Source organism: Podarcis bocagei (genome assembly GCF_964188305.1).
Source record: "Podarcis bocagei genome assembly, chromosome: 5".
NCBI classification, from domain to species: Eukaryota; Metazoa; Chordata; class Lepidosauria; order Squamata; family Lacertidae; genus Podarcis; species Podarcis bocagei.
The window spans coordinates 48,671,916-48,742,253 of NC_138129.1; the positions used below are offsets into that span (position 1 = coordinate 48,671,916).

General features: G+C 45.3%; 2 protein-coding genes and 1 long non-coding RNA gene across 7 annotated transcripts; 2 read left to right on the forward strand and 1 right to left on the reverse strand.

The window, feature by feature from the left end:
* Window positions 1–290: 290 nt before the first annotated feature.
* On the forward strand, window positions 291–9,630 carry LOC308587893. Of its 2 annotated transcripts, XR_014008562.1 has the most exons (3): window positions 312–1,138; window positions 2,558–8,901; window positions 8,950–9,630. It is a non-coding gene; the product is annotated as an uncharacterized lncRNA (long non-coding RNA). The 2 variants fall into 2 exon arrangements; XR_014008561.1 differs by lacking the exon at window positions 8,950–9,630 and having other exon boundaries at window positions 291–1,138; window positions 2,558–4,189.
* A 154-nt stretch (window positions 9,631–9,784) lies between these two features.
* MTCH1 (mitochondrial carrier 1) lies at window positions 9,785–26,847 on the reverse strand. Of its 3 annotated transcripts, XR_014008560.1 has the most exons (13): window positions 26,621–26,846; window positions 25,878–25,962; window positions 23,462–23,568; window positions 21,448–21,525; window positions 19,934–19,991; window positions 19,038–19,089; window positions 17,499–17,558; window positions 16,633–16,726; window positions 15,266–15,313; window positions 13,983–14,050; window positions 13,273–13,348; window positions 11,737–12,511; window positions 11,618–11,662 (listed from the first exon to the last, which is right to left on the reverse strand). XR_014008560.1 is itself a non-coding variant. In XM_081195789.1 (12 exons), exons 1-12 carry the CDS (start codon window positions 26,792–26,794, stop codon window positions 12,443–12,445), a joined length of 969 nt encoding a protein of 322 aa, XP_081051915.1. In that variant the 5' UTR covers window positions 26,795–26,846; the 3' UTR covers window positions 9,785–12,442. The 3 variants fall into 3 exon arrangements, 2 of the variants coding, with proteins under 2 accessions (XP_081051915.1, XP_081051916.1); XM_081195789.1 differs by having other exon boundaries at window positions 9,785–12,511; XM_081195790.1 differs by lacking the exons at window positions 11,618–11,662; window positions 11,737–12,511; window positions 13,273–13,348 and adding an exon at window positions 13,642–13,874 and having other exon boundaries at window positions 26,621–26,847.
* Window positions 26,848–27,169: 322 nt separating this feature from the next.
* Window positions 27,170–52,581, forward strand: FGD2 (FYVE, RhoGEF and PH domain containing 2). Of its 2 annotated transcripts, XM_081195220.1 has the most exons (17): window positions 27,170–28,047; window positions 29,955–30,494; window positions 36,990–37,311; window positions 39,317–39,397; window positions 39,962–40,110; window positions 40,827–40,983; window positions 42,262–42,400; window positions 43,201–43,259; window positions 43,364–43,510; window positions 44,899–44,991; window positions 46,162–46,241; window positions 46,333–46,363; window positions 46,670–46,762; window positions 47,911–48,045; window positions 48,317–48,463; window positions 50,075–50,218; window positions 51,477–52,581. In XM_081195220.1, the coding sequence occupies exons 2-17, from the start codon at window positions 30,430–30,432 to the stop codon at window positions 51,687–51,689; spliced, it is 2,055 nt and encodes a 684-aa protein (XP_081051346.1). In that variant the 5' UTR covers window positions 27,170–28,047; window positions 29,955–30,429; the 3' UTR covers window positions 51,690–52,581. The 2 variants fall into 2 exon arrangements, with proteins under 2 accessions (XP_081051346.1, XP_081051347.1); XM_081195221.1 differs by lacking the exons at window positions 27,170–28,047; window positions 29,955–30,494 and adding an exon at window positions 35,925–36,092.
* The last annotated feature ends 17,757 nt before the right edge of the window (window positions 52,582–70,338 follow it).

The following is a 70,338-nucleotide window of genomic DNA, read 5'->3' on the forward strand; positions in this document are numbered from 1 at the left end:
GTTTTGCAGCTTTTTACGGGAACACCCTCCAAAGGGCCAAAACGAAGAACAAAAAAACACCCCCCAACCTCAGCACACCAACACCCTAAACCACCCTCTTGCTTCCCCAACAAGCATCCCCCGGTCTCCCCAATGTACGCACGTAAAATAAATCTTGGCTCCTACTGTCCTGAACCCGGGATGCTGGTGGCGGCACAGTTCTTTAACCCAGCCAAGAGAGATACGAGGGCGGGAAAACAAAAACAAAAACACAAGACCCACCCACCCCCCACATCATCTTAGTTATGCAAGAAGCATTTTCGCTTTTGTGAAATGCCTCATTTGCCGATTGAAAAATGGAGCTAAGAGACAACAAAAACAAAACAAAAACGGAGGCAGGTGAGGATGATTTTTTTAAAAAAGAGAGAAGAGAAAGAAAAGACAGAAAGAAAACCAACCCACCGGGACATGCCAGAGGAGAGCAGACAGGCCCCCACATTTTCCATTTTGTCCGTGCCAGTCTTAGAAAGAGACAGAGAAAGAAAGAAGAAGAAGAAGGGGGCAGAGTGAATAGCTGCCTCGTTCGGAAATGGGCCTACAGCCACTTCCCACTTTGGAAGCCTCAGCAGTCATTCTCTCGCTCGCTCTCTTTGCGTTCTCCCTGCCCACTCTGGCTTGGCTGCCAAGTCAGAGTTGGCACAGCTTCCCAGGCAGCGCGGAACAAAGCCCTCTCCCATCCCTGAACAGGCACTGACAGTAAGCAAAGTGACAGGCACATCTTCTGCATGTTAATCCAAACGGAGAGGAGAAACTGGCGTGAGAATTCAATCCCTCAATATCTCTCTCTATAGAGATATATAGTCATGAAAAACAAAAAAAAGCCTCTATCCAGCCTGCTTGAAAGGATCCTTAAAAGAGAAAAAATACAGCTAGCTGCAATAAGGATTGGAGAAGGGATTGGAGAAGGGAGGGAGGGAGGGGGGAGAGAAGGATTTACCCACCAGCACCTTGGCAAAGAAGGCTGCTTTGCATCTGTTGTACCTGTTCCTGTTGCCTTCCTTGCCTTTTGGATTTGTGACAAGAGAGAAAAGTCGCCTCTGGTGGGTTGCTCAAAGCTGCGGGTCTGCAGCCCTGTGCAGGAAGTTGGCACCGATCCCAGGTAGGACTTTACTCCCACATTTCTACCCTCCACCTCCTTCCTCTCCTTCCCCTCCCCTTCTCCTTCTTTCTCTCCACCCACCCACCATCTCCCTTGGTAAATCCCCCCCTGCTCTCCCTCAAAGCCTGTTCTTAACTTACCTCTTTTTCCACTGCACCACTCTGTGCGTGTCTGTGTGTGTGTGTGCGTGCGTGCGTGGGTACATTATGGATCGATCAGATGCACTCAGCACCCTCCAGCATCCAAGCTAAGAAACACAAACACCCTTTAAGGGTGACCTGGGCAGCAAAGACGGCAACAGCTTCCTGCCTGCACTGGCTCCCCTAAATGCCTGTTTCAACACATGGAGTTGGGCAGTGGTTGGGTTAATTCTCCCCCCCCCCCCGTGCTGCCAAGGAGACTGGACAGAACGCAAGGGAGGGAGAAAAAAAATACTCCGAACTCTGTACAGGGCAATGAAAGGAAAATGTTGAGCTTCGTGAAACTCCTAAATCCAATCCCCCCCTTCCCCCCCTCTTTTAATACTGCCTGGGCTTCTGAATTGTTTGAGCCCACAATTGAGAGGGAATGTACAGTATAGACTCCCTGCGACTGGCAAGAGTCTTGCAAGGGGGGGGGGAGAGAGAAAGAGGAGGAGAGTTCTTACAATCAAACAGCGAGAAGAGCAAAGAGAAATTAACATCCAATTAGTGCCGTGTTTAACGAAGGAGACAGAGGCAGCCGTTGTTTTATTGCCCTGTTCTTTTCTTTCGGCTCTGACAGGCAGCGCGAAAGGCACCCCCAGATCGTGGTGACGTCATTTCCCACCCCCCCTTTTCTCCTCGTCCAAGTTTCTCAGAGGTTGGCCATCACGTTTGCTGGAAAAGTTAATTATATTTATGGCTGAGCTTCAAACAAAACGAAAAAAAGCACGCTCTTCTTTCTCTTCGGCAAGGAACCCAAAAAATGTAAAATAAAATGGAAGATATCAGCCCTCTTTCTCTCTTTCTGTATCTCTCTTTCTCTCTGCTTGCCTGTGTGCCTTTGCTTGTTTTCCTGCTCACTCAGCTTGTAAAAGTTTGAGCTGTGTGACACTCTACTCGGCCTCCTTTGGCAGCGTGACAAGAACTGCTTTGGTGTATCAAAGAGAACAGGCAGCTTTTAAGGAAGAAACTCAATTCAGAGAGATTAAAGAATTATAATGTTTTAATCAAGGGAGAGCAAGAGGATGAGTGGGAGGCTTTTCCTTACATCTGGATCAACATAAGTGGCCCTCTAAAGGCTTGCAGCAGCAATTTGGAATTGGGGAGGGCGGTGGGGGGGGAGAGGGAAAGAGATGAACTTAGAAGCAGGAATCCAGCATTTATAGTCTCCCTCTTTTCCTCCCCCCTTTTCTTTCTCCCCACACACCACATGAACTCTGTGGGCCGCTGCCTGAAGGAGACGAAGAGACGCCATGATGGCAAGGCCTTTGTATACTGCCGCGGGATCCTACAGCACGCTCAGAAAAGACTCTTGTGCTTTTGTAGTTGTGGAGAAAGATTATTTCCTACCACACAGAAGACCCCTTGCCCAACATGGCCACCTTTCCACAGCACCCAACTGGGAGGAATCCAGCTGCTTCCTTTTTACCTCAGTATTATAGCAACGTATTCCCTCCTACCAGGAAGGACTCTCCGATCAATAATGGGAGATGGCATTCTCAAGCAAGGTGCTTTTAACCTCACAACAACGCCACGAGCTTTCCTTCCTCTCTCTTCCCCCTCCGCCCCCTTAGTTTTCGCCTCTTGAATCCTATCCAAACTGTTTGGAACTGGATTTTTCCAGCTGCTGGAAGGAAAGCAGCTGAGCTTAAGAGCAACCTCCTTGGGTTCCGACTGAAGTCATTTTATTCCAGTGATGTGCCTTCTTGTTCTCAAGTAACGGCTGCCATTTCAGGCTGCAAGTCTAGGCTCAAGTGGAGGCCTCCGAAGGTAGGAGGATATATCCGGGGCTAAAAAGAATCTAGTTGAAACATACATTGAAAATGAGATTTATTCTAAACCGTAAAGCCAACTTGAGTATGTTGGCAGGAATGCAGTATATAAATAAACAGGCTGGTCTTTATTAACAAAGGAAATAGTACGCTTTTAGAACACAAGAGTAGCCCTGCTGGATCAAACCAAAGGCTTCTCTAGCCCAGTATTCTGTTTCCACAGAGGCCAGTCAGATGCCTACTGATGGGACACAAGCACAGTAGCATTTCTCATGTTCTTTTATAAGATTTGCCCCATCTATTTCACTAGGTCAATGAATGGATGGATCAGCCTGTTTCTGGCCCATGCCTCTTTCTGATGTGTTTATTCAGAAGACTGTCCTGTCCCGTTTCGACACCAGTCTATTATATTTCTACCTAGCTATCTATTTATAGTTTTCTATTTAATTTTCTCAAAAAATGCATTTAAGTAGGTATCTAAAAGAATATGCATTTTGAACATATTGTCTCACGAAACGCACCTTTCGGAATACATTTCCTCTCAAACCACACACTTCAAAACATATTTCACTGAATATGCAGTTTGAAAATGCATCTTGAACCTAGGAATCGCATCAGAAATTTTGGAAAAGTGCAAAATCCAAAGACATATGGGTTCCAGTTCTCACATTAGTGTGGGAGGTACAGATTGGGACTGTTCATCATCTGAATTCGCAGAGAATGAATTTTCCAAGCATTCAAACTACCAGTGCAAAAGTGAGCCCTGCAAGTGCTACCCGAACACTGTTTCAATTCCTTACTGCAGATTTCATTATGCTGAAATTCCAACAACCCTCAGTCTTGCAAGGCACCATATGATATTGGAACTGAACAGTGGGGGAACCAAGGTGGTCATTAATGTTTTGCCTGAAGATTCATTCATTTACGTAACTTGAGTCTTGGCTTGCAGCAAGTTCATGAGGTATACAGAGATGGAGCATCCATTTAAATGTATCTGTTTAATAAATTTGTATATAGCTTTTCAAGAAAGAAAACATGCCCCTAGAGGCATTGACAAGCCAAACAACAGATGTACAATAAAATACAATTTAAGAGCATGAGTTAGGAACATCTCCTGACAGACAGTATGGCTACTGTTCTCAAAGAGAAGGGGTACTGGGAGAATGAGGTGCTAATGACTGCAAATTAGCACTTCAAACCTTCCACATCAATCTTGGGCAGGAAAGAAAAAGAAGCAGCCAGCAGAGCTGAATGCAGATAATATAGATTCAAAGCTCTTATTGCCCCATGGTACGCACATTCATTTTCTGTGGGCCACCATGATCTCTGATCAAATATTGTCTTAGGGTTTCTTGGCACTTCACACAGTACCTAGGAAAAGCTTCAAATATCCCCAGCAGTATGGCTCATATTATGGCAATATATTCAAGACAAATATCACACTAATCTAGCAATGCCTGGATAAATTTTGGAAGCATTTTAAAGTATACTGATAGATAGATAGATAGATAGATAGATAGATAGATAGTTATTATTTGTGTCAACATGTTAAAGGATGGATACATATTTTTACAGAAAGAAAAATGTGAATTTTCCTTTGGGAGAAAAATCAACAGCAGCACAAGTCTGCCTTTGGCCCAGACTTCCATTTACTGATAATATCACATTAGGGATGGGGAGAATTTTGATTCAATTCACATGTAATGACAAGCCTACCTAATCTACACTTCCTGAAGCAATACGCAAACCAAAACACAGCCATCTTTCGAAATTTGCATTTCTCTGAATTTTGCAATGCAGTTCTCCATCCAAGCAATGTGCACAAAAATGCATATACTGAGGCAAAGTGTGCATTTAAGTCTGCATGTTAGTGAAAGTGACATTCAGAAATGCATTTTTAAAGGCAAAACTGCTTTGCAAAAAATGTGTACATTCAGTAAAACTGAATAAGAAACTAGGAGAAATTTGCAGTAAAATCTATTACGATGTTGTTGAATTTCATAACTTGTTTTTAATTTTTTTTTTAAACTGAAGCAGGAACATAGACATCTGAATTTAAGGCTGGAAAAAGAAGAAATGGAGAGAAACAAAAAATAGGCAGATTAACTGATCCCTACTTGACATTCACATTGACCTGGAATACGAATTCCTTGCCCTCCAATTCCCTGCTCCAAGGAAAGGAGACCCTCTAGGACTGTAGCTTAGCTATCTATCTGCCCTGCACACTCTCTTCCCTTCCAAAGCCAGCCATGCCCTTCAAGCTGCTCAGTGGGAATGCGAGGCCTGACCCCACCCCCTCTAGCTGGGCTCTGCTGTCTTCTTGTCTACGTGCTGCCTGCTCTGGCACAGTACAACAGGAGCAGAGAAAAGCAAACATTCCTATCGCTCTGGGCCAAGGGCGTGCTCCACAGCCTCAAGAATGGCTCCTCTGTTTAGCATGGGGCAGTGCGTCATCTCCACACACTAGTTCTGCGTGTAGAGCAGCCTCCATAATCTTGGAGCACAGGTAGGAGGCGGCAGCTGAAGCACACCTTGCCGAAGCCTGAGGCCCTGAAAAGGCCTCGCTTTCCCCTCTGTTTGCTTAGAGCAGCTTTCCTCAACTTGGTGCCCTCCACACGGTTTGGGCTATGGCTCTCCTCAGTCCCAGTCAGCTAGCTGGGCTGGCTGGAGCAGGTGAGAGTAACAGTTCCAGCACCCTCTGGAGGGCAGCAGGTTGGCAGTCCCAGCCTACAGGATGGCTTCAGAGCAAAAAACCCCCCAAACTTCAGCTGAAAGCTGTTTGCTTCCAAAAAAGATTCCCATCGAATGCTGGCTTTCAGTAACACGCCAGAAATTCTCTGCATATTCAAATGTTCATTGAAACATTTGAAAGTGTGGCTTGATCTCTAATGACATTTGATTTCAGTCGCTTGACAGTGTCAAACAGTAATTAGCAACTGGGACCTGCAACAAAAGGTTGCAGCATGGATGTCTTCCCAGCCAATCAGCCACGTCTTCCAGGCTAGTCCGTAATAGTTTCCCTCCTCCATGGTTCCCCCCCCCCAATATTTCTCCAGTAGTGTTCTGTGGTCATTCAGCTTTGGGCCCCCCGTTACATTTTATTCCTAAAAGTTTTGTAGGATTCCCTTGGCTCCCCAAGTCTACTACTTCTTTCCTCTTTTGCACATTGACCACATAAAGGCTGGCATTCAAATGAGTTTCCCAGTAGGTATGAAGGTATTTGATAACTACTACAGTGATTTCAAGCAGATGAGGGAGTTTAGACATGGGTGGTGCTGTGGGTTAAACCACAGAGCCTAGGGCTCGCCGATCAGAAGGTCGGTGGTTTGAATACCCGCGATGGGGTGAGCTCCCGTTGTTCGGTTCCAGCTCCTGCCCACCTAGCAGTTTGAAAGCACGTCAAAGTGCAAGTAGATAAATAGGTACCGCTCTGGCGGGAAGGTAAACAGCATTTCTGTGCGCTGCTCTGGTTTGCCAAAAGCGGCTTAGTCATGCTGGCCACAAGACCCGGAAGCTGTCTGCGGACAAACACCTCGGCCTATAGAGTGAGATGAGCACCGCAACCCCAGGGTCGTCCGCGACTGGATCTAATGGTCAGGGGTACCTTTACCTTTACAGTGATTTTCAAGTAGATGATAGAGTTTAAGGAAAGATGATCTAGAATATCTTCACAACAGGAGCTACACAACATAAGCTCTTTTAGCGTCACAAAAACCCATAGCTGTGATAGCAATAATCTGAAAGTAAAGGTATCAGCCTGATCCTACAGATTGCACATGTAGTTACTTGCACCCAACGCCTGTGAAGCAAGGCAAGTCCAACTGGTTCTAATTGTGAGCCTGTGACCAGAGGCTATCTTCCATTTTACTCCCTGCATTGCATTTAGAACAGCCTTACCATGGTATCTGGTAACTGACAATATTTGGCAATAGCTGGCAATGGAGACAGCTGGAGAGCTGTTTTGTGGTTCATACCTGCCAAAAAACAAAACAAACCGCAGCATATATACTGCCACCTTCTCATTGTAAAGTACTTGATTTTTAGGATAAGCATTTCAGATCCAAATTAAAGAGCACCAACATTTGAAATTTGGGCAAACTTCAGACGTTTCAGCTTTTATCTGAGAACTAAGGTTTCACGACAAATCCACCCAGATCTGTCTTTTTGCATGGTTCTCAGAATTAAGAAAGCTGCTCACTTGAAATAGACGTCTCAGTGGCTCTGATCTTCAGCAGTCTTTCCACCATGTGGCAACAGAAACTCATTGGGAGAAAAATTCATTGCTGATAAGCTTATCAACGCGAATGCTCCACTAATGGGTCATCTAAAGAGGGGGCTCTGAGGATATGGATGCCCATGCGACTTGGGATATCTAAGCGAGTCAATCTGCTTTACTTTTTAAAAGCAACTAACATTCCCCTGTAGACTGGTCCTCCCCCCCCCCGACTATATGGTCAGCGTATGGGCTGGAGATGACCCAGGAATCTCCTCTCCTTGGACCCTGATTGTTGTAAACAAAAGAGCTGCAAGCCACCCACACGTGCCACAAATGTTCTTAGCTGCAGCTTCCTGCAAAACAGCAGCTCTGCATCATGCTTGGGGGTGAAAGAGACACACACACAGAGAGAAAGCCATTGGCTGTTCAGGACAATATGCCATGCACTCAGAGGCACCAGACGGAAGTAGCTGCCAGAACCAGATATAAAAGGGGAAGGAAGCAGATGCAAAAGGGGAGGAGAGGAGGGGGCTGTCCCTGGGGGTAGACTGTGGAAGGATGTGAAAATGGATGGGAACAGAGAAAAGGGAAGACGAGAAATTTGTATAACAGGAACATTCGCCTACACAAGCCCCTGCAAGGCAGACTTTTTAACTGGGAAGGGCTGATCCACACTCCCCTTCCTCTCCAGTGAATGAATTTTAAAAAGGGAACGTACTGAGCAGTTTCATAAGAAGAAATCCCTTTGAACTCTCAGAACTGAACCACTTCAAGTTAAAAATAGGAGATGGTTGGCACTCTACGTACTGGCCAGAGGTACCAAATTTTTACAGCCGACTCTGTGTGCTCTCTTTCAGCGGAGCCAATGTATTGTTTTAGTACTTCCAACCCCCTCAAACCAGAAAAGCTTGTGCTTGTCTGCCCACCGATGCATGGCTGGATTTCTACTGTGAAGTGATGTAGTGCTGACCCAGAGAGAAAAGGGTTTTTCCCAGGCTATTTCCCCAAATTCTTGATGGTGCACTGCAGTGTGACAAGAGGAGCATAGAAGCTTATTATGCCTCAGAAGATATGATCCTCAAACAAAGTACCCTAAGCACGATCACCACAGTGCTATTGGAAAGCTCATAAACAAAATCTGCATGTAACTGGGGAAAGCAAAGTTTGCTTCATATACAACTACGTATATAAATTAGCACCTTTACTAAAGGTTGAAAAGTGACCCTGACCCTGTCACTGTTGTTGAGATCTTACTTTTTATTAATAATAATTTAGTAGTCAGTTGTACAGTAAAACCACTGCCAGAAGCCAAATGTCTACCTAATCTAATATACATTCTTTACCAGATCTCTAAACAAACTGAACTATGTTTATGAGTTGCCAAAGCCTAGGATCTAGTGAAAAGAGGATGTTTCGGCAAGGAAGACAGCCTGGAGTCCGAGACAGTCTATTGAGGCTATTGTCTAGGATAGGGGATGGCAAACTGTGGTCTGTGGACTTCATTCAGGTGACCTGTGGTGCATCTGAGGATTTGTAGCTGAAGATGAGAGTTGGCACATCCATCATGCTGAATATTAATTGTATTTTTATTGAGTCTTTTATTTTGTATACTGTATATTACAATTCAAATTCCTACAACAGGCAAAAAAGTAATTAAGTGGTTGACCAAGACCCTAAGCAATTCTGAAGTGGTTGATGGAGAACCACTGATGTGTAAAAATCTTTAGGCCAGGTGATATGAAGGTGACTTATACCAAGTCAGACCATGGAAAATATAGTCCCATATTGTCTACTCTGGCTGGCAGCGACTCTTTTAAGGTCTCTGAAAGGAGTCCTTCCCAACCCTGATACCCATGTTCCTACAAATCAGAGGTGATCTCCAGAGGTTGCTGGACTATTATTCCCATCAAGTCCAGCCAACATGGCCAATAGTCTTAGTAGGGCATAAACAAGGAAGGTGGGTATGCGAAAACTGACTTACTGAAAAACATACCAGTACAAGTGGTACCTTGGTTCTTGAACGTAATCCATTCTGGAAGACCATTCGAATTCCGAAACGTTCAAAAACCAAGGTGCAAAGGACTGTCTGCAAATTCAATTGAGAAAATTGAAAAACAAGCAGCGGAAGCCGTTCAACTTCCGAGGTGTCTTCGAAAACAGAAGCATTTACTTCCGGGTTTTCGGCATTTAAGTTCTGAAGCATTCATCAATGGAGATGTTCGAGAACTGAGGTACAACTGTATTTTGTAGCCTTTGCACAGCAACACTGTGGTGCAGTGTGAACATTTCATTCTAGTTTCATTGTTCTGATTGGGTCTGACCTTTACAGTCTCATTTGAGCAGGATGGACATAGCACATAACCTCAATGGGTGTTTTTGTGTGTGTGAAGATTTTAGATTTAAAAACAAGCAGACTAGACGGCTGAGATTTACAGTCCTTGGGTTCATGCATAACATTAAAGAAGCTCAAGGGATGTCATTTTCCACAGTTTTATTTCAAAGTGAATTCAATTAACAGTTATAAAAACAATATCATGCAGTTTTATGGTAAAGGTAAAAGCATTAAAGTGATGGGTTGTGTCAAAGGGATAAGGTAGCAGATATTTTAGATACCACAAGAGCCTCCCACATGTACTAATAATACATGTACAAATATGCTATACAGGACAAGATCTCCAAAGCATCAAGACAAGTATCTGTTCAAATGACAATGTTTGGAAAGTAAAAGATTTGGGACACCTATCTGGAAAACAAATGACCCTATTCCTCCTCTGAGGAATTGTTGTGGTTCCTTGGATGCAAAAAGCAAGAAGCAAGACCAGGCTCTTCCTGGGCTCCCCAAGGATTTAGAGGGGGGAAATCACAAGACATCCATATCATTTTTCACTGTATGACATTACAAAATTAATGCCCTTCCTTCTGACCCAGAAAGAATCCCCAGGCACTGCAGAAGCCAGCACAGATGCATTTGGAATTACTTAGTAACACATACACCACTCATGCACATACAACAAAGAACTAACAACACAGCAAATGGAACGGGGAAAGCCTATGTACAGCAGCACTGGACGGGAATAAAGCCATTTTTTGTGTGTATAAATAAGCTCTGATCACAAACAAAGGAATGCCTCTAACACTTTTACTGGACAAGGAGTTAGTTGCCTTTAGAATCCCAATGCTGGATTTTCACTCCCTCATCACCTAGTTTCCTGAAGACAAACACTAATAGTTGAACTTAAGTTGAGCCAGCGTGCTACAACCACATCCTTGCTGAAATGAAACACTAATTTAGTGCAACTCACAAATAAACTGACCTTTCTTATATACTGTTGTGGCATACAAGTTCAAGTAGTTTAACAGTTGCGGAACCAAAGCAACCACAAAGCAACCAATGTGGACAACCACATTAATTGACAAGAGTTGGCTTGGCCTTTGTCTCAAGCTCAGCACCAATTCACAGAACTAAAGTGTGGTGAGAATCTGTGTTTAGCAGAGAAGTCTCAAAATTGTTGGTAAAGTAGATGCTTTGCCAGGAAGATAATTTCCCAACATTTGCCATGCTACTGCAAAGATGCGAAAGTGGGGGAAGCAGTCAACTGTGGACTGAACTGTCAGCCATGCTTGTGGCGAAGTAGCCACACGACTCCCCCTTGACTGTGGAATTGATCTAATAATGAAAGTCTTCATGTCAACCAGAGCCAACTCACATGAACTTCTAAAGCAGAAATTAGAAAAACTAATCATGGCCCAAATTCACATGATCAGAAGGCAGCCTCAGCTATGACAACCAATGTGCAAAAACCTTTCCGTTCTACACAAAAAAGCTACAAGTCCTTAACACGGCAGACTTTCTTGCCCAGCATCATCTCACAGTGGGGAGCACTGCTGAGCTGGGGAAATAGGTCTAGACCAGGAAGTCTGACAAGCTTATTCACATACAGGTCAGCACAACATGTGTTTTTTGTCCCAGAGAAAACATTCCCTTTCTTTGCTTACATGCTATTTCAGTTTGGCCATGATTCACCCCCCCCAGCTGCATCCCCTTGTGTGCTACTGAATCCCACCCCAGAAGATCCCCTGGCTTCATGAGTGGCAGAAGAGCCCTAGTGTTCACATGTGGCCCTGTGGACACTATTAGTGCTACCTGTGCTAGGGCTTTTTTCAGCCGTAACTTGCAGGAACTCAGTTCCAGCACCAATCAGGTGGGTGCTGCTGCCATTCTGAGAGAACAAGGCAGGCATTCATGGTGAGTTCCAACACCTCTTTTTCTAGAAAAATAGCACTAGCTATACCAATTCTGGCTTAAACATCTTAAGGTGCTTGTAGTTATGTCCCCTTAGGAAATGTATCTTCCCTCTTAGTGTTCAAAACCCCCTTCCTGTGCTCAGGTTGTTCAAAACCCAGATAAAACTGATTACTCTTATGTGCCAACTTAAGAGAAGAACCCCATGAAAAATCTGGGTGGTGGAAGACCTGAGAGATGCTATGTTAAACCAAGATTCAGCTCTCTGCATGTCAGTTAGGAAATGAATAATACTGCCACTTACGGTACGTTTTCTGTGGCTCTCCTGAATCCTAAGTATGAAAAATATTCTAAAACCAATTGGGATTTTAACATGTAGGCTAGCCAATGAGGCAGAGGCCAAAGCTGACAGAGCTAAGTTTAGCTTCTCCAATTTGTCTAATGTTTTGCTGGTCCACAGACTAATGCAAGAATGGCTATTCTATTTTACTTTTCTAACGATGGCACCGAGGAGAGACTGCAACCACCTGAAGTCTCGGCTGGTTTAGGCAGTGCAAAGAATGATGTAAACAAACTTCTCATTGTGTCCCTGACTCCAGAGAGCCATGTGCATGCCAAGCCTTCAGAAGCTATAACCGTTCTCCAGTAAGGCTGTCCCTTTGGACTTTAGGCTTGGCTGGCGCTGAAAAGTGCTCCTGCCCCACCTTGACTGGCAAGATCAGCTGGCAACTTAAGTCAACATGGTGCAGTTAGGAAGCCAGTCCAATTTGCTGGGGAGAAGATGCTCTTGCTCTTTCACCTTTGACTTCAAAATTAAAAAGGAAATGTCAAAGCAAGCATTGAAGGTTTCTTCTACAAGAGTCTAGGTTGACCTCTTTCTCCCAGATGAGATTAATCAATAACATATGCTGGTGCAGATGCTCTACGAAAAAGTAGGCTGGAGCCTCTGAAGAGCTGCCCCTAGGGAGAAGAAAACAGGAGAAGTGTTGGAAACCAACATTTAAAAGAACTGCCATTTTTAAAAAAATGTATAGTAAATAAGGGTGCTGGATGCAGCAACAGTAAACCAGGAGCAAAATACAAATAGTAATCCCCCATATGCATTCCTTTTTCCCTCTTCCTCTTACAGTGGTACCTTGGTTCCTGAACGGCTTAGTCGTCAAACAAATCGGCTCCCGAACACCACAAAGTGTTCCAGTTTGTGAATGTTTTCCAGAAGCTGAATGTCTGACGCAGTTTCCGACTGAGTGCAGGAAGCTCCTGCAGCCAATCGGAAGCCACGCCTTGGTTTTTGAACGGTTCCGGGGGTCGAACGGACTCCTGGGACAGATTAAGTTTGAGAACCAAGGTACCACTGTATTTTATACACGTCTAGGGAAACCCTGCATAATATTACGGTGGTGTAAAAAGACAAACACCAAATCTCACAGGAATAGACTTTACTGGGAAGATTATCCTTACTGATGTTAGTCTGAACAAGATTTTAAAGATTATGAAAACACTAAAGAGTAAAAACGGCAGGGGAGTTGGGGGTGACATTTTGCTTCTTCTGTGGCTAAATTTGCAAAGGCAGATTTGCAAAAAGTTAAGAATCATCCACTTCTGTTCAGGACAAGGAAGGATGCATGCTTCTGCCATCCATCTGTACTAAGGAACTGCTCAGGAACCAAAGCTTTACTTTCTCTGGCTAAACTCATCTCAGAGTAAACACGGCTGCTCACCTGAGCACTGAGGTGTCTCCAGCACTGAATCCAAGAGGAAAACACAGGGGTGCGTGGAGGGAGGCCAGCAAGTAACCTATACAGCAAAGAGAGCAGTCAAGGAAGAGAACAAACTGAAGGCGAGAGAAGCAAGTAATCAAGGTGTAAACAGGAACCAACATCACTACTGCCTCCAGATGCTCTCATTTATTCAGTTATGACAGACACAAATATATACAGTCCCTGCTCTAAAAAGGGGGCAATACACAACAGAAAACCAAACCCTCTCATTGTTCTACAAGCTGCAGAAACTTTACAAAAAGCCACCGACTTAACTCCATCTCCTTCAATGACCATGAACATTCACAAACCTGAGAGAGACACAGAGGCTGTTCACTTCATGTTTATTGACCTAAAAATGCTGGCTGGCTAGCAAAAATAACTGTGGGCTATTTCCACATATACACACAGCCGAGGTCTTCTCTTCCTCCTGGTTCCTTCAGTGCGCATCATCTCCAAACACATCAGCCTGAAGTCTGTCTGTCCCAAATCATTTTTTTAGGTGCGTGCAGGGATGCGAGGGCGTGATTTTTCATGCTGTGTGTGCATATGTCCAGGCTAAGCTGTTCAGTATAGGAAAATATGACTAGAATAAGTAGTTCTGCCAACTTATTAAGTTTTTATTAATAACGTTGGTTGGGGGTGGGAGTGGGGAGAGTGAAATCACATACCCACAATTGTTCACCGCCATGAGATCTCCCACAAGAAGAAAGGGGTACGTCAGCATGCTCACAGCAATCTGAAACAAAGACATATCTAAGGCATTCCCTTCCATATGGCAAAGCGAGACACTGTCCCCCACCTCTCCCCCCAAAAAACAATGAGCAAGAAGCCTCATGCAACAAGACAGGACCAGCATATTTTGAGTGTGCAGAGAGAGAAACTTTTTCACCCGAGGCAGCTTAACTGTCAGTTATGTAGAAAAGCAGCATAACAGGCCCCAGATATACATCAACTGGCAGGAAGAACTGCAGTTGAAAGATGCTTAACAACAGAGTTGCACATGCCTGTTAAAAATTACACGTGGAAAGAGATCCGTAAGTTATGATGACAGCTGGTTTCCCCACCCACATCTTGCACTTTATTAATTGTGGGTTTATTCGAGTCTGGTTTGGCAGCACGGCAGTTTCTCAAGCCCAAGGAGAATCTGGGTTGACCAGCAATTTTTTGGCCACTCGCCAGTTGCAGTTTCATAGGACTTACAGGTAGGAGACTTGGGTCTTTCATCTAACTCACCTCGCCTCAAGCAGACCAGATTTTTTAAAGTGGCCAACCTGTGGCATAAGCACCATCGCTGGTGGAGCAAGGGGCAGTGACTGTGGGAGCCAGTACAGTGGTACCTCTAGTTGTGGACTTAATCTATTTCGGGGTGCTGTTCGCACCCTGAAAAGTCTGCAACTAGAGTGCCTCTTCTGCACATGTGTGCGGCGCGATCGATCGTTTCTGCGCTTGCACGAAGGGTGCTGATCGCTTCTGCGCATGCGCGGGAGGCAAACCCGGAAGTAAACACTTCCAGGGTTGCTGGATTCGTAAGCAGAAAGTCTGTAACATGAGCGGAACACAACACGAGGTATGACTGTATATGGGAGTGAGACAAGTCTACACAGCCTGCCTCCCTCTGCAAAGCTATGCTGATGAGAAGAGGCCAGGAGCAGAGGCCTGGGATGGGTTACAGCTACTACAGTGTGCAATAATGCTTGTAGCGGCACTGTTTCATACTTTGGACCACATTTGAAGCACACTTGCCAAAAAGGCTGCCAGTTATTGCTTTAAGTCAGGGTCATAAATCAACCGTTCAATCCCTGAGATCTGAAGTTCCCAGTTGCCAGGACTCAGTCAGTACTTATACAAAGTCATACATGGGTGTGCACTATTTCCCTAGAACAGTGGAGGATAGAAGGAGAACAAGTCATATGTCGACCAATTCCCCCAACAGGCACAATCGCTTACATACCCCCATCACAAACTTGGTGTAGCTTCGTATCACAGAGGCTTGGCTGAACTGAAACAAAGAGAGATCAGAGGTTTCTTCATGCTCAGACCATCACACACATTGAGCAAATACAAGCAGATCACCGGTTATCAATAAGGCTGCATGGAATATGCAAAGAGACTGGCATAGTTCTAGATATAATCTAAACCAGATCTGAGCTAACATAGGCAGCAACAGCTTTAAACTGACAAGAGGCACCTACTAAACCAGGTGTGGGGAACGCTTGGTCCTCCAGAAGTCACTAAACTACAAGCCCCACCAACCCTGGTCACTGACCATGCTTGCTGGAGCTGATGGAAATTGTAGTTTAGCAGCAGGTCAAGGGCCAGAGGTTCCCCATATCTGCACTGGATTGAAGACATTGTAAACACAACTCCACAAAGACTGCTGAGTTGTTACACAAGTATAGGCAATTCAGCTTGCTTTTCTTTGGAAATAACTTTTCCATAGTTAAACTCCACCTGTTTTAATATTTGATCCCATGTCCCCAAAGGGGAAAAGACTTCATGAGCCGTATTAACAAGCAGCTCCCAGCAAACAGGTCTGAGAGTTTTGATATTTTCTTAGCCTAAATTAGCATGCTGCAAACGAGGCAAAAACTGAGTATGGGGAATCAATGATGCTTAAGAGAAACCATGTGCACTGAACAGAAAAAGTTGGCTAGAATGTGGCAAAGGCACTTCCTGGCTGCTATATGGTGACGGCTCGAGCTTGTAAAGTTTACAGGCGAGCAGAACAGTATTGCTGGGTGGGGGGAGGTTCATGTTCTCTGCTGAGATTTGTCAGCTACTTAAAACCATGCTCACTTTGAGCTGTGGAAACAAAGCAGAGAGAGGCCTCACTTACAGATGACACCCCTCCCCCTTCAATTTAGAACATTCTGCAAATCAAGGCTTCAACCTAGGTCCAAATATGTCATTGAAAATTTCCTGCTTCTCTCTCTCTCTTCACACTTTTGCTATGAAAACATAGCATGTTTTATTTCAGTCTGCTAAGTTCTTCCGACCCATATGTTTCTGTGATATCAGTACTAACTAGTAGTCCCTAAAGCATGAGTGCTAGGTGCAAAATAGTAGCTCAGTCAGGTGGACATACACTAAGAAGTCCAGACATTCAATGATACTATCAAAACCAAGTTTAGAAGTCCTTCCATACAAAAATCCACTCCTGGTTTTCTCCCAAGCATTCTTTTTCACAAGTAAGAGGTGTGTGTGTGTGTGTGTGTGTGTGCGTGTGTGTGTGTGCTGATTCAGGGCAAATCACCCAGAGATCCACTGTTGCACTAAACCAACAAGCAACTCAACAGGATGAGAAACCCCACCACTCACGTTGTCATCCACTGCGTAGGTGTTGATCAAGTGAGCCAGAAGGTTGCAACACCATAGAAAGATGACATCGCCTAGGATATGAGGAACTAAACCGCTGAAAAACCAAGAAGGAAAATTGGATAACAAAGACTTGAGTTAAACTACAAGAGTTTTGTGGCTATTTAAAACAGAACCGTTGCCTTTAAAAAAAAGAAAGATGCAATTTAGACAAAAATCTCATCAAGAGTGACCAGAAAATGTGGTTAACCCCTACCCTGATACAGAGATTCCAATCCTCCAGGTCTGTTAATTCAAAAGGAAATCATTAACTCATTCTACATGGCATTCTACAGCACAGATGCATTTTAGAAACCTCAGTGCTGATTAAAAAGTAATCACAGATAGAATAAGATTTGTTGATCTCCTTATTGCTGTTCTGACCGAGCCATTCCTAGTAATTATTGTTGCTTAAGTAGTAAGTCTGGGACTCCTTCCAAAAAGTGCCTTAGGCTCTGACATAATGCAGGGAGGAGCTCCAAGGCTGAGGTGCTGCCTATGAAGCCCCAAGTCATTTGCTTTTATCACTTTTATATGACGCGCAGGAGACACTGCTGCCTGGTCATGATGGGCCAAAATTTATCTCTGCTATGTACCTGCAGAGTTTTAGAATTCCAAAGGAGTATCCTATTTGGAGCAGCATCCTATGTACTGCCTGATAGAAAAATGTTGAGTGTAGAACTGAATCCTAAGGAGTGGGAACAGCAACCTCCCGTTCTGCTGGCAGATGACTGTGTGGAATAAGAGCTAGCCCAGGGTGTGGCAACTGATCAAAAACAAAAGTTTCAGATTGAGTAAGGTTTGCTAGGAATTCAGACAGACTCACGTACACAAAGAATCCCAGCAGCCCTTCTTCCTTCCAAATTGTCCCAATGGAGCTGAGCACGCCCCTGTTGAGAAAGGAAATGGTTAAGACTCGGGGAAGAAACTCTCACATGCCTCTGCAGTCAGCAGCACATTTATGCAGCTGCTACTTGTATGCTTCAAGCAGGGGAAAGAAGAATCGTCTTCCTCTCCTTGGAACAAACCAACAGCTAAATTAGCATTATGATTCTAGCACAGGGGTGGACAACCAGCGGCCCTTGGCCTAATTTCAAAGCCCTCAGCAAGCAGCAGTTCAGACCTCTGGCCAGGAGTAATCTCTCCTTTGCCAGGGAAGAAAAGGGAGCGAGAAAGGGGGTTCCGGGGAGGGAAGGCTCTGGCCCTGCCCACAGCCACCTTCAGTCCCACTCACACAGCCTCCAACCAAATACCCTCTCTTCAGAATGCATCTCTCCCCCCCGCCCCCGGTCTCTCTCTCAAAAAAGCTTCCCATCACCATAATAAAATAACAGTTTGCAGCATAAAAATGTCCAGCAGGGATGAATCAAAGCATATTAATAGAACATAAGTGCAATTCATAACACTCCTACTCACAGATACCTAACAGGCCTGTGAATTTTTTTTAAAAAATCCTGACCTGGGGACCAAAGAACCCTAAGGAGGTGCCGAGCCAGCCTCTCTCAGATGGGCATTCTACAACTGGGGTGCCACCACACAGAAGGCCCTCTCTCCTTAGTAGCCCCCACTTCACTTTGCTTAGCGTATACACCTTCTTCAGTAGAGTCGCTGAAGAAGGAATCAAGGAATCTTGTAGTCTTACTTTGGACCAACTGCAGTTTCTGGATTATTTTTGAAATCTGCTGTGTATATGCTGCATTGCAGTAAGCTAAGCATGAGGTTACCAGGAGATGGGTAGCTGGCAACCAAGCTATCTCTATTCAGGTGGAACTCTCTCCTAAGAAGTGTGCATGGCCTCCGCGCTGCAGATTTTTAAATGAAGCCTTAAAAGTCATCATTTACAAGCTGCCTTTTGCAATTTTTAATTTATTTCCAGAATTGGTACATACTATAGCACTCTTTAGTTGTTTTATTAGTCTCTCTATTTTAAATGGTCTTTTTAATAACTATTAAGGCTGCAGCCTTTGCTAGTTGTGATTAGTTTAGAGTACTGTATTTATTGTGTTTTTACAATATTGTGAGCTTTCTTAGGTGGAGTATGTCCCCCAAAGCATCATATGCATGTTTTTATAGAAAGCAAATAAATACTTAAAATTGTGACTGCATAGTTGCACTATCTTAAATTTCTGCACAGGGAGACCACTATGAAACTGTATTGGTGTTTCACCTCCTTTTTGTCTGAAAGAGAAGATGCTGAAACTAGAACAAAATTCTAGCGGGACAATGGATATGTAGCGTCAAAGACACAGTGGAGTAAGAGGAAGAACGGGGAGCTGTTCATGCTGGTGCTGCTTGGTTCACATTGAGGAAATAGTTTATGCAAGACTGTTATTCTCAGGCTCAATTCTCAAAGGGCAGAACAATCTCACCTGTACTTCACTTCCCGTCCTACGAACTGGACCATACAGCGCATTGAAATTACTGCAGGGAAACAAAGGCATTTAAGCAACTGGAGTTGCAAACCATTTCATCGCTTCATCAGGATCTATCAAGCAGTACATGAGGCACAAAATCCAATCCCCAAAATGCAACATTCTATCAGTCATAGTTCTTAGTTCATGATGCTTAACAGAGATATAAATGCATACCTCCCTAGCAGCAAAAACCCCAGGAGCGCCTTGTGGCTCCTTAAACATTAGCAAGCTGCATAAGATTTCACTGATTATGGGGAACCTGTGGCCCACCTGATGCTGCCACACAACAACCCAGCATCCCTGATCACTGGTCCTTGCTGGCTGTGACTGATTGGAACTGTAGTTCATCAATGTCTGGAGGGCCACAGGTTATTCATCCCTGCATCAGAATCCACCCTGTCAGATGTATGAAATATTTTCTTCAGTTGTAGAGTGAATATCCCTCTTACACTTCAGCACATGCACCTATTATTATGTAAGCTGTAGGACCAAAATGTCATGAAATGGAACAAGTCTCAGTCTCTTGTATTGCTATGCAGAGTCAAATTTACTTCAGCAATCATTAGTGACAGCAAACTTCCTTCTCTAGAGGTTTTAACACCTGAAAGGGGGAGAGAGAAATGTTTTCTTTAGTAAGTAAGAACATCTCAAATGAGTCTGACTCAAGATCAGGCTCCTGTCATGGCTAGGAATATCTTCCCCAATTTTGTTTAAAACAATTGCTTCAAGAGACAAACTAAAAGCTAATCTTTCTTTTTATCAAAATTTTTATACCACTCGATTGTAAAACAAAAACCCAACAACCCTCAAGGTTAGAAAGAGATTGAAAGACAGCAGACCACACAACTCACCATGCAGCGGATGAGAGATAACCCGGGATACGCACTGCATCATCATCTCATGGGAGGTCTGAGAAAGAAGGTCAAGCAGAGTGCAGTATGAACCACCTTCTGAGAAATCGAATGGCTGCAACTGATCACACTGTCATTAGGACTATGTTGGGAAACCGATTGCTTTTAAGTATTTCAGTTTTGTGTTTTGAAAAAACAAATCTGGGGGGACTACACAGAAGGCAGCAATTCCCAGATCTCGTTACCCCAAGCCAAGACCTGCCTCCCACATATCTTTATTCTGATGTAACTGTATACGAGATAATTCAGAGAGGAGAGATTGTGAAGCTTCGGTAACACAAACAATTTGACCTCAGAGGTATACCCATGTCTGAAGGCAAATTTCTGCTTTCTTTGAAACTTTTCAAGCCTCACATTATATATGTTGGAAGACCACTTTCAGGTATTTTATATTCTCATTATGCCATTTTTCAAAAATCGTTTGATGGTATCTAATGCTGCCACAAAACTTGTACAGCAGGCTCCTACTTGAACAACAGAACTTCTCCCTTCTCCCCTCTGCAACCCCTCCATCTCAAAATCTCTTCCAAAACATTGGAGGGCCCTCTGGAGCAGATTTCAGGTTGCACAAGGGGTGGAAGGGAAGTCCCTTCCATGAGTGTATTCTGCAACACTCGGTTGTGCAAGTGCGGAAAAAAATTCTACAATGGCAATGGAACTTCTCTTCCCTCTCCCCACTCATCTGCCGAATGTCCTCTGCAGGTTCTCTCTGAAGAAGATTTTTTTTTTTGGGGGGGGGGGTAGTGAAATTCCATTGTGCTCACAGAAATTGTTCTGCAATTATTTAGTTAGATTAAATCCATTCATTTTAATTTTTAATTTCTTGGATGGCGGAAGAGCCAAAATCTTAAGAAATCAGGCTGACCCCACGTTTGCATTTTCAACCTTTCCAATCTTCTCACAGCGTTAAAAGGTAAAGGTAAAGGTACCCCTGCCCGTATGAGCCAGTCTTGCCAGACTCTAGGGTTGTGCGCCCATCTCACTTAAGAGGCCGGGGGCCAGCGCTGTCCGCAGACACTTCCGGGTCACGTGGCCTGCGTGACAAGCTGCATCTGGCGAGCCAGCGCAGCACACAGAACGCAGTTTACCTTCCCGCTGGTAGGCGGTCCCTACTTATCTACTTGCACCCGGGGGTGCTTTTGAACTGCTAGGTTGGCAGGCGCTGGGACCGAACGACGGGAGCGCACCCCGCCGCGGGGATTCGAACCGCCGACCATACGATCGGTAAGTCCTAGGCGCTGAGGTTTTACCCACAGCGCCACCCGCGTGCCACCACAGCGTTAGCCCCAGGCAGTTTTCCAAACTAGGTTTAGCCTTACAGGAAGTTGAGGAGAAATGAACCATGTTAACTTTCCTAGATTTATGAGAATGCAAAGTTGCAAAACAGTGTTGCTTTTTTCCAAACACTAGGTAAAAGATTAAGAAAAGAAAGATTGCTCGATAATGGATCCCACCTCTTTTGCCACTTTCAGAAGGGACGTTTTCACATCATCCTTGTTAGAAACATGTTCTATATCCTCCAAAGGAAAGGCCTAAAAGACATAATAATAATAATAATAATAATAATAATAATAATAATAATAATAATAATAATAATAATAAAATTTTATTTATACCCCGCCCTTCCCAGTTCAGAAAACCGGGCTCAGGGCAGCTAACAACAAATTTAAAACACTTAATTGATGCAACAAAAAACAGCATAAAACGTGAATAACAATAAATTCAGAATTCAAAAATCAATTTGGGGGAAAATCCATCCAATAAACATTAGATGATCACCAGGGCTAGTTGGCTAAATTAGTCCTATTTGGGCCAGTGAGGAGACCAGGGGAGAATTAGCTGTGGGATCCCAGAGCGGGCAATCTTCATAAAAAGGGGAGGGGGAGGAAAGGAAGGGGAATAAAAGATCAGGCTAAGTTCAAATTGAAAGCCAGGTGGAATAGCTCTGTCTTACAGGCCCTGTGGAAGGAAGTTAAATCCTGAACAGACATTAAGCTTGCCTCCCTTCAGAGACTTAGCTATGATGAGCAATGGCACTTGATGCATCTGCTCTTAGGGGTGTTCCCAAGGCTCCCTATTCCCCATTTCTAATAAATAATATAGCTGGGGGGAAATGGGAGAGGAGGTCAGAGGACCATACATGAGGGGGGATCACCATGTTACACAGATTAGGTTGAAAGATAGTGACTTGCCCAGTGAGCTACACCCCCATCTTTGATTCCACCTTCCTCCTTAAGGAAGTAGGAACCATGTCAGTCCATTAGCCAACCTAGATAAGTGTCTACATGGATTGGCCACAGCTGTCCAGTGCTTTTCCAGTCCTACCTGAAAATGCCCAGAGTTGAACCTCTGACCTTTTGCATGCGAACCACGTGCTCTATCATCAAGCTATGGCCCTTCCCCAACTTCCTTCCCTTCTCCCTATGCTCTTGCTGCAAGGGAGCCCTGTCGGGTGTGTGTGTGTGTGTGTGTGTGTCTGTGTGTGCGCGCGCACACACACAACTTTTTCTGCCTCACAGAAATGGAGAAGGAAGTTGCTCTCCACTTTGAAAATGCCCAGCTTGGAAGCATGCACTTGCCTCCTGCTCATCACCCTGTGTCTAAAGCATCATTAGCAGGAAGAGAATCAGCATGAGGAGGCCCAGACTCGAAAGCACTGAAGGAGCATGAATGAGCCTCTCTTCCCACTTCCAAGCAATGCACAGACGGGAGGGAGTGGCAGCCGGCGCAGGCTCCCGAACCATAGAGCTGAATCAGGCAGTGTTGAGTTTTCGGAGCTTTCCTGTGCACAGCAGGAGGGGACGGAGTGGAAGGCAGCCAACTCATCTTGGCAGGAGACAGAGCAGCACTCCTCCCATCCTTAATGAGGAGCTGTCACTGACGATTAGAAAAGTGAAATCAACAGCCCCACTGTCAAAGACTGAGCAGGCCAAGAAGTGTCAGACTAACAGGCTTTCACAGGAAATAAAAGGTCACTAAGAGAGGATCAGCACATCATTATTTTAGGGAGGCTGAAGGCACTCAAGACATTCCTAAAGCAGCCTGATGGTGACTTAATAATCAATTAATTTAAAATATGGTCCAAGAGGGCCATCAGTGTAGGACCATAATAAAAAAAATAAATGCTGAGGATTCAGGAAATCGTTCATAGAATGAAAAAGGGAGAAAGTTAAGACATGCTCAGAGGGCCTCCGTTCAGCATAAGGCCAGCAGCTGCTGCTGCTCTTTCAGCTCAGCAACTCAGGATCTTGCAAAGGATTAACTGCCTCTGGTTGAAGGAAAGGGCTATTTGCCACAACCAGAGAAGTGGCAGTGGTGGCTGCTCTTGAAGCTCATTCCTTCTCACTCCACAGTGGTGTCAGCTGACACTTGAGTTATAATGAAATGCTGACCTTTCTTTTTTTTAAAAAAAGTCATTCACAACTAGCCTTCAGTACACTGAGTGCAGAGAGCAAACTTGATCCTTACCTTCTTTACTCTCCCTCTGCTTACGGTGGATAAAGTGCTAGAGAGAATTCGAGGAGCAAGGCCACGGAAAAGGCCCCTTTTCCCATCCACTTCCACAATGTGTCTGGCTAGGAAATAAACGATTGTGGTGTCACATCATCGTCGTTGTCAGTCTTCAGAAGCTCCAACTTGCAGCTGACTAAACATCTATTTGGAATAACACGTCTCAGGGCATTAGACTATCCACTGATACTGAAGATCCCATTGTAAAATGAGGAGAACCCTGACATTGCCAACTAAATCTTTCAGCTGTGGTCTGCCTACCTTAAAGAGTTACACTGGATTTTACTGGGCTAGGTCAGAGTGTGAAGATTCCTTTAACTCGTGCTTAGCTGTGTTGCCTCCTTCCACCCCAAGGGGTTCAGGTTATAATCTGCAAAACGTTTTGAAAGGAATTGCATAGAGCCTAAATTATTACAAGCATCAGATGGTAAGACAGAGAGGAAAAACTCAAATGTGCTCCTAGTATAGTATAATGCCGTGGTTGTTTGCTACAGTGGAAATATAAGACTAATTCCACTTTTCCAACCCTCAGGTTGCTGTAAAGCAGTGTTTTTTCCTAGCTGTATTTTTTTTTCCAAAAGAGAGAAAATGTTTCTGTAAGAGCAAATCTACAAAGTGATCTTCATTAAACAGCTGTATTGACTAGCTCTTCAGTTGACTGTCATGCTTCACACAATAAAACAATCACAAAGAAATGCATTTAAAAAGCTTCATTAGCAACCCCCCCCCCCAGATTCTAAGTCACAGTATGGTTGCTCTATACCATTATATATATAGAAAGCAAGGAGTATTATAGATTCATGCAGTGATGTATACACATTCTGCCTCTCTACATGCTATAAATGTATCTGTCTTAAAATTCTGTTTTATGCAAAACAGTTTGCTAATGATTTTTTTTTTAATAGGTGCCAAACATTTCTCTAAGAGAAGCACATAAGTGGTATGGCTGAAAATAGCAAATAAATCCTCAACAATCATACCACTACTCATAGTAACACTTTCACAGCTAATATCTGTTATAACGAAATGATTTATTTTATAATTTGATAGTTTTATAAAATGTATACACTGCTTGATTGCAAAACAAACAAACCCTCAAAGTAATTTACAAAAAGGGTGAAATCCTTATCCATCTAAATGGATATCCCAAAATCAAAAAAGGTACTATCAATTAAAACGGGTTTTCTGGCCTAACACTAGGTATGTTGCTGTTGTTTCTTTCTGTAATTTTGTTGGAAGTGACACAGAGTGGCTGGAGCAACCGAGTCAGATGGGTGGGGTATAAGAAATATTATTATTGTTGTTATTAGCATTATTCAAATAAGTAGATATTATTCACACCAAACTGCACTTTTTGCAGCACATGAAACCCTTTCTAAGTCAACAAGGATCAACAATGATTCCATACAATCTGTGGCACAGACAATACTTTTTTCCTGTTACAAAATGACTAGCAATATAAATGAGATATAGAGTGTTGGCCTGGTCTGCATGCAGTACTAAGCCAAACCATGGCTAAGCGTGTGGGTACTCACTGTAAAAATTACAGCCACTTCGTTTCTCCCCCAGTCCTGCTGCTGAGCTACTCAAAATGAAGACATGGTTTGGCTTAGCTGAACCCAGGCTCATGGTTTGTCTGGAGTGAGACTAGCTATGTGCCTGGGTTCAGCTGTAGTAGTGCCAAACCATGGTTTCACGTTAAGTAGAGCAGCAGCAGCAGCTTTTTTTTACTGCAAGTACCTTCATATTCATGCATTCATGCTTAGATACAGTATAACTTAGCATTACATGCAACTGGGCCAGTGCCTACAAGATTTAAAAGGCAATAATGCAATTCAGCACATGCCTACTCAGAAGATAAGGTCTACTGGAGAGTACTCCCAGTTTCAACTATGAAAACCTAGTGCGCCATACAATTTTAGCTGTCACTTTATTGTTGTCTTTGTCTGTGATCATTGCAAATCAAGATGATCTAAGCAGTATTCCTCCTGCAGCATCTATATTCTCATAAAAAACCAACTTTGTTCACAGAAAAGGCTTTTTTTTTAAAAAAAGAACTGATTTATCACAGCACTATACTACCGTTGACTTATCATTTCTAAGTTTTGTATTATCTCGGGTTAAGAACTTAATTCATTCTGGAGGTCCGTTCTTAACCTAAAACTGTTCTTAACCTGCGGTACCACTTTAGCTAATGGAGCCTCCTGCTGCACACAATTTCTGTTCTCATCCTGGGGCAAAGTTCTTAACCTGAGGTACTACTTCTGGGTTAGCAGAGTCTGTAACCCAAAGTGTTTGTAACCCGAGGTGTTTGTAACCAGAGGTACTACTGTACTGACAAACTTTCCTTGGATTTTTATTAAGGTATGCTCACCATATGTAAAAAAGCCAGGTAGGTAAAGTACTTTTCTTCCCAACAAGTTTCTCCCGACAGTTGGAGGAAGAGGTTCATGCCCAACCTTTAAAAGAGATACCAATCAGGCAACATCTGCTTCTTGGAAGACTGCCCCATACCAATGTTCTTCATTCATAAGTTTACATCCTATATAGATGGTACATTTCCCCATTTGTTCTCAGTTCTTTCTCAGTTTCACCAACACCAACCCTTTACTGAATTAAAAGATTTACAGGCCTGGGGCCTCATAGCTAATTTTAGTATTGTCTTTTTGCATTGTTCTAACCCACTCTGAACCCTTATGGTGAAGGGTAAACAGTCCAAATCATCCTCACAGGCACACCATTTTTAGTTGTGACAGTGTCATTTTATACAGCAAATGGAACAGCAACGTTTTTTTACAAAATCTAGGTAAATTGCAAAAAGGAGATAAACCTCATTTATGAGGTACTGACCCTCCTCCACCTGTCGCAAGGGGTCACACCTACCACAAAAGCCGGAAACTGAGCCCTAGTTAGGGGCAGCCCCAATAATTAAGACGAAGGCTACACCTACTTGCCCAGGGATGCCGGGAGGCACATCCCAAGATAAACAGCAAATACCAATAACTCTCATTAATTTTCGGGCCCTGCTTCGCAACCCCCAAATTCTTGGGGCTGCCTGCTCCGTCAGAGGCCCACAGAGACTGCCCACCCGGAACCGGCTTTCGGATGCGACCGCACCTGCACCAGCAGCTTGACATAGAGCAGAGGGTGGCTCAAGGTCGTGAAGCCGGCGCTCAAGGCCACGAAGAGAGCGTCGGCCCCCTCCGCCGGTCCCGGCCCCATTCCTGGCCCAGCGGCTGCGGGAGGTACCCCAGGGCCCACCGTTACAGCCGCCATCCCCTCCGCCCCCATCCAACAAGGGAACGCACTTCCGCGTACAGCTCCCTGCCCTCGTCACATGACCGAGCCCTTCGGTCACCGGGCTTCTACGTCATCACATCACGCAAGGGGAAGGGCTGCGGCAGGGAGAAGGAACTGGCTGCTTCCTTGCATAGACTCAGAAAAATTGTAGAGTGACCACGGATAACGATAACTTCCGGGTTTATTTTCATGCTCCCCCCCATCCTGGGGCAGACGTGAAAGCGGGCTTTAGCGAATAGTGAAAACAATGAATCAGAGTTTCAAGAGGTTTTTTTTTGAGTTAGAAGCGATCCATCCAGGAACGCCCAGGAAAAAGGGTCGTTTCCTACTTATGTTATTTCATTTGAAAGAAATGTGATTTTAAGCTTTATTTTCAGTGGTGAACCCTTAAAAATGTTCAGGGAGGGAGAGAGCCTTACGATAGCGAGGCTTTCAGCTGCCAGTACTGCAGTCTGCAGTTGGAGTGGCCTTTCTGCGACCCCCGATTCAACTCTCAGTTACGCTCGGAATCCGTCTGATCCATGGTCTGCATTAGAAAACGCAGAAGATCCGCCTCTGAGGCCACTGCTAAGACGTGCTTGCCCAGGCACGGGTCCGGGATTCCGTGTTTGTTTTCTGCTCGAGCCGTCATTTCAACCCAAAGCGGGGAGGGATATGGCGCTCGAAGTGCACCCCGAGGCAGAGCCATGGAACCATTCGAAGTCTACATTTCCCTATCTCTGTAACCATTGGACGATACCATTGTTGTGCAGAGGGGAGAGTAGAAGGCTGCCGTCGGAGACGCCCGGTTCCTTCTCAGGCATGTTTCCTTCTGGCAAATACCAGTGGAAACGAGTCCAAGGGCGCCCTTGGGCGACAGGAGCCCCCAGCTTATTAAGGGGGCGGAACCATTTAAATCTGTTTAGGGCTTTAAGCAACATAGAGATAGCAAAGAGTTGACTCCCAGCCTTTTGGTTTGACAATCTCCTTTTACGCTCCTCGAGAGGTAAAAATCTCGGCGGGTCTGTGTGGAAAGAGCCGAAGCGCCGTCTTGCATTCGACTGGGTGGTTGGAAGAGACCATTTTTGCTGAAGGAGAGCATATCCACGCACGCACCCCATGTCTGTCTTTGTTTTAACACAGTCGTGGGATGGTTTCGGTTGGTTGACAGTAGAATCCTCTGCATGTCTACTCAGGTTGTAAGTCATGCTGAGTTCGTGCAAGTGGGCATAGGATTGCAGCTGCAGACACGCAAAGCTTGCGTGGTGAGTCCGAGCCCGTCCATCCTGAATAGTGAACCCCTGTGCAACTGCTCCACTGGCCGTCTCTGTCTCTTGACAGCTTTTGGTGTGTGAATTCTTGCACCGGAATCCGAAGAAGAGCTGTCCTGGATCAGGCCAAAGAGCCGTCTCATCTAGCATCTTCTGCTCACAGCAAACCAACCAGATGGCGTTGAGAAGCCCGCACATAGGACCCCCTGAGCACACAACCCTTCTCACTTGTGATTCCTGCCAACTGCCATTCATAGAATCCTAGAATTGGAAGGGACCACAAGGGTCATCTCGTCCAACCCCTTGCAATGCTGGAATCTTTTGCCCAACGTGGGGCTCAAACCCACAACACTGAGATTAAGAGTCTCACGCTGTACCAAGTGAGAGAGACCTACTGCTTCTCAGTAGCAGCCCACCTGGGGCGGCAGAGCCACCCTCCTAACTAACATGGACATTGCAGAAGCTCATCTGGATCATGGTGGGGTTGGGACAGGGTGGTGGTGGAGTCAGGACCGTGCAGACACAGTGGCCGGGGTGGTGTGGTGTTGTGGGGTGCAGATTTGCTATGCTCATGTGTCAACAACACAGCCCTACCGAAGAAGAGCCCTGCTGGATCAGGCGAATGGCCCATCTAGTGCAGTATCCTGTTTTCACAGTGGCCAGCCAGATGCACATGGGAGGCCTGTAAGTGGGATCTGAGCACAACAGCATTCTTCCTTCCTCCAGTTTCCAGCAATTGATATCCAGAAGCATGCTACTCTTCTGAACCTTTTCTAGCTCTTCAGTGTCTCTCGTAAGGTGCGCTGACCAGAAATTTACAGTCTTCCAAGTGTGCTTGTACCACAAATTTGTACTAGCAGCTGTATTTATTTCATCAGTAAAGACTGAAAACAGGACAGTTTCTTAAAGTCTTTTTAATAGAGTTGCTGTTAAGCCAGTATCTATACGTCTCACCCTCATTTGGAGTTCATAATAAACATGGGTGGGGGCAGCTGTCCCCCGCCCCCAATCAATATAAATCAATACAAATCTGAGGTTCTGTCCCCCTCCCAACGAAAGCCTGCCCCCTAACAAAAATCCTGGCTGCGACCATGATAATAAACAGTGGTTTATAGCAATTTGAAATATGGGGAGAATGTGTGGGGCTAAATTGCAGGGAACTTGGAGATTACTTACCACCTAACTCCATCTCATTCCAACTGATTGCTAACTGGATATGCAAGAGTTTCCACTCTGCCTCAGCCTGCAGAAATGGATGTGATACTGGTCTACATTGCAGGATTGTTGTAAACTATTGTCTATCTCAGCATGCCTTCTTATAGCCGCAATATAGGGGAAATAATATTTGACAGTTTACTTCTCCCTTCCTGTCCTGGTGCAAAAAACATTGGCAGAGCACTTTTTTAGATTAAAATAAAAAATAAAAATCTCAAGTTTTCCTCACATAGGAAGATCTGAGTGAGAAGGAGTATGAAAACTGTCTTCTCTAGTGTGTTAGGTAAAACTATAATAGTCCTGAATTTTCCAGTTGTCTCCTCTGAGCAGTTGCTACTTTTAGTCCTCTGAGAATTCCTTTCCCAGTGGTGTCAGATGTAACCAGGAAGTTCTGTCTGTAGTAGGCAATGGAATTGCCAATTTATATATGTACAGTATTGTCTATAGCTGGGAATTGCCTAATGTTGTACATGCTGGAGTAGCTGTATGGAGCCCCCTGGCGTTCAAATTTGTCAAGCACAGGATACTGTGAAAATACTTTCTAAATTGGAGCTGCCTTCCTCAGATGTTTTGGACTACAAGAGATAAGCAGCAAAATCCTGAAAATCTTACATTCTACTTATGTAATTAGTTATTCTGTCACAAATAATTGTCATTTCTTTCTTTCTTGCATTGCTGATGGTGAGAGGTGGGAATTGCAAGTTGAAGTTGTATTGCAGCAGAAAATATTAGCTACAGTGCATGACCAGAACAAGAGTCAAGGCAGAGCCAGAATTAAATGAAAAGACCACTTCCGATACATTTCCTAAAAAAATAAAATCATATACTTAATAAGAGGCTTACATTCCTTGCATACCCTTGTAAATCTTGCTCATTTTCTGCCAGCGTTCTGCTTTTCAGTACTTCCTCATATTTTTTTTCTATTTATGGTAAACCAGAAGGGTTTCCCCCCCTACATACCACTGAAGGCACCAGTTTGCTTCAAACTGTTCAGAAATTTGAATATTCTGTCCAGTGGTTCAAAAGAAATTATTCAGAAATACCTCAAGCAACAGAAAGACTGAGCTGTGAAAAAATCACAGTGCATCCTCGGTGTGCGTTCTGCTTTGACCATTACTTCAGAACGGCAAGTCCAGTTTCAGACTGACAGGTCTCAGTACGATGGAGGAGCAGAGCTATACAGCCACCTCTGTGGTTAACCTGGTGGATGCGTTTGAGAAACTCAGGTACAATAAATCTTCTCTCTCTCTCCCCCGCACCCCTGGAGATGTTATAAGAGAGATCAGTTTTTTAAAGAGCAGAAATTGTGTAAGGACCGTTTCAAGTAGCATGGTAAAAAAAACAACTGCTATGATTTTGCTGTTTATTTAATTCTGATAATCCTTTGGCAACCAAATTGCTAAATTCCCCTGATTCCTGCCTCTGGCAGAGAATGTGCCTGAGTCATGGACACTGCAAAGCTCATTCAGAGTCACTCCCAGAGACATCAGTGCCAATCCAAATTGTCACCTGGGAATGTGGTCTGCAGCCACAGACCATACTGGGAAGTGTAATGAGGAATTTGCAGTCATACAAGCAGCTTTGCCTTTGCCGTGTCCCACAGAGACAATCATCTAGGGCTAAGAAGAAAATTCAGACTTTGTGGACTTCAGGGTAAAAAGCAGTATTGTGTCAGATGCTAAAAACTATTTAGTTGTAACAGGCTGTCCCAGCAGGATCCGTTTACTGGTGGAGAAGCATCTTTTTCTTCTCATTATTTTTAAAATCTGTTTTAGCTGTTTCATTTTCATTGTTGTATACAACCACTACGCCGTTGTTGTGATGCTTAGCTGTTTAAAAAATATTCCTAATTGATAATAATAAATAAATAATGGGGTGGCTAGCTTGTTTGGCTACATTTGTGAGATCAGGATGCTGGTCTAGGTGGGCTATGGGCCTGATCCAACAGTCTCTTATTCTATTCTTATGTTTCCCCCCCACCCATCGTCTCTGACCATTGGGCATGCTGGCTGGGGATGACTGAATCCAACAATATCTGGAGGGCAACAGGTTCCCCATCCCTGTTTTAAAAGGTCATTTAAACCGTTGTAGATAGTGTTGCAATCCGTGCATAATTCTGACACGTTGCTGAAGTGTGGAAGCTTTGCCCGTAAGAAGCAGAAATCAATGTGGGTGGGTGTTACTCTTTATTTTCTCATAAGTAATACAAGTTTACTGTAAGCTGCAGAGGAGCGCTCTCCTTCCGTAGCCCAATCTGCTTCAGTGCTGGCCACAGAGTGAGCAAAGCCATTTCCTCTGCCAGGAAACCTCAGTGTTCCCTGTCTTCTTTGCCAGCTCAGACACTCACCTAAATGGAATTCTATGAGCTTGTTTGTGCAGGATGTTGTGGGTGAAGGTACCCTGGGCTCAAGCCATGGAGGGTTTCAGACGTGACAAGCAGCACTTCAGATTTAACCTGGACATGTATTGGTAACCAGCACAGCTATTCTGATAGTGGAGTAATATGTCCACACACCAGTGTTTCTGGGAGCACTTTTGCTCCTGCATTCTGCACCAACCTGAAGTTTCCAGAGGCCCTTCAAAGGCAGCTGTATGCAGAACATATTATACAGTAACCATTGCATGTGTCACTGTAGATAACTCTGATCTACTGATTAAATTGGTGCTCATTTTTGGCCGCAGCTGTTCGCTGGGCATCCAGAGTGGTAGCCTGATCAAAAAAAAGCCCCCCCCATTTGCCAAGTTTTCCTGCACTCTGACAGTTCTGCTATACATTCATCCATTGCTAACATGATATTTCAGTGCTAAATAGGGAAATCGGAACACAGGTTTGTACAAAATGAAGAAGGGGCATTTTCTAGTAAAACCAAAACAAATTAAGAACCAACAGAAAACTGCAGGGGGATTTGACCCCATTGCTCTCAAGAGCCCTGGCACTCTGCAGTAGCTCAGAGAAGGAAGGGATTTCCACGTAAACCCTTGAAATGCTGCATCCCTTCTCCTGCTGATAAATCCAGTGGCTGGACTCTGCGCTATTTGTCAGATGAAGAGATATCAGCCTGATTTATATTTTAATGGATTTGGATTTTATGAAGACTGCCATCTGGTTGTCTTTTTGCAGCATCCTAAGTCCAGATGTGGCTTTGCACTTTTTTTTAAAGTTGGCATCCTTCTTTTCTATTATACCTCAGCATTAGAATTACATTGCAAAGTGGCATGATTTCATCATGCAAATATGAGAATACACACACACCATGCAAAGGACTACGAAACAAAAGCATATGTGAACGCCCCTTGTGAAATAGTCCTGAGAGTTGATGGGAGTCACACCCTGACTTCACTGAGCCTCCTTTCCATCTTCCTGGCTTCACATAGCTTACAGTTGTAGGAAGTAGGAAGGGCCGGGGAAGCTCACTGGTATGGCATATGCTTTGCTTGCAGAGATTCCAGGTTCAGTCCTTGGCATCTTCAGGTAGGGCTGGGAAGAACTCCTGCCTGAAACGCTGGAGAGCGGCTTCCAGTCAGTGTCAGCAACACTGAGCTAGATGGACCAATGGCCTGACTTGGCAAAGGGGCAGCCCTGCTCTCCTGCCACTGTTTTGTTGCCTGATCTCAGTGCAACGCTTCCTTCCCTTCTGTGTCTCCCTCTCCTCATGTGTCAAATGAAACAGGGGAAATTATGCTTCACTGTGTTTGTTGCTGTGCTTCCCTAGCACACTGTGAAGCTGCTGTTCCTGTTTATTAGTAGACACAGACCGAGGAGACTATATTCTCCCTCTCAATCTGTGTCTCACAAAGGAGCAGTCAAAAGCTGGAACAGAAGCAGAATTGTTTGTGGATGGCCTTGATTGCATGGAAAGGTTCAGGGATAGAAATGGCTTTGGCGTTTCCGGCGGGCTTCACTGCTTTCTTGGACATGACGTACCCACTGCCTCTCTTGCTTCCAGTTCTTTGGCTTCATTATACCAGTCACACCCTACAGTTTGACTGTCATCTTCATTTTCTAAGCGCTTGACCTAGTGGAACTCTTAAGGGCTGAATTTGTAAAGTAGAACCCTTGAAACTCCCAAGACGAAATGGTCAAATGCTCCGGAGCTGCATTTGCCTGGGAGCTTCTTTCTTCCAAGCTAAACTGAACAACAGGAGAAGTTTCTCTGAGACAAGGTGCTGATGGCGGCGGGGAGAGGGAATATTCCTGTTATGTACTGAAGTTCTCACCCTGGGCCAGCAGGGGGATACAGTAGATAGTTTTCACTCAGGTCCACATATGCAAATAAGGGATTGAAAGTGACGTTCAGTGATTGGATAGTTACAGAAAGTGGTTACTGTTGTGTGGTAGTGGAGCTCTATATAAGCAGGCTGGCTGAACCCTTCGGTTCAGATCTGTTCTGGCCTGTGAATAAACAAGAGCTGTTGAAGAATTGCTGTGTCGTCTGATATGTTCACCCACAACTTAACAATTCCTGTGGTGTTTTTATAGGCCCTAAGCAATTTGGAATATGCCAGTGGGAAGAGGACTACCTTTTTTAATGTATGTGTATGATATTACTGTGATATTTTCTTCAAAGTGTAAAAAACCTCCCAAGCACAAACTTCATTCAATCACAAGTGAATCATAGAATTGTAGTGTTAGAAGGGTCCTCAAGAGTCATCTAGTCTAATCCTTTGCAATGTAGGAATCTTTTGCCCAATGCAACCCTCAAATTAAGTACCTCATGCTCCATCAACTGAGCTATCAAGGGGAAACTGAAGGAAGCTTACACCTTAAAGAAGCCCATATTTCCATAGACAGAAGACTAGAAAAGAGGAGCTTATTCCCTCAGTTATTTAATATGTACCTGTACTTCTTTTGTATTCAAGCACACATACTTCTCCGTCAGCAACCACTCTAGGTTGCCAGGCATCTTGCCTTGAGAAGTGCCTCTAAAATCTCTTGGGTCCATGTTCTTGAGTATACACCCTGAAATTAAATCGCCACAATATATTACACCCGCAGCGTATCTGCTTTTAGCACTGTTGTCATCTCCTGGCAACTATCGCCCTTTTCATATCTTCTCAACACTTCTATGGGATGTGCAGAGGGAAGGGTGGCTTTTGCCCATTGGCCTCACTCCCTGACCTCCCGTGTTCAGGGGAGAAATTCCAAAAAGCACCTCTGTGCAATGACAGCTGTAAAGGCACATAGGTTTTTCAGTTAAGCTGCCACCCTAAAGGTGCAGAGTTCCCACTGTGCAACAAAACCATCATCCCTGCAAAGGCTCATTTCAGGCTTTCTGCTGAATGTGTGACGGCAGGAGGATTAGGGCAGCAGGCAGAATCTGCCTTCTTCTCTGGCCCCACGACATGCGCTGTGGTCTCTGGGTGGGGAACATGCAAACACTCTACCAGCTCCTTCCCTTAACTTGCCCATTCCCTATGTCAGCCCAGAGGGTGTTGTCCCTTTAGCAAGACTGCTGCCTCTGGTTTTAATCTTGAGCTGTGGCTTGTTTTGGAAAGGCAAAACATTGCTTCGGAAGAGGAAATAAAAGCTGACTTTTGGATACATGAGGAAGCTTAATGACGGCTGATTGTGGAACAGAAAAAAGGATGTAGCCCTCAGTAGCTACTCTCAATGTAAATGCGAAAGAGACTTCCTCAGCCCTGCTCTAGGGCTTGTGTATCATACATTTTAAAGCACATCCCTTCCCCACTGCAAGGATCCTAGGAATTGTAGCTTTTAAGGGCCTTGGCAAAAAGCTCTGTGAGGGGTAAATTACAGTTCTCGGGATTATTTATTTATTTGATTTATAGCCCAACTTTTTATCCAAGGAGCTTCGGGTGGCATGCGTGGTTCTCTCCCTCTTCATTTACTCCACACAACAACCCTCTGAGGTAGGTTAGGTAGAGAAGCAGTGACTGGCTCAAAGTCACCCAGTGAGCTTCATGGCTGTGTGGAGGTTTGAACCCTGGGCTCCCAAGTCCTTCTCTGGCACTCCTGGTGTTTCCAAAGCTTGGGTTTCCAACTGTTGCTGGACTACAACTCCCATCATCCCTTGCCAGTAGGACCAGTGGTTGGGGTGATGGGAGTTGTAGTCCAACAACAGCTGGAGACCCAAGTTTGAGAAACACAGTTCTAAGCACTACATCATGCCCCTTAATGTGCAGGTACATAGCTTTCATATGATGTTTTGGTCTACAAGAGGCATAAGCAGTTCTATGAAAGATAAGACAGGCAAACTGTTTGGTTTTTGTAGCTTCTCATGGGCCAATGAATTGGTGTCCAGTGGAACACTATTCACATATGTAGGCATGATGGATGCAATGGATGCAAAGCCTTTGTGTATCCATTATGCATCCATGCCGATTGTGTTATTTGCAGGGTTGCAATGTTTATCAACTGATTAGTGATTTAGGCTGCAGTCCTATTACCCACTTACCTGGGAAAGCGAACTCAACAGGACTTACTTTCTGGTGTAGGGTTGCACTGTTAAAGATTTTTGTAGGTACCAAAAAATAAAAATAAAAAAATGCCCTAGATTAACTGGGTGCAGATTTTTGAAAATAAATGATGAAATCCAATGTCACATGGGTGGACTTCTGCTTATGTTGTGGGATGTCCTCTTTCTGACCTCCTGCCTGCAGCTTGCAGCCCTAAAAATCTGTTCTGATGCATTCTCCAACCATCTGAAGCAAATTTTGTGAGTGCATGTCAGCTGCAGGAGAAGGGGAGGAAAGGAATGGCCTGTTTGCACAAGAAGAAGCCTGTTCCACTGGTAGGCAGATCTTACCCATTATTTAAGAAAGAAAAACTCTGCAGATAGCAAGCACTTCTCCTTTTCTCTCAGGTATGATAGTATGCCTCTTCTAAGTTGATGCCTGCTGTGACACATGCATGCATTATCCAAAAACCAAACAAACGAAAAACCACCCCAAAGACAGCATTAAAAATGTTTGCAATCAGTGCAATAATCAATGAATCAACTCAAACTCATACAATTAATTTCTTTGATGGAGTGACTTGCAATCTTAGTTATTCAGCTACAATTGCTGATGCTGTTGTGTAACTAAGGACGGAGAGCTTTTGTTGCTGTCTCAGAAGTCCCTGTTCCAAAGGGCCCAAACAGATCATGATGTGGATGTGGGAGGCTAGAGATCTGATCTCGTGGTTGTTGTTGTTTTTTGCTTAATCTTTTATTTTAGTTCTGTTTTCTGGATGTAAATTAACCCACACCCCACCCCCAGCTACTGGTTAGGTGGGAAGGAGGAAATAGGCAGTCACGATACAGCTGCCTGTATTTAGATGTGGGTAAAACTGTCAATCCTAGTTTGTTTCAGTTTCTCATTTTTCCAAACTAAAGTTCAGTTCCCCACATTTTTACAAAAAAGTCCTCATGAGAACTCGCCAGCATTTCAGTGTTAATTTCTCTTTTTTGAAAGGCAATTTTGCCTCCCACGTACATTTTAACACAGTGTATTTTCCCTATTATTTACATTTCCCCTACTATAGTGTGATTTTGAATGTTATTTTCAGTGATATGAACATTTCCTGCCCCTTAGTGCTGGAGAACAGCACTGTAAAACTCAGAGAGGTGCAAATATTGATGGTTTGGTCCCCATGTTTCCTCTGAATGTTTTGCTTTTGCTTTGGATCTCACCACACAGACTCCTTGGCTGTGCACTGTGTTTTGCAGAAGTGGGCTGAATAATGTCATTCTAAAACTGCTTGTCTTTTCTGTGGCTAGAGCTTGCCCGAGTCCCAGCAAGGAGCAGATCCTTCCTCAGTCTGGGCCCTGCTTGAGAGCACCAAATCTCATGGTGTCCTACCTGCTTCCACCTGCGACTAGCAGAAGAGCTATGAGTGAAGCCAATCAAATGCCTGTACCGCACAGCCAAATGCCCTGCTGTGCAGAATCAGCGATGGAGCCACGAGAGGCTCCCAGAGGGCTCACAGTCAAGTGTCTCAGCTCTTTCCGTGGCAAGATCAGTGCAGGCAACTGGAGGATTCCACAAGATGCAGACTTCCAGGCAAGCCTCAGGACCGACTCCAGCAGCAGCAAAAACCAGGTCATTAACCACCAGATTACTGTTGTTGTTGTTGTTACAGATCACGTAGAGTAGGGCCAATGTTCTGGGCAACTGGTGTTGTCAGGCAAGGCATGTCTAGAGTGAGGAATCATCTCTTTGTTATCAAAAGTAGACTTAGGAAACGGCATGTCTATCAGCCCAACCCCACTCTGCTGTTCCTAGGTGTGTGCCCAACGAGGCAGTTGCAGCAACAGAGAGGCCCCACCCACAACCGAAGCTGATGTATCTCCCCAAGCAGGTGCAGACTTTGTCTACGCATAACCGTTTTCTGCTCCTTCTGCTCCAGTTCTCTTCTGGTCCTGGCAGAGAGTGGAGCACGAGAAGTGGGGGCAGGAGGAGGAGGTGTGGCAGCCAGAGGTGCTGTATTGTGCCCAAGATTGGGGAGGGGGGACGTGGTGCATCGTGTGTGTGACATGTCATGAACGCGGTGCATGCATGATATTGCATCGTCAGGAGAAGGCTGATCTTGGAGCCCAGCACAGCACAATTCCTCTCTCGAGCTCAGGAGGAGCCAGCCACTGAACCATGCTGGCCTCCTCTGCCCTCTCAATATTGAGGGGTCTCGGCCCCCTGCAAGCAGATATTGAGGAGGCCAAAGACACCTCCACCCCTGGGGGTGGGCACACCCTCGACTCTACACCTGCCTGACTTATCTTTCCCTCCTCCTGCACCTGTTTTTCTTTTTTAATGCTTTTTATTGGTTTTTCATTTCAAACAAACAAAATACAGTAATATTCAACAATCATCTACCCACTTCCTTACCCAACACTCTGCCGAGCACTTACTTCCCTCCCTCCCTTCAACAGGTTTTCTTATTTCAGTCTCCTTTCCACAGTTTCTTGTTTTATCCAGTCCACGTCGTAAGATTTATTTCAGTCCTGCTAGTGTCTTCAGGTTTCTACAGTTATTATTTATATAACCCATAAATTTACTCCAATCTCTTTGGAATTTTGTTTCCTCCTGGTTTCGGATCCTGTGGGTCAGTTTTGCTAGTTCCGCGTAATCCATCATTCTCGTCTGCCACTCCTCCACTGTTGGTAATTCCTGTACTTTCCATTTTTGGGCTAACAAAGTTCTAGCAACAGTCGTAGCGTACATAAATAACCTTTGGTCTGCTTTTTCTATTTTCTCTCCCATCAAGCCTAGCAAAAAAGCTTCCGGCTTTTTTGGGAAAGTATATTTGAACATCTTTTTCAATTTGTTATAAATCAATTCCCAGGATAGTTTTATTTTCTCACATGTCCACCACATGTGGTAAAAATCTCCATCCTTCTCTTTACATTTCCAACATACTTTACAGCTCATCCTATACATTTTTGCCAATTTAACAGGTGTTAAGTACCATCGGTACATCATTTTCATCATATTCTCTTTTAAGGTGGTACATGCTGTGAATTTGAAACTGGATATAGTGTGGGCTGGATATAGTATGGGACGTGAGTAAAGCGGTAATGAGAGGTTTTCTGATACAGAAAAATAGCTTCCAAAAAAAAAGGGGGAAGAAAGAGCGAGAAAGAAAGAAAGAAAGAAAGAAAGAAAGAAAGAAAGAGGAAATCCTGACTCGTCTCATGAAAAATGAGAAAAAAATTTCAGTAAAACCTAAAGATGAACAAATAAAACAAACAAACGAAAAGGAGCATCACTCAGTGATAAAGGACTTGCTGTGCATGCAGAAGGTCCCAGTTTCGGCCCTTGGCATCTCCAGATCGGACTGAAAATGTCCCTTATCTCTCATCCTGGAGAGCCACTGGCTGTCACTGTAAACAATACTGACCTAGATAGACCCATGGCAGGACCCTGTATGAGGCAGCTTTCTATGTTCCTATGTATATTCATAATTGTGTACACACACAAACACAGCCTTAGTTAGAGAACCCAGCCCTACTAATCTGCAGTGCCCCCACTGACAGGAGAGCAGGATCTACTCCATTGGGCTCATGCTTAATGCTCCCCATGATCAAACAGTTTCTCTTTATACACACAGGAGCCAGAAGAGAAAAAAATAGCGTTGGAGCTCCTGCAAACAGAGCAGGCCTATGTCAGCCGCCTTCACCTTCTGGATCAGGTTGGTTTGTTACAGACGACAACAGATTTATGTGCTTCTGATTGACGCACGATTGCGCATGCATGCACAGGTTGGCACTGAATCCGGAAGTATCCCTAAAATGTCACTGAAAGAGTGGAATGGGGGCTAGACAGATTGCTTTACACGGGTTCCGCTGATGCGTGCAGGGGGTCCAGAATGTAACCCCAGTGCAAAATGAGGATTGCCTGTAGTTTACTTGACAGGGGGTGCTGGGTAATGGTGTTTTTGTTTCCTGAAATGGGGTTGGTAGACTAAATAAGTTTGGGAACCTCTGCTCTAGAGGGACAGGTGAAGGGAAAGTTCACTTTGGGAAATTGTTCATATTAAAATAAAAGTGCATGAAAAAGCTGGTGAATTTTCAGGAGGACTTATTTTGTGTGTGTGTGTGTGTGTGTGTGCGTGTGTGTGTGTGTGTGTAAAATAAATAAATAAGTAAGTAAATCACAAGCTGATGCAGAAATGTGGGCGACTGAACTTAAGGCTGGAAAAACGAGCAACCGAGAAAAACCAAAACTGACAGCTTTGTCCATCCCTGTGTTCCAGGTGTTTTTCTCAGAGCTGCTGAAGGAAGCCAGGAGTGGAAGAACATTCCCAGAAGAGGTGGTGAAAATGATATTCTCCAACATCTCATCCATTTACCAGTTCCATGCTCAGTTTTTCTTGCCAGAGCTGCAGAAACGTATGGAGAAGTGGTGAGTTATGGCAGCCACAGGCCTTTCCCCACTGCATTCCTGGAAAGGGAAGTGAGGGGGGGGGGTGAAGGTTTATGCAACTGAAAGCAACTGTTGTATTATTTGAAGTCTAGAATCTGAAAAGATACTGTACAAGAGGTCTGTGGAAGTGTCACTTTGAGTTAAAACCTTAATTCTTTGTCCCACCATGAAATAGATCTCTATTATGCCATCTGACAAAGGACTAATCTTGGTGTGAAACAATAGATATTACATACTTCCTTTGTCTGCAGAGGGCACTTTGGCAAACATTTGCCTTTATAGAACAAAGACTTGCAATTATATGATCAAGGGCAATGCGGAAATATCTTAGATAAATAAGAACTAAATCAGCAGTACTTCTCGCATGTATCTGTTTGTCTTCCTGTGATGGGAGGACGTACGAGGACAATCATTTCATTTCCTAGCTTTTTACTTTTTTACTGAAGATGTTAATAAACAGAGACAGCCAGCATTGTTTGTGCTGTGATGTATTGTTAAAACTGTGTAGAAGCTGGGCAACATCCAGCAGGGACTCCTGCAAATGTCACAAACCAGTGCCAGCGATGCTTGGGCATTGCAATCGAGACCAGGGATAGAGGCAGGCAGGCAGTTCCCAAAGCATCTTCCCTGGACCGTTTTGGCTGCCTTTCTAGAGATGCCAACAGCAAACCTGTTCTCTTGGCTTCTGCCTGCAGGAATTCCAATCCCAGGATTGGGGACATCATCCAGAAGGTAGCCCCTTTCCTGAAGATGTATAGCGAATACGTGAAGAACTTTGACAAGGCAGTTGAGCTGATCACCACGTGGTCCGAAAAGTCCTTGCCATTCCAGGAACTCATCTCAAGCATTCAGGTGAAAATTCTTTTGCTATTCTTTCATAAAATGTTTATACTGCTTGTTTGGGGTAGGGGAACACATTGAAGTGGTTTACAAAAATAACGAAAGAACGTCATTCTCATTTAAAAAACAATTTGAAACCTTCAAAACATAATTAAAATCAATGCTAAGCCAGAAAGAAACCCTGATAAAAATGAATGTCAAAATTCTACATATCTGGGAAGGCTCCCCTGAACAAAAATGTTTTTATTTTTATTATTTTATTTTATTTTAAATTTTTATTAAGCATATACATATAAGAAAAATGTTTTTAGCAGGCTCTGACAAGAACAGTGAAGGCACTTACCTGATGTCAATAGGCAGGGAGTTTGGAAGTGTGGGTTCTAAAAGATTAATTCCTTACAAACGCAGAATGAGTATTATGTGATACCTGTAGTAGTGCCAGTTCTGCAGATTGGAGCAGTCAAGAGGGCATATATGGAGTCAGATGATCTTCCATGTAAACTGGTCTCAAGCTGTTAATACGAAAAGTAACACCTTGAACTTGGTCTTGTAGAAAGGGTCTCAGAGCTTATTGCACAGTAACCTTTTTTTAAACTCAGGGTAGCTTCTATCAGGGAGGCCATCCACACCATGGCTGTGTACATGTATATATATAGCATGGAACGTAGGTATTTTCTTCTCCTTGAGAAAATACTGGAAGGACACTGCCTTCTCCATCCAGACTAGCCTTTCTTCACTCATTTTGCCTAGCCTGGTGACTAATGTCTTCTACACCAATCTTTAGCCAGCTGCTCTCAGCTGGGATAATAGGCTCTGTAGTTCTTTCTGTGCTTCTTGGTGGGCCCTGTACCCCAGGTCTCAAAAGATTGCATTGGTCCCGTGTCTTACTTCTTCCTGAGACACTGGACTCCTTCTGCTGCAGTGGCTGGGAATTTCTTGCTTCCACAGGACCTCAAACATTCCATATCTGTGCTGTAGAAAGACTTGAACCAAAGCATGAAATTTCTTCCATCTGTTATACCACCAAGACATGATAGATAAGCCTTCACCCAGCTGGTGCCCTCCAGATGTTTGGCTTACAACTCCCATCAGCCTCAACCAGCCCAGGGGCTGATGGGAGGTGTAGTCCAAAACATTTGGAGAGCACTGTGTTGGTGAAGGTTGTGGTAGATGGTCATCTTGGTTTGTGAAGTGGTGAGGCCAGCCAAGTATCTGTAGTTTAATGTTTATACACTCATGTCTATGATGGCTTCTACTTTCTCTTTCTGCTACTGTTACTATCCTGAGCAGAGACGGGAGATCTCAGCCAACTTAACCTTGCAGCATCATATGCTGGAGCCAGTACAGAGAATCCCTAGATATGAACTCCTTCTGAAGGATTACATACGAAAGCTACCTCCAGAGGCACCGGACAGGGAGGATGCAGAGAGTAAGAGCTCCATTCGGTCCATTCTGTGATGTGGGCAAAGAAGAAAGTTGACAGAGGAGTTGTTTTGTTGGGGGAGACTGTCCTTTAGCAGTGACACACATGTACCTGCTAGTTGAGTGATTCTAAGGCTTTCATACCAGGGTTGATTTGAAATTCCCCTGCTAGGCTTGTGCCTCCCTTCTCCTGCTCAGTGCCATGCAACTGTTAGAACCTTGGGAAAGTGTTGGAGATCGGGCAATAAGCTTACTGCATGCATTCCATTCAGGTCTGGACTTCTGTTGCTTTAAGAACTACAAAGATAGAAGGTCCATCAATGTGTCACTGACGTCATTGTTTTGAAAACTCCCTGCACCTCCTAAATATGATCCTGGTTCACCTATATCTTTTTTATTAAATTTAAATGTACGTATGCATATATACATGTAATTACTTTTACATTCCCTTTATATATGTAAGCAAGGAGAACAATCATCCAGTTAATTCATACATCATATATCAAAAGGGGCTGGTGATATTTATGCAATCAATTCAATTCAATATTCAAAAACCTGATCACACCTATTGGTTACCCAGGATCGCTCCATCTTCATATTTCCTTCTTTAGATTAATTCTTATCACATATTAAAATACCAGTCCATGGCACCAATGTAATTTTATCATGGGGGCTGCGGGCACAAGGGGAAATACTCAAAGGTGCACAGAGCGCCCCTCCAGTGCTGCCATAGCAAGGAATACAGGTGTGCAAATGGGTTGTGTGAGAGAGCCTTGAGAGTTTAATGTTTCTCTGGTGTTTTTGCAGAAGCTCTGGAAATGATTTTCACTGCAGCCAAACACTCCAATGCTGCCATTGCAGAAATGGTGAGTGCACTGACCTCATGTGAGTGACTCCTTGCAGCCAGAGACCTTTGCAACGGAGCTGTTTGGTCCCTGTCTTGTTCATCTTAATTCTGATGGTCCTGCAGGAACGACTCCAGAACCTTTGGGAGGTGTATCACAGGCTGGGGCTTGAAGACGACATTGTGGACCCTTCCAACGAGCTGATAAAAGAGGGACCCATTCAGAAAATCTCATTCCGGCACAACAACACAACGGAGAAATACCTGTTCTTGGTAAGAGATTAATCAGCTTGGGGGATGGCGGGAAGGGAAGATAGCAATACATTGCTGTTGGGCATCTGTGTTCTTTTGCACAACTCAGAGAAGTTGTGCTGCTATTTGGATAAAAGATATATATATATATATATATGAGAGTTTGGGAAGATATGCAAGGTTCCCTACAGTGTATAGGGAAGGGCAAATAATAAGAGCCTTGGATCTGATTCCCTACAAAGAAAGGCTTAAAACTCCTGAGACTTTTTCATTTGGACAAAGGTGACTGAGACTGTGACAGAGTCTTATAAAGGCTGTGGTCTTATGCATATCCACATGGGAGTAAACCTCACTGGATACAATGAGACTTGCTTACTGAGTGTAAGCATGCACTGGATTGCACTGAAAATTATGTGCAGTGTGGAGAAAATAGATTGAGAAGTTTCTCTCCCTCTCTCCTCAAGCTAGAACCTAGGAAGATAGTCAGCCAATGAAACTGATTGGCATGGAAGCACTTCTTCACCCAAATAATTTTTGGAATTTGCTGCCTCAAGATGTGGTGTTGGACGTTAGCTCAGATGAGCTGAAAAGGGAATGAGACAAATTCATGGAAGATAATTTACCCAGTGGCCACTAGTTGTGGGCACGGTGGCTATTTGAAACATCTAGGCTTAGAGGCAATATGTTCATGAATACCATCTGCTGGGGTGGCAACAGCAGAGCAGGGCTATTGCCCTCCTGCCTCTGAAGTGCATAATCCAAATGATAATTGTATTCTGATTTTCAAGCAAGCAGGGAGAATGAGAAGTGTGCCAGTAATAAATTGCAACCCCCCCCCCTGCAGTAGTCAAGTACCTCATTAGCCGATGGAAGTTGGTGTCCAGAACATCTGGAGGACATTTAAAGGCTGGCATAGCACTAAGTGATACATGCACTGGGTTCTTTCTTGACCCATTGGTGGCAACAATTCCTTCTTCCCTTGTCTGGAATGGTTCATATTCTGAAGTCTCTAGTCTTCAGAGGGAAAGATTAACTGAGACAAACCATTACAGTGGTACCTCGGGTTACATACACTTCAGGTTACAGACGCTTCAGGTTACAGACTCCGCTAACCCAGAAATATTACCTCGGGTTAAGAACTTTGCTTCAGGATGAGAACAGAAATGGTGCTCTGGTGGTGGGGCGGCAGCGGGAGGCCCCATTAGCTAAAGTGGTGCTTCAAGTTAAGAACAGTTTCAGGTTAAGAACAGACCTCCGGAATGAATTAAGTACTTAACCCGAGGTACCACTGTATTGTATTGACTGGTTCATTTGACATTTGCTCTCTTCTTTTGGCCCTTCTTTGTTCAGACTTGATGTGCCCCCCTCCCACCAAGGCTTTATCCTTTCCCATCTCTTGTCTCTCTCAGTTCAATAACTTGCTGCTGTACTGTGTGCCAAAAGTCATCCAAGTGGGCGCAGCGTTTCAGGTGCACAGCCGGATCGATGTGGAGGGCATGAAGGTCAGAGAATTTCATTGCAGGTTATTCCCTTTAATTATACTCGTGGGGTGGGGGGTGGCCCTGCCCCATATTTTTCCACAGGATGGCCACATCTGGAGAAACATAAAACAAAAATATAACAAGCAGAGCAGGAAGCAGAGGACCCCCCCTGAAATATGCATATGTAGGGGAACAACTGATAAGGGGAGGAATGCAATGTGGTGCTAAAGAGATCACAGTCTCAGTGCAAGCATTTCTGCTTGCTTGAAGGAACAATATTCCTTCTGTTCTTCCTACACCCTGTTCTGGGGGTTCTCCTGAACCCCCCTCAGCCAATTTGGGGGTGTTTGTGTGTGCAGGGAGGAAAGCCCCCTTGTGATAGCAGAAGTCTTTGAGTGGGCTTTCACCTGCAGGAACAGCTAGCTGAATCTGGCCCATATATTTATAAATGCTACGCAAGGAAGGGTATGGCATATATCTGACCATATTGGGACTTTAAATATTTGCATGCTTCAGGTGAGCTGTCCCCATTCCCCCTCCCTGCCAAACTTTTGCATGTGGATTGGTTCAGGTGTTTGCTTGCTGCTCTCTTCCCTTTGATTTATTGATTACCGTATTTTTTGCTCTGTAAGATGCACCAGACCATAAGACACACCTAGTTTTTGGAGGAGGGAAACAAGAAAAAAAATATTCTGAATCCCAGAAGCCAGAGCAGCAAGAGGGATCACTGCGCAGTGAAAGCAGCGATTCCTCTTGCTGTTCTGGCTTCTGGGATAGCTGTGCAGCGTGCATTTGCTCCATAAGATGCACACACATTTCCCCTTCCTTTTTAGGAGGGAAAAAGTGAGTCTTATAGAGCAAAAAATACGGTATTTACTTAGTCAGTTTGTAGCCCACCCCTTCAACTTCCAAAAATTACCAGGACAGCTCATGGAACAAAGCATGAAAAAATAAAATTCACTGTTTGGGTGTTAAAATATCCAACACTTGCATTACTCAGAGCAGACTGACTGAAATCCCGTTACTTAAGTGAGAGGTGCAGACCCCTTGAAAGACCTGTTACTAAAGTCCATTGATCTCAGTGGTATGGATGTAAATTGAATATGACAGCAGTGGAAGCCATCAGAGAAACAGCAGCAACAACTTTTTGCCCACATCAGTACTAATTATTTTGCTTATCTGGACTTGCAGGTTCGGGAGCTGAATGATGTGCAGTTTCCTTATGCTTTCCTTGTATCAGGGAAGCAACGAACTCTAGAACTGCAAACCAGGTAACTGGCATAAGAATTTTGTCTTTTCTGATTCTCACGCAGAACGATGAGGACAACTCTTCTCTAACAGGTGACTTCTCTTTCTATGCAGGTCCCAGGAAGAGATGAATGATTGGATAAAGGTAACCCATGCTTCTACCCTTTACCCTATGTCAAGGTCCTGCCCCGTGAGAAAGGCAAAGTGTTTGCCCTTTTTAACAAAATCAATGAAATTGTAAATGTTTATTACAATAACTTGCTGGGAGGAAAAACGTATGTAACGTTTGGTATGGGCATAGGGAGGAGGGGGAGAGTTTAGCACCCCTTGACTGCCAGCTCCCCACTCCCATACTTCAGAAGTGAGTGGGGCAGATGTGGCTTCAACCTGCTACTTTCATGTGTGGCTTGAGCCTCAGAGCTTTATTTCAACTTCTGCTTTTCTTCTCCAGGCCTTTGAGTCTGCCATTGACAAGAAAGAGAAAAGCAGTGGGACCTTCAAGGTGGCGATCCAAGGGCCGGATTCCAAGATGCAAGATTTAACTGTAATCCTCCTGACTGTACTCACTCACTGAATTATAGAATCATAGAACTGTAGAGGTGTCCAACACTGTGCAATGCAGGAACCCACAGCTAAAGAATCCCTGGGAGATGGCTATCCAAAACCTTCTGTGAAGGACAGTCCACTACTCTCTGAGGCGGTCCATTCCACTTCTCTATTCCTCCTCATGTCTCCACCTCACTTCTAAAAGCATTTCCTGTATTACCGTATTTTAATTATTTCACAAAATGTATAGATCACTTAATAGAACAGCTAAGCAGCTTGCTTTATGCAGTCTTTTTTTAAAAAAAAATACAAATAAAGCACACACAAAATTACACGAAAATTGTAAGATAAAATGGGTAATATTAAAACACTTTTGTCAAAAATGACATGCTAAAATGACATGCCTAGGTAGGCTTGCTGGAATAAAAAAGTTTTGAGCCAGTGCTAAAAGCAGTACATGCCTGCCTAATAGGAAGGCCATGAGTGAACATTCTGAAATCTGCAACAGGGAAATGGAAAGCGTATTGGAGGACAAGACAGATGAGTGGAATGTGCAAGAAAGAGGTACCTAACAAGGCTCTGGCAATGGTACTAAGGAATATGGAAGAGGCTTCATACTTGTCCATGTCCTGGACCTTGTGAGCTGTAGCCATAATTGCCTTCATTGCCAGAGAGTCCATCTCAGTGGTTCTTTGATTCCAACCCCCTTCACACAGTGCATAGATTAATTGTAGAATTCGCTCCCACAAGACGTAGTGATGTCCCCCAACCTGGATTGCTTTAAAAGAAGATTAGACAAATTCCTGGAGGATAAGTCCTATCAACGACTACTAGCCACAATGGCTCTGTTCTACCTCCACTGTAGGAGGCGATATATCCCTAAATACTAGTTGCTGGGAATCATAAGTTGCCGAAAGCACTGTTGCACTCAGGTTCTGCTTGTGGCAGGGGCATTAGGTTGGATTTTGCTTCAGACAGCAGATCTACCCCTGCCATTATGCTGTTGCCAGCCCTGCTGACATTGACTTGCAGGCTTCTCAAAGAACCTAGTTGGCCACTGGGAGAACAGGATACTGGATTAGATCGCCCTTTGATCATATCCACCAGGGTATATCTTCATGTTCTTATGGTCTGCTTTACCCCCAGCATTGCCAGTTTGATGAGCTGGGCAAGCGGGCTCCTCAGTGGATCAGGGACAAGCTGGTGACCATGTGCATGCGTTGCAAGGGCCCTTTCAATGCGATCACACGCAGAAGGCACCACTGCCGGGCCTGCGGCTATGTGAGTACACCTCCTCCGAGTTCCTTTGGGTAGGGCAGCCACATGGGCGGGCCTTGGGACTCCATGTTGGTTTAGGGCCAGTCCAGAGAACTGATCCCAAGAGCGACCATGCTTGGTCCAGCCGCATCTGGGTGCCGGTGGTGGTGGGGACAGATGCTGAACTCTTCCAGTTCTATGTTCAGTTTTGGTTCAGGTCTTGTTTAAAGAAGAATGGGGGTTTCCTCTGTGAATCTACGCTGCAGCAACCCTTTGGTTCCTCTCCTGGAGGCAGGTGGTGTGTGGCCGGTGCTCCGAGTACAAGGCCGAATTGCAATACGACAAGAGCGGGCCCAAGCGTGTCTGCGTGGAGTGCTACATCTTCCTGACAGGGCATTTGTTGCCCGACGAGCGGCAGGCAAGGCATAAAGGCATCTTGGAGGTGAGGAGGAAGCAGAGCTGAGACGTCTCCATCCTCTCTGTCTCAGTTAATTGCCTGCCCCATTTCCTGCCTTTCCTCCACTTCAGCCATGGCTTGGTCACCTGTGCTGGATTTCCTCCTTTCAGTCCATTCAGGTTCTTCAAATTAGGCAAGTAAAGTAAGTAGGGGGTGATGCTTACACCAAACGGAATGGGACAAAGCACTGGAGTATCCTGGCAAATAATAGCTCCCTACAAGCATCTGCTCATTGCGCCCTACATATTTACTGCCGGAAATAGTGATGGAACCTGGTTGCCACAGAAAAGGTGTGAAGTGGAGCTGAAAGACAGGGGACAAGGGAGTGAGAGGGACTCTGTCCATGGTACTGAAGATTGAAAAACCAATAGACTAGACCTGCAGCCCCTATTATGTTGACACAAGGCACTGAAGGTTTTCTTGGTATTATTTATTTATTGCATTTATAGCCCACCTTTTAATCCCTGGAGCTCAGTGTGGCTTACGTAGTTCTCCCTCTCCTCCTTTATTCCCCACAACAAGCCTGTGAGGGAGGTTAGGCTGAGAGGGAGTGTTATAGACTGGCTGGATGCAGAAGAGTGGTGGGAGTCACCAGTCAGGAAAACACCCCTTCCCCAGGGAACCCCCAGAGGAAGAAGGCTCAGAGACAGGGGATTAGTGGTCAGAGGGAGACTCGGAGGAGGAGGTGTCAGCAGCAGGAGAGGTGACAGGATTTAGGGAATGTGAAGAAGCCAAGGCCGAGAGCAGTTCACACTTTTGTGCTGAAGCATAGGCTGGAGGGAGGGTGGCCAAGAGGCAGAGAAGAGAGAGGCTGCAACCAGCTCCCCTTCCCACTTGTCTCCTAGAACGCTCATAGAAACGAAATGGGCAGAGCAGAGGGTGGTTGTGCGCAGACGCAGCCTGAGACTGTGGGGGAAAGACCCTGGAGAGGAGGAGTCCTAGTGGGCACACGGAAGGTGGGGACCTTCAGTCCCTCCAAGTGCTTCATCAGGGCAAGGCCTCCTAGAAAGAGTTGCTGAGACCACTAGGCCTGAGCTGTGGTTGTTTCCTTGAATAAAGAGTTTACTTCACTGGTCCAGGGTGAGTTATTGCTTTGTTGATGACCTACGCCTGACTCCAGCCCTGACAGGTAGTGCCTGGCCCAAGGTCACCCAGTGAGCTTCATGGCTAAGTGGGGACTCAAACCCTCGTCTCCCAGGTCCTAATCCAACACTCTAATCACTGCACCATCCTTACATTCTGACCCAGAAAGGAGTGAAAACAGTCATTCTCCCTGCCTGTTTTATCCAGCGGTGCAACCAGGACCAGGGTGGAATTTACACACATATAAAAAACACTGTGAAAATGCTTTTCTAAAAAAATGTTTTGAAAAACACATTGAATTTTGCATAGCTCACTATACCACCTAGTGTCAGATTTGTATATTGCACTTTACACCACATCTAAAACATTTTATCTGCAGCTGTGTTGCTGAGTCCCAGAACTGTTTGCTGTGTTCCATTCTGTAGATCACAATCTATAGACACAGGAGCCAGTAGGAGCCTCTAGGCTAAAGAGCATTAAGGGAATGGTGTGGTGTTTTTGTTTAATTGGCAGAAAGAGTCTGCAGAAATATCGGGGCAGAGCCTGATGTGCAGTTTCCTGCAGCTGTTGGATAAGAACGGAAAGGGGAGCATGCGTGGCTGGTTTGTGATCCCACGAGATGACCCTCTTGTGCTGTACATTTATGCTGCACCCCAGGTATGTGTGGGCTTATTGAGAATTTGTTCTTGTGTGGAAGCTCAGATGGTTCACAACAGGCGTGGCTAACCTTTGGCCTTTCAGATGTTGCCAAACTACAACTCCCATCATCCCTGGCCATTGGTCATGCGGGCTGCATCTGATGGGAGTGGGAGTCCAAGGACACCTGGAGGGGCCACACTGGTTCTCCGTACCTTGAGGGTACTTACTGTATTTTTTGCTCTATAGGACGCACTTTTCCCCCTTCAAAAATGAAGGGGAAATGTGTGTGCGTCCTATGGAGCGAAGACACCATAGCCCCGCGACCCTCTCCCGGCTGGAGAGGTGACTCGCGGCTATGGCAGGAGCCTCAATAGCTGTGCGTCACCTCTCCAGCTGGGAGAGCACACGCGGGGCTAAAGAAGCCATAGCCCCGCGACCCTCTCCCGGCTGGAGAGGTGACGCGCGGCTATGGCAGGAGCCTCTCCGCTGCGCCTTTCCGCTGCTCCCTGACCTGCTCTTTGGGGCTGGTGGTGGGCTTCCCCCCGCCAGCCCCAAAGAGCAGGTCGAAAGGAACCTGAAGCCTGGAGAGCGAGAGGGGTCAGTGCACACCGACCCCTCTCGCTCTCCAGGCTTCCAAGGTAGCCGCCTGAACGCACCTTAAACGGCACCTTGTTTTAGAGCGGGAAAACAAGAGGGGGAAAATTCTCCCCCTCTATGCGCAGCGCCTCCTGCCGCTTCGCTGAAGGGGCACTGGGCAGAGAGGGGGAGATTTTTTTTTTCTTGTTCTCCCCCCTCTAAAACAAAGTGCGTCCTATTGTCCGGTGCATCCTATGGTGCGAAAAATACAGTAATTGCCAAGATATCCCAAGCTGCTGTTCTGAGTGCTCAGTACACAGGCCCACCATAAACAGGAGCAGAGGCTCCCAGCTCTTCCTCTGGCAGTTCCTGTTGGGAGAAACCTTGAGTGCAAAAATGGCTAGAGAGGAAAGGCTTAAGCAACTGCATCCCCTGCTATTTCTCTGCTTAAATTACAGCGGCCTCTTGAGGCTGCCTTTGGTAAAAACCAAGAAATAACTACATTAGTGAGAAGATACATGCAGCTGCATGCCATGAATAGTTTTAGTCCTTAAACATTGCAAAACCAGCTCACGTTGAAAATGATCCCCTTGTTAAACAGGGAGCAACTCTGGATTGGTTTTGTGGAGTCAGTTTGGAACATCTGGAATTGCTTCCTTTTGAGCCTCTCGTCCCCCCTCTCTTCCCACTTGCCTCCCAGGACGTCAAGGCTCACACTTCCATCCCCCTGCTGGGCTACCAAGTCAAAGAGATGCCCCAGAGCGACCCCCGTCACATCTTCCAACTGGTGCAGTCCAAGCAGGTCTATATGTTGGTGGCAGAGACGGAGGAGCTGAAGCAGCGGTGGATGAAGGCCATTACACACTCGGCTCGTGGGGAAGAGGAGGAAGACTCGTTTGATGAGCTGGAATGACTGGAGCCTTGCTGAGAGGCTTGTTGCATATCTTGAGCCGCCATTTCAACATCTGCAAAATGAAAACAGTATTTGGATTCTTTTGAAAACTATTTTTTCAGCTGTAACTTTCCAACCAGTTTTGTAAGTCACAGTATTTCTGCCTAGCTCAGATTTCCCTAGTTTGCTTATGAGCCTGTCATGTGGAATTGTGTCAAAAGCATCACTCAAGCCACACACAGTACGTTGTTAGAACTGGAGACTTGCCAATGTTTGCAGATGTGTCTTCCCATTCACATGCTCACCCACACAGCCAAACATTGCTGCAAATGGGGTTTCCTATATGCACCTAGACTCCCACTAATTCCCTATAACCTGGCCAGCAAAACTAACATCTTCCTAAGGATGCTGCCCCTGTACCTCTTTATGCTGCAGAATCTAGATGCTCCTTTCCATCCCCACCACAAAAAGAACAGCAGTCTCACCTGCAGATGCACTAAGAAAGCTTCCATTAGGATGATGGGGGAATGGGGACAGTGAGAGAAGCTTAGACTCCCTCGACTTGTGTCTACCAGCAAATGTAGGTGAGTTCTTTGGCCCATAAGAACAGAATTGCATAAGAAGAGCCCTGTCTTGTCCAAAACTCATCTAGCCCAGCATCCTGTTCTCACAGTGACCAACCAGTCTCCCCCTCCTGCTGCAACCTGCTCCCCTCCAGTCTCCCAAAACACACACAGAATTGAAGAGGGCGGAGCAATGAGCCTTAAGCTGCTTGGGAAGGAATTGGGAGAGGAGCCTTAGAGAGTGGTCCTCACAACTGCCTCACTGAGGCAAGACCTACTGGGATGGGTTGCTGGGACCACTAGGGCTGAGCTGTTTTGTTTCTTTGAATAAAGAGTTAACTTCACTCACACCAGTGTTTTTTATTGCTGACCTGCTTCTCACGCCGGCTCCTGACAGACTGGAGCTACAACATGAAAAACCCAGTAATAAACTAGACATTTCTTGGGGCATGCCATACCCAGAGCAGTGCCCCATCTGAGGAATGCAGACAGGGCAGTCCTTTATGTCACCTGGTCCCAAATTGTTTAAGGCTTTAACTCAAGGCTCGATTAGCATATTGGAAGTCAGTGCAGCTTCCTCAGTGGGGTACCACAGTCAACAATCTAGCCTCTGCTTTTTGTACTGGCTGCAGCTTCTGGGTTGAGCCTCACAGAGAGTGCATTGTAGTCTTCTTCTTTGGCAAGTAAGATTGTCTTCCATAAACATGGTCTTAACAGTGAGTCCATAAGTGACTGTGGAGGCCAATTCTGGATCCACACGTCCTTCCACAATGGGGACATAGGTTTCCAGGTGGGAGTTGATCACGGTGAGGGTTTGCCAAGTGTGCCTTCCTCTTAGCACGTTTCTCCTTTTTGTCCTGAGATTGAGCATCTTCAAAGCCCATGCCACCTTTGGTAAAGGCTGTTCTCCCAATGCCAAGACCACAGTGGCCAAGCTATCTTTGTCCAGGAACTGTAGCTGTCTTACCAACCAAAGTGGGTAAAAGTCACTCCAAGTCATCATGGTTGCCTGTGCCTCAAGTAACAAAGACAGATCCAGGAGCACCTGCAGATTCAGTTAATTTGCCCTCAGCCAGCTCACCGCAGCACACAGACACTGGTCCACAGCCTGCACAGCTCCTCCAGATTCATATGTTGTAGTGAAATAGAACTGTGCATCATCTGACACTTTGCTCCAACTCCCTTCATGACCACATCCAGCAGCTTCACATAGATATTAATAGCACAGTGCCCTGTGGCACCCCATAACACAGGTGCCAGGGGCCTAAAGAGTGTCTCCCCATCACTGCTCCTTGAAATCCACTCGGCAGGTAGGACAACAGCCACTAAATGACAATGCTCCTGACACCCACCTTGCAGAACCAGTCCTGGAAGATGCCCAGGGTGAGGGCATTGAAAGCCACAGAGAAATCAAGCAGAAGAAACAAGGTTGCGCTCCCCTTATCCCTCTCTTTATGAAGGCCATCTATTTGGACAGCCAAGGTCATTTGGTTCTGAAACAAGGTCTGAAGCCACACTGATATGGGTCTGGATAATCAATTTCATCCAAGAGCATCTACAGCTGCTGTGTCATGACCCTCTCAATAGCCTTCCCATATATATTAGTAATTGGTTGATAACTATTGCAGATTAGAGGATCCAGGAGCATGTGCAAGGTAGGGGTCACCACTACTTCTCAATAGCATGCTTGCAGCTTACAATGGAAGTGCAATGATTGGAAAGCACTAGGAACCCCTGGTTTGGAAGCCCTGGTTGGTGGTTTGAAAGATACCACTCCCACCATTTTCTGGCACAAGTGTGGCCATGTGCAACCCACCCCCCAAAAAGCACGGCTCAGATGCAGTGTCTCTCTATTGCAAAAATGATGGTGGCTGAGCAGTTATGCACATCTTAAAGACTGCACGTGGTCAGTGGGATAAAAAGAGATAGCCACCAGATCATCTAAATTTAAGTGCTATGTTTCTAGGGGGAATGGCTGCTTCCTACACCGGTCATATAAAGGTGTGTGTGTCACTTTTTGTGTAATTTGTGCATTGGCTTCCTTATGGATTATCTCCCTTATTAATAATAAATCCAAAATTTCATATCTTTGGCTTCTGACTTATTTTCATGCCCCCTTTAAAGATACAACCAATTTTGAACCCTCGTCTTAAAAATTGCTATTGCATGCTTTATTATTTTATATATAAGCTACAAGTGTTCATGATTTATAGCTGCAAAATATTTTATCTCACTACTTCTGAAAGTTAAGAATCTAGAAAAATTAGGTTCTAGTCAGAGGCATTTCACCCTTGGGCCTTTAAGATCAAACATACCTGCAACTGATAAATGTTTGTTGGGTTCAAATTTTAGAGGGGTAGCTGTGCTTGTTTTCTCTAGCAAATCTCCTGTGATACTTTGACTACTCAGTAATTCACTGGAGATTTCTGTAATTCATATTCTGCACACCAGAGGGTAGTATAAGATATGGAATTGAGAAAATAAAGAAGACAAGACCGATTTCCCCCCTTTTAAAATAGAGATTTGGGCTTGAAAAGGTTTAGAAGTCCAGAAGAGAAAGTAGAAGTTTAGTGGAGGATGCACCAGCCAGTATATTAAAAATATGTGTGTATTGTGAATAAGGGCTCTTATTCATGTTACAGTGTTAAGGGTCCAGGGCACAGAAAAATCTCAGCTGCTGATGGACGTTCTCAGTTGGCGGGGGAGGTTGTAAAGGCAGGTTTACTTAATGGCAGCATTAATCCTGTGCTGGATACTCAGCCAAATGCCATCATAAGTTACTGGGGAAAGTTGGCTGCACACATGAAAGTATTGTAGATATCTCTGTATAAGGTCAGTCACTCACAGTGTGAGCAAGAGCAGGAAGCAGCTCTTGGCAGTGCATTTCTGTGCATGGAGCTCAGAGAGATGCACATTTGTCTCAAGGCTGCTGCGAGAGGCAAGTCAGAAGGGCAAGGAGACAGCATTTAAGAAAGATAGTCCTTGCCCATCCACCCAATGCTGCACAAGGTGGGGCAGCAAGTTGCATCCCTCCTCTCAAGACCAGGAGCATAGTAGCCAGTCAAGAGATTTGGGTACCTGAGGCAGAAAATCCCACAAGCACCTCTGCCTACCCTGGCAGCAAAAATACAACAATGGCCTTTCATCACACCTGAAACCAGCTGCTTCACAAGTCCACCTCGCCTAATGTTAGGACCGGCCCTGTTCCTGTTATAGCAACTAAGCCCCCAACCAATGCCCAGCCAGAAGAAGGCTTTGCTCTGGTGCCAAGTAGTCACTGAGCAACTTTGCCTTGCATCTCCATTCCTGTATACTTTCCTCAAATGCTTTTGGGGCTCTTCCAGATGACCTGAGCATTCATCATTTGTTTGCGGGGAGATTAGACAATGTTGGCTACATAATGAGCATTTATTCGGACTTGTTTGCAGGGAGGTAAGACAACGTTGCATCAAAACAAATGCTGTCCCATGCTTTCCAGTTCATTTCCCCATCACCTTCCTTATTGCAAAATATTTGATCTTCTTTTGGGGAAGCAGGTTTGTTGTGCAAGGCCTTCCAATTGCACAGGCTGCCCATATGCTACGGGGACAGGTTGCTTTAATCTACAATACCCTAGGGGACTGCCTGATCCCTTATATCTCTGCCTGGTCACTGAGGTCTTCACTGGGGTCACTGTAAATGGTCCCCCATGGCTCAAATGCGTGGCTTTATCCACCAGGAGCCGTGCACTCCGTATTGCAAGCCCAATTTTATGGGACTGCCTTCCAGATGGGGTCAGACAGGGCCCCTGACTGTTGAACTGCTGGTACCTGCTGATGATTTTTCTTTATTCCTTCAGGCATTTTAATTCTGAATTCATCACTTTAACAGATTTTTAGTTTCCTATCTATTGGCTTTCTTGTTCACTGCTTAGAGACCATCGTAATTCAGCGGTATGTAAATTGTCAAAATAAATTTAAAAATTGTTGAAATAAAGCTGCTATTGCACAACCTGGCTTTGGTGGTATGTGACTGAATTCTACCCAAAAATAGTGATTGTCTGGAAGTGTCAAAGAATCAAAGAATCAAAGAAATGTAGTGTTGGAAGGGACCCTGAGGATCATCTAGTCCAACCCCCTGCAAAGCAGTTTTTCCCGTACAGGATCAAACCTGCAACCTTGGGGTTATCAGCACCACGCTCTAACCAACTGAGCTATCCATTGTTTCTCTGCTCTGGCTACTCCTAGCGTCACCCTAATGAATTTGTACAACCTTTAAAAACCAGGAAAACCCCACTGGGTGCTGGAATATCAAACTCTGGAATTCCTTCTCAACACCTTCTTAGCATCATCCTGCATTTCAGAGACGAACTAAACAAGACGGCACAGTCAAGCTGTCATTACCCATGTGGGCCTCTGATCCTAATAATAGACTTCTCATGGGCATAGCCAAGGGGGGGGGCAGGGAAGGGCAGCTCCCCCCCATCAATAAAAATCAATAAAAATACATAGTAAACTGAGGCCCCCCCCCAACAAAAATCCTGGCTACACCCATGAGACTTCCTGTTTTCCTCAAGCTAATAAAACTGAGAAATGGCTTCCTAGTCAAAGGTCACCCTGCTTCTATTTTTATGACCATTCTGGACCTTCCCATTGTGGCCTTCAGTTCCCTGCCACAAGCTGCCTTCCACAGTAGTCTCATTGTCAAAAAAAAAAGTGGGTGGGGAAGGGTTAGCCATGTGAAGATGAGGTAGCAAAAAAAAGCTCAAGCCAAAATAAAGCTGAATTTCACATCCCTGGGGTAGCATGAAGAAATATCGTAGAAATGCTGCAAACTGCCCTGAGCTACAGGACTGGGCAGGGAATTACCTAATTAAAAACACATCAGAAGAATTAAGTTTTGAATCTTCTAGAAAGAAGCTGAATGAATATGGACCACTTTAGAGCTTTCTTGATATTGAAGTGCAATGTTGTTTAGAACTGGCTTTGGTTAATACAGACACACATACCAGCACCAGCAATACTAATGACAAATTGATTGATTAGTCGATCACATTTGCACCTCTCTAAACCCTTCTACCCCATAGCGGGTGGCACCGTGGTCTAAACTGCTGAACCTAGGACTTGCTGATTGGAAGGTCGGCGGTTCGAATCCCTGCAACGGGGTGAGTTCCCTTTGCTTGGTCCCCGTTCCTGCCAATCTAGCAGTTCGAAAGCACGTCAAAGTGCTTTTTAATTTTTATGCACCCATACAGACAGAAGTGCCAGCTTGGACCCGTGACCGTGGGTGCCCAGGGCCATGGATGCCATGTAGCGTGTATGGCCCTGGCACTGAAATTTGTGAGTGCCTGTCCCCTTCATGGGGAATTTTGTGGGTGCTTGGGAACCCAGTGCCCCAGGGAGTTGGCACCTATGCATTCAGATGAAGGTCTAGTTAGAAAACCAAACTCCTGGATGGTGACCTCAGGTCTGACTCTGTACAGGCAGCTTCCTATGTGCCTGTGATGTATAACGTGGTGTTACAACCGAGCGAGTGTGAAAAGTAGGTGAAAGGGCAAGAATGTCTGTTGTATTCAGGGCACAGCTTGAGTCATCCTGATCTCTCCCTGAACTTCAAAGTCTTCGTTTCCATTCCAAGAACACTCGTCACCATCATGCTGTCACAGGTTGATGAGCAGACACTTGCCCTGATCATCCCAGGTCCATGGCCCCTTTTGCAACTGGGGTACCAAAGTTCAGATGTGTCATCATACGGACAGCAGAAGCTGCAAGTGACCGGCTTTAGTAGAATCAGGGAGAACAGGTTTCTCCCCAGAGGGGGCGCTAGCAGCCAAAGCTGCTTGTTTACAAGCTGGGAACGCTTAGTCCCTCGCCAGATCAAGACCTGTTGACCCCAACCAGATCAGAGAGGAAGATAAGACTCCAGGACACGTCTTCATCAGTGACTTGTTCTAAAGGGAGGCAATTCCTTTCTCTTTGCCACAAAGCTCTGATGGGAAACTCATGAAGGTGCCCAGTATAATAATACACAGTCTTATTATTATTATTTATTGCCTTTGTAGCTCACCCTTTTCTCCAAGGAGCTTCAGGTGGCACACATGGTTCTCCTCCTCCTCCTCCCATTATCCCCACAACTCTGTAAAGTAGGTTAGGCTGAGAATCAGATCCTGGCCCAAGTTCTCCAAGTGAGCTTCATGGCTGAGTGGGGATTTGAACCCTGGTCTCCTAGGTCATAGTCCGACATTCAAACCACTACACTAAGCTGTATCTCTAGTGCTAACAGGGGAAAGGCATAAGTATTTGACAGCTACTGCAAGGACCTGACATAAGGCAGAGGTTAGAAAACAAAGACCTTTTTCCTTGTTAAAGCAGAAACTGAAAAGTCCCAACAAGAAGTCCAGAAACTTCCTATTCTCAAGAATGAAGAACTAGAGGCATTTACTGGAATTTCCCCTTCCCTTCCCTCCAGCCCCCCCCCCGCCTTTTCTCGTAAACTCTGACCAAAATATGTTGTGAAACCCGCATAGTGATGCAGAGTCACAATGGGGAAGTGGGATCCGCCTACCCATTGATAAATCCAGAGCTGGGGTGAGTGGGATTGTCATGTTACTTCTTCTAAAAGCAGATGACCATGATCTTTATTTTCCACTGCGGGTCAGCATTATCTCAGCCCCAGTGCAGACTGAGCTTGCTCACCTGTTTATGTTGGACTTATTATTCTGCCTATATAGACGACAACAACAACAACAACAACAAACTCCCCTAAGTTCTCAATAATACTTACAACAACTATGTTAAGTCAATTAGGTTGAGTGTGGTTAGAGATGATGATGAGGAACAGTTTTTATTTTTTTTATTTTGCAGAGACTGACCATGCAGTCTTCCCCCATGATCACAAATACACCTGTATGTCAAAATATGCAGGGTAGGCTGTGCAAAATCCACACAGGTTATAACTTCCAAACCAGAGCCAGCAACCAGCTTGACACATACACATGCTGTCCACGAATGGGAGAAATTGATAATGTTTGCATGGTCTGAATTAAGCCCACAAGCAGTTGTGTGGATTAATGCTGGAAAGGTCTTTGACACCCGAGAAGTCTCACAAGTGGAAAGCAAAAGGGAAATGTGGGTCAAAGTAAGTGGGACAAGTTTCGTTTTAAAAGCTGTGTGTCTGCAAATGCAAGAAGCCGATTCTGAGCATATCGGATTCACGAAACCATACACAATCTGAAATCTACATGTTCCTAAGTGTAGATTCTTGTGTGCGTTACTGCAGGTGTCTGTCTCGTGCATGAAGGTGTAGTTCTTTTACGTGCGCAGTTGCTGTTCTGCCCTTGGAGCTTCTCGATCTCTGTTTATTATCACCAGCCTTTCTCTTGGTCCTTCTTCAGACCGGCAGATGGCGCCGGTTTGTTTGTTTCAGTACTTCTGGGATATGGGGCAAACCCTTGGGCTGCAGTAATGCTCCAGATTAGTGAGCATTTCTTCCTCCTATCACTCTAACCCAGGGAACAATGACAGTTGTAAACCAAATGTAATACTTCTTATATTGCTGCTTGGAGAATCTAGTCAGATTTGCCTGGGAATACCCTACTAAAGGGAACGCCCTACTGAGTACCCAACATAAAAGGCGAACTTTATGGTGGGAATAACCAGCAAGAAAGACAAAGCCTAGGTGTGATGTTCTAGGAGAGCCTTCACCCCCTTGGAGGCCTCCTGATGTTGTTGGACTACAAGTCTCATCAGCCCCAGCCAGCACTAGGGGAAGAGTAAGAGTGAGAGGAAGACTCAGGCCATTCAGCGTGGAAGGCAGAGCATCTCAAGTAGAATGTTTTACTTGGCTGATGCTTCAACAGCAACATGTGCTCTGGCACGATGTGCTTATGGAGGTTGCCAATTGCCCTTTGTTACATTCAGGTTGAGTGAAGCATCAGTCTGAGGTGGTGGAGGCTGGAGTGAGGGGCAGTGAGGTTTTGGAGGAGAGGTGGTGAGATGTTGGGAGGAAAAGACAGAGCCACAGGTGCTATGTAGTCTTCCCTTTCACCCGCTAAGCTAGCCTGCTGGTCAGGAGAGGATACCATCCTGTCACCAGTGTGGAAGTCAAGTTCAACGACCAGTCTAGCTGGTTTCTATACATGTCATGGGAAGGCACTGTTTTGTCCCTTGCCTGCAAAAGACCTTAGGGTGGTCTTGGTAAGGAGTGGCGTATATTTTACATTGACCCTTATTTTACCTTCCAAGGGGAGGCTTTTTCTGCGCCATGTACCAGAACTAATGCTGGTGGCACTGCATCATTTCTGGCCCAGCTTTGTTGACACATCCAGCTGGACCAGTTTTACCATCCCAGGGGAGCAGTGGGTGGCGCGTTCCCAACAGTCCTACACAACAGCTTGACCCTGTGCATTTCCTTACATCTGTGGCTGATTTGCTTGTCCCTCAGTAGACTTTAGAATCAGCTCTCAGATGACCCGTATCTCCAGACCTAGAAACCCACTGCTACCCTAGCTTCACTCTGTGTGAAGGATTTGCCTGGCAACAACAGTAAACTAGTTTCCACACCTCTTTGCACACGTGATTAAAAGTATCATCTTGTTGCTTTTTCTTCCTGGCTGTGGCAATACAGTTGCTATAATATGCTACTGCCTTCAGGTTTATTTATTTCATTATGTGTCCAAATGGCCCAGGATACTACAGTGGTACCTCAGGTTAAGAACTTAATTCGTTCCGCAGGTCTGTTCTTAACCTGAAACTTTTCTTAACTTGAAGCACCACTTTAGCTAATGGGGCCTCCCACTGTCGCCGCACCGCCGCCATACCATGTCTGTTCTCATCCTGAAGCAAAGTTCTTAACCCGAGGTACTATTTCTGGGTTAGCAGAGTCTGTAACCTGAAGCGTCTGTAACCTGAGGTACCACTATACAGTTGCATTTTTGTGTCTTTTCCACCCTTGTGAAATATGCACACGTACAGAGTACACAAACATACTTTTTGTGACCCTGCTCTCCTGTTGCCCATGCAGAAGTCTGTATCATGCCTTAAGAGATTAACACAGGGCTTATTATATGTGTTTTTATCTCTTTTTCTTTTTCTTTTGATGTGTTCAATGTTTGTATTTTTGTATTGTATTGTTTTTTGTGATTTTGTATTTTCTTTGTCTCTGCATATTTTCTTGAATGCTTTTTTATTGTGAAAACTTAATAAAATATTTATAAAAAAAAGAGATTAACACAGGGCTCTTCCAGTTTCATGGGCATAGACAGGATTTTTTGGGGGAGGGGGCAGGCCTTTTGTGGCCCTCCCGAAACTCAGTTTGCTATGTATTTTTATTGGTTTTTATTGTTGGGGGGGGTTTGCCCCTTCCTGCCCTCCCTTGGCTACGCCCATGTCCAGATTACCTATTTACACAAAGTTTACATGAAGATTAAATAATTTCCGGTCTCTATGTGCATTCCATTCTGACTTGTTTGTTGGAAGTTATATACCAATGAACATTCACCCTGCGTTTATTCTTATTTGCTTCTGGGGAGTTTATAGGTCTTCCTGTTAGTCACTCACCCATTCCACACTTTTAAGCACATTTCCAAGTCACTTTCCTAACTGCAGAAAATCCATTTCCTTTTCAAAGCAGATTTGTTGCATTAGGGCAACAGAATAGCTGAATCCATTTCAAATGTGAAATTCTAAATTTCCCAGTAGGCGCTTTAATCCCTCCCACAATACCCTGGCAGTCTGAAGGCACCCACAATGTCTATTTGTGACTGGTCTACCGGTTGATCAATGTCCCAAAAGAATGTTAGGAATCAACCTCTAATCCTGGTCCTACAGAGAAATTGGGCTGGCCCTGAGAAGGAGCTGGGCTCCTTCCACTCTCTATGTACACAAAACCCCTATCGTCAGGGGCAACCAGGAATTTGGGGACTTGCATTCTGCTGGAGTAAGGGAACTTCCTGCAGCCAGAGCAGAGAGAGGAAAGCAGCTTGGACAAATGTGTGGCATTATGGCAGCTATTGAAATAACAGGCTTGGGCATATAGCCAGTTACTTGGGGGATGTTCTAGGGGGGCCTTGGACACATGCAGCCCTTGACAGTTTTCCTTTCTGCACTCCCTCAAACCACAGCAATGGGCTCAGACCAAACAGCTAGAGGGCCTGTTTCTGAGACCCACAGCATCTCATCCTGTATGAAAGCTATGGGGCACCCTACCCCCCCCAGATCTACTTATCTCTTTGAGCTATTACTAGTTGTGTTTAGTCGTCTTTGAGAGGATGGCAGAAAAACAAGTTGACCATGTGAACAGTGTCCCAATACTTGCTTCTTTTCTTATGGGGCACCCTCCAAGTAGTACATCAAGCCCATCTCCCACAGGCCTAGCTTGGAAGTATAAAGATGTGAGAGCCATTGTGTGCTTTTGGTTTGGTTTTTTAAAAGTTGTACAAACAAATGAATGTACAGTTTAGGATATATGCAAAGGGCTTCTTCATTCATCCTCAAAGATGTGCAGACAGTATTTCCCAAAGTTAGTTTCCCATTTATTGTTGGTGTTTGTGTGTTTATGCACTAGCTGAAGGCAACAGTATGCCACCAGCTCTAGCTGGCTGGCAAGTGGCTACTGAGGCAGACACAGGGCCTTGATTGCTATTGATTAATTTGATCAAAAGCTGTCCTCAGGCAGAAGGGCAGAGGTTGTAAGCAGGGGATGTTGAGGGATGCAATGCCTCATCTGGAGATTTGAAACTTTATGGGTCCTCTAGAAAGAGCTATCAGCACTAACGGGTTAGAATATGGTAAGTTTTCTCTCTCGACCCCATGTTTATAGGGGGAAGGGAGAGTGAGATCCATGAAGGTCCTGAGCAAGAAAGCTTTATTCAGTAGCGCAAGAGAGGGAAAACAAAGATTCCCAATGGGAGGCCAGCCCTCTCATTAGGCAGAGTGGGGCAACTGCCCTAGGCGTCAAATGCTGCAGGGTCAGATGGAGCTGCCCTCTTGCCCTCTGCTGGAGGATACAATTGTGTACCACCCTGCCTGTCCTGTGGGCCTCCATAACAAGCCAACTTCTGTCAGGCGTGGTGGATGACACAGTCTCCTTGCTACTATTAAGGTAAGTTCCAGCTACCAGTCCCATCACCTTCTGCTTATAGAATAGATGGAGGTGTGGGGTTGCCATCTTGTCTTTCACTCCAGCCAGAAAAAATGTCTTGGACTGGCCTTGATTTCTAGCAACTGGTATTCAGAGGCAAATTTCTAAGATACCAATTCCCTCCATCCATTCAGCTGGGCCAGTGCGCACTCAGAGAGTTTATGGCATGTAATTCTACATGTAGTCACATTCATCATCATAGAATTTCCCCCGCAGAGCAGAGACAAACTGTCATGACTTACACAATTCATCGGCTAACCGTGGGAAGCCTTCGCTAACTTAGGGCATGATAAAGAGTGCCTGCAGCCCGGGGACTTTTAGGGTGGTAGGAGCTAAAAGGGTCTCAGGGATGTTTCCTCTGTGCATAGAGGAATTCAGCTTTAGGAGAGCTTTCCAGTTTTAAGATCACGGCCTTTACAATAGCTTTTTATCCATGAAAAACACATCAAGGACAAACTACACATGAGAAGCTTCATGTTTAATTTGGTCCACTTAAGGTGGGAAATCACCCCAGAAACAGAACATAAATAAAATCCTTGGCCATAAACAGGCATGTTTTTTGTTATACCCAAAGCCCAGAGGAGGGGAACTACAACTCCCATGGTCCCAGATCATTGCCCATGCTGGATGATGGGAGTTGGAGTCAAGCAACATATGGACCAACTCTCCATTCCTGCAATGGCCATGGTGCCTTCTGTGGGTGCACAGAATCAACCAAGCTGGTATCTAGTACATCATCATGGTAGCATGCTAGGTGCAAGCTTCCTTACACCTAGTCTGGCAGTGGGGGGGGGGGGGAGCTGACGTTGCCCCTCCCTGAGAACTTTGGTAATCCTGACCATCATCTGTCATCAGCAATAAGTAGGGACAGGGGAGAAATTCGATTCAGTCCACATTCAAAGGTGAATCTATCAGATTTGCACTTTTCAAAACAATATGAGAATTGAAATAGAGGCATCCTTCGAAATTCATACTTATGCAAATTTTGCAATGCCATTCTCCAGTCAAACAATGTGTACAGATATGTATTATGGTCAGGAGAATTGCTTGCAAAGTGTGCACACCAGTCAAAACCATGTAACAAACATGTGTTTGTCAAGAGAAATTTGCACTCACTAAAACGCCGGTGAATTTTCATTTAGATTTTATTTTCATTTTCTATTTCTAAAAGGCTGCAGAAATATGGAGAGCTGAATTTAAGACTGGAAAAATGAGAAAGCAAGAAAACTGAAATGGGTGGATCGTTGCATCCCTATCGGCAAGGCAACCTCTGCAGCCTATGGGCTGGATGAGGTTCCAGGATTTTGCTGCCTCCGCTGGTGCTTGAAACCCCTCCTGGAGGTGGGGGAATACGATCAAGGTGGGCGATTTTTGCACTGACTGCAGTACAAGCCTTTCAAGTCCCAGCTGGAGGAAACCGGCTGAACGGTAGCTAGTTGCCTTGGCAGCTCCTTTGACAGCCTGTTTTACGCAGCAAGAGTAATGCAGAAGTTCCTGCTCGGAGTATAAAGCAGACACTAAAAATATCCCTGTGTGCAAGAAGCTTCCCAAGGAGGCGGCAGCCGCGTGGCAGCATCTCTAATGAGCGAGCCAGCGAGGAGTTCATCCAAGGACAGGAGAATGTTCCCTGCCTCCTCCCTCTCCCACTCCTCTTTGCTGCTGCATTATCAGGTGCTGCTGGCTGGCTGCAGATCACTCCAGCACCCTGAAAGGGATGCCAGCTGCATTTGTGAGCAGGGAGATGCAAAGGGAGTCTTAAAAGATGGCTTTTAAATGGAGAGAGGGGGGGGGAGAGAGAGAGAGAGAGAGAAGAAGGAATGTAGCAGTGGATTCTTTTTACATGGGAGAAGGAGGAGAGGGTGCTGTGATCTATACATAGCTGCAGAGTTGTTTCTCTTAATGAAAGCAATGAGAATACAAGCCACGTACAAGCCGTCTAAAGCTGGCAGCAAAGAAGTGGGTCAGATTAGGCATTAGGGCTGTGGCGGTGTAACAGATCTAAAGTGAGGCTCCCTAGAACTGGAGCTCGTGTTTCCAATGGGGGCCAAGGTGGCACTGTGTGCAACTGGCAATCCTGTCCTTGCAATGTACAAGAAGCAGCCCTACCGTTAGGCAGAATGAGGCAGCTGCCTCAGGTGTTGGGTGCTGAGGGCAGGATGGTGGTGGCAGGCCCTTTGAACCCACACGCTAGCCTGCTGTCCTCTGGTGTAGTGGAGGATATGGTACCACTTCCAAGTTGGATTCACATTTCACCTACAACGCCAGTCGAATTCTGTACAGTGGTACCTGGAGTTAAGAACTTAATTCATTCTGGAGGTCCGTTCTTAACCTGAAACTGTTCTGAACCTGAGGTACCACTTTAGCTAATGGGGCCTCCCGTTGCCGCCACACGATTTCTGTTCTCATCCTGAAGCAAAGTTCTTAACCCAAGGTACTATTTCTGGGTTAGCGGAGTCTGTAACCTGAAATGTATGTAACCTGAAATGTATGTAACCTGAAGTGTATGTAACCCAAGGTACCACTGTACATGGAACTGTGGCACAGTGGGGGGGGGTATCTTGTTCTTCGCCACAGGTAGTATATCTCTTGGGCTGAAAGCTAAAAGTAGAAAATGGTACTGGGTACAAGACCCGGCATGCTGCAAATCTCATCTCTCCCCTTTTTAAAAAGCAAGCTTCTACCCAGAAGTCACCATGAACACCTCCCTTGTTCACTGATGATGGCAATGGCACCCACCAGAGAGGTGCCAGAACTGAGTCCCAGTGAGTTCCAGCTGAAAAAAGCCCTGGATAAGGCTATCAGAACCTGGTTGCCATGTGCCTACGTTCAACCTCCGCTGTTGGAGGCAGTGCGCCTCTGCATACCAGCTGCTGGAATGGCCCTCAGGCCCTTTTGTGGGCTTCTCACAGGCATCTTGTTGGCCGCTGTGAGAACAGGATGCTGGGCTGGAGAGGCCATTGGAAAGCTCCAGCAAATTTCTTTCTATGCTCTTAAATGCTAAAGATCCATGCTCCCTTTTGCATCTGACCACCCTCAAAATACATTATGTGAAGCAAGCAAAAATGGGCACACGTACTTAAAATGCACAATGCATATTTACAAATGGACATCACAAAGATGGCACTAAGACAACATTATGCTTTGGGCAATTGGCCTTCTCTTTTGAGTGACTAGGGACGTGGGTGGCGCTGTGGTCTAAACCACAGAGCCTAGGGCTTGCTGATCAGAAGGTCGGCAGTTCGAATCCCCGCGCTGGGGTGAGCTCTCATTGTTCGGTCCCAGCTCCTGCCCACCTAGCAGTTCGAAAGCACGTCAAAGTGCAAGTAGATAAATAGGTACTGCTCTGGCGGGAAGGTAAACAACATTTCCGTGAGCTGCTCTGGTTCTCCAGAAGTGGCTTAGTCATGCTGGTCACATGAGCCAGAAGCTGTCTGAAGACAAACGGCGGCTCCCTCGGCCTATAGAGCGAGATGAGCGCCGCAACCCCAGAGTCATCCGTGACTGGACCTAAAGGTCAAGGGTACCTTTACTTTACCTTTGAGTGACTGCCCTGCTGATAACAATCACCAACATTCAGCATTTGGGGGGTGGGGAATGTCATTTCCTTCCCATTATGGCGAAGATCACACATACTTGTTGGAAGGGACAGTTTCAGGGACTTTCTCCGAAGTCCATTCTACTTGAGACAGCAACTACCTGGTCTCCATAACCTGGGGACAGTCCAGTGCTGTCAACCTTCCTTCAAGAGGTGAAAGACTGTCAGGCATATTATGTATGTCTGCCTATTGCAACCTATTGGGAAGGGCTGGGGGAAATACCCACTGCTCACGGCTGACAGGTAGTTTCCTTATTGCCTTACTGCCTTCCCAGTAACCCTTTACCCAGATGCCTACCAGCTTATTGCTTATTGCTTCTGGCAGCTGCTCAACCTGTTGAAAATGTTCAGCTCTGTTTGGCAATGTCCGTGGGATGCATATGTTACACAAAGATCTTCTGGATGGGATGGAAGGGTGCAAGGAGGGAGGGCAGAACCTGCCCAAGGCATTTGGGTGCCTGAAGGAGAGCAGCAAATGGTGCTCCACTTTCTCCATAAGTCAAGGTGTAAGTCAGCATTGGGTACACAAACTGGCAGTGGTTTGCCAGGGAAGGTCTTCTCAGTCCTATGTGGAGAGGCTGGGGATCGAAGCTGTGACTGTTCCCTTCCCACCTAACCTTCCTCCTCTGTGTCTCCCCAACTTGGTGCATTTCTACCAGATGAACAGCAGCCTCTCAGTGACTGGCCTGCGTGGGCTAGCTGTGGTGCTGCATTCTGGTCTGACGCCAGAATCTACAAGGACAGCAGCAAGGCTGGTCAAAGGTTTCTGGACCACAGACAGCTCCAAGTGAGCAACTTGCACCAACAAAGGTTGAGATCCAATAGAGGCTTTTCATGCCTCTGCCTCCAGACTACGTCCTCCAGGCTCCACCCCCTTGTGGAGAACTTCAGAGCCTTAAAGGCCCAACCATCTGGCTTGATTCCAAAATGGGAATATGGCTTCCCCTGGGGAATCCTGGGAACTGTAGTTTGTTAAGGGTTCTGGGAACTGTCACTCAGTGAGGGATAAGCTGTGGTTCCCATGACTTTTCGAGGGAAGCCATGACTGTTAAAGTGCTGTTCATGGGGTGCTGTGAACAAATAGAGTGGATGTGACATAAGATTATTTTTTGAATTGTTCCTGTTCATTTGATATGTTGTGGGCCACTTTGGGCACAGCTTTGCGGGGAAGTGGCATACAAATAAACAGATGATGATTTCATGTGACCGTTCTGCAGTGAACACAGGCGCCGAGTGGCATCCCTGGTCTCTTGAGCTGGCACCACATGGTCGCACTACCTCATTCCAGCTCTTTCAGGGCCTTGAAATGCACAAAAGGGCTTGGATTGCACTCAGAAGGAGAAGATAAGCTTCCCTCCCTCTTCCTGTAATAACATCACAATTTGGCAGCGCAGTGCGAAGGCAAGGGGGATTCTCTCTGGGAAGCTGCCTTTCTCCTTGGAAGCCCCAGAGCCCTTTGTGTCAATGTGCTGAATGGCGCTCCTCTCAAATTCTGTCCCTGGCACATCAAAGGTCCCGCTCACCCGTGCTCAGCTCTCTCTGCCACCCACCATACCAAAGGCAGCTGGAGGCAGCCCCAGGATGTCTGTCCAACTCCTGCCTGCCTTGGATGGAATAGCGGCTCCCCTTTCATCTGGGGTGAGCCGCCACCATGGAGACGGATGGCTCCATTCAGGGATCTTGTATGGGGAAGACATGAACTGGCTGCCAAGGCTCTCGTGCTGTTCCCAGGGAAGGCAGCTTCTAGAAGGGCTGTGAGCTCCTACCTCTGTGCCAGCATTCCCTGTGGTGAAAAGGGCAGGAAGGACTAAATGTCATCCACTAATCCCTTTAAAAGGCAGGAACAGGGAGCTTCTGGTGTATTTGATTAGATATATGCTGGCCCAGTCCTGAAGTTGTGTAACACTGCTTCCTTATTTAATCCACACACACAATAACCCCAGGAATGGCAACATTCTCATTATACAGATGGGGAACTGAGGCCAAGCTACAACGATACCCAGATAGTCAGGTGGGCTTCCGTGCCCATGCCCAATACAATATAAATCTTTATTATGGCCACAGACCAGCATAAAAGGGTGGGATACAGTCATTTAAAATCTGAAAAGCATTTTGGAAAGCTAAAAGGTATTAAAACAGAAGGTAAATATAAAGGTCTATAAGAATTTAAAAGAAGCTAAAAGAAGGGATAGCAGCATTGGGCAGGTGTGGAGGAGCATAAAAGGTTGATATATAAAAGACTTTAACTATCAATTTACAGAGCACTCTGATATATGCATTAAATCTGGTTTGTGGCACAGGTCATCCTCCGACGAATTTTGAGCGCTGCTGTGCAGAATCTAGCAATATTTGTTTGTTGCAGCAGGATTGGTACCTGAGAGCAGCAGGGAGGTATAGAATTGCCCTGTGTGTCCTGGGTACTTATGAAGTAGTGGGGAAATCAGGCTAGTGCCCATGACCAAAACTCTGTCCCCTAATTTCTATTGGCTCTCCCTCCATGAGCCAGTGATGCCAGGACATTGATCCTTCTAGAGTCCTGCACTCTCTGATGGACACCTAATTTAATCAAAAAGAGAAAAATGACCTATCATTCCTGTTTTTCAGACCTATCATTGCCTACACTTCAGTGGTAGGCAACCTCAGACTAATCATCATCATCATCATCCCTCCTCTGACAGTGGACTGTCTATCATCTGCTATATAATATAGGTAGACTTGATCTGTGGCCCTTTGCCTGCAGAAGGTCCCAAGTTCACTTGTGTCTCCAGGCAGAGTTGGAAAAGACTTGGCAGCAGTGCATGATGGTAGAGGAGCAGCAGCCGTGTCCTCCTTGTGGCAGCTGGGCTGCTGAACACCAGGATGGGCTGCGGTGGGGTGAGGCAGTGGTGGAGATACAGGAGCTCTGGGTTGGTGGCATCAGCATCCTGCAGGTTCACATTACCATGCCACCAGCTTACGTGCCACTGCTGGAAAGACTCTTTCCCAAAGCCCTGGAGAACCAGTGCCAGCCAAGGCAGGCAGTACTAAGCAAGATGGACCAGGGACTCAGCAGAAGGCATCTTCCTGTGTTCTGAAACAAGGCATCCATGTTGTTTGAAGGGCTCCCTCTGGATATGGGATGTGATCTTTTCTTTAGATTTTGCTTTGCTTCATAGCTGACTGAAGCTACTGTCATGGTGTTTGTGGCTAGGAAATGTCTGCTTAGATGAGCACTGACGGCTGGTGACCTTGCTTGCTTGGATGGGGCTCAGAGAAGAACAGTTTAGTCATTGGAATGTAGGTTCTGGAAAAAACAAACACAGGACGGCTAGCTTTACAGCATCAAACAGCCTTGGTGGGGGTTGAAAGACGCACTTGCTGGTGCTACTTTCAAGGCTACAGCTGTCTGTTTGGG

Excerpts from the sequence above, each read along its gene's own strand:
- FGD2 (XM_081195220.1), top strand. The coding sequence starts at position 30,430 with ATGGAGGAGCAGAGCTATACAGCCACCTCTGTGGTTAACCTGGTGGAT. Across the intron at positions 40,984-42,261 it reads AACTCATCTCAAGCATTCAG|AGACGGGAGATCTCAGCCAA; the intron begins GTGAAAATTCTT and ends TATCCTGAGCAG. Across the intron at positions 42,401-43,200 it reads GGACAGGGAGGATGCAGAGA|AAGCTCTGGAAATGATTTTC; the intron begins GTAAGAGCTCCA and ends GTGTTTTTGCAG.
- MTCH1 (XM_081195789.1), bottom strand. The coding sequence starts at position 26,794 with ATGGGGGCGGAGGGGATGGCGGCTGTAACGGTGGGCCCTGGGGTACCT. Across the intron at positions 23,569-25,877 it reads ACCTGGCTTTTTTACATATG|CCAGACACATTGTGGAAGTG; the intron begins GTGAGCATACCT and ends TTTATTTCCTAG. Across the intron at positions 17,559-19,037 it reads GGACGGGAAGTGAAGTACAG|GGGCGTGCTCAGCTCCATTG; the intron begins GTGAGATTGTTC and ends CTTTCTCAACAG.